Raw genomic sequence first — 71464 nt, forward strand, 5'->3', positions numbered from 1 at the left:
TCTCACTGTCCTCATCTGTCCATCTATGTCTGGAGGCCCCCTACACCCCCATCCCTCCCCTCTATCTCACTGTCCTCATCTGTCCATCTATGTCTGGAGGCCCCCTACACCCCCATCCCTCCCCTCTATCTCACTGTCCTCATCTGTCCATCTATGTCTGGAGGCCCCCTACACCCCCATCCCTCCCCTCTATCTCACTGTCCTCATCTGTCCATCTATGTCTGGAGGCCCCCTACACCCCCATCCCTCCCCTCTATCTCACTGTCCTCATCTGTCCATCTATGTCTGTGGGATCCCTACACCCCCATCCCTCCCCTCTATCTCACTGTCCTCATCTGTCCATCTATGTCTGGAGGCCCCCTACACCCCCATCCCTCCCCTCTATCTCACTGTCCTCATCTGTCCATCTATGTCTGGAGGCCCCCTACACCCCCATCCCTCCCCTCTATCTCACTGTCCTCATCTGTCCATCTATGTCTGTGGGATCCCTACACCCCCATCCCTCCCCTCTATCTCACTGTCCTCATCTGTCCATCTATGTCTGAAGGACCCCTACACCCCCATCCCTCCCCTCTATCTCACTGTCCTCATCTGTCCATCTATGTCTGGAGGCCCCCTACACCCCCATCCCTCCTCTCTATCTAACTGTCCTCATCTGTCCATCTATGTCTGGGGGCCCCCTACACCCCCATCCCTCCTCTCTATCTCACTGTCCTCATCTGTCCATCTATGTCTGGAGGATCCCTACACCCCCATCCCTCCCCTCTATCTCACTGTCCTCATCTGTCCATCTATTTCTGGGGGCCCCCTACACCCCCATCCCTCCCCTCTATCTCACTGTCCTCATCTATCCATCTATGTCTGGAGGATCCCTACACCCCCATCCCCCCCTCTATCTCACTGTCCTCATCTGTCCATCTATGTCTGGAGGATCCCTACACCCCCATCCCTCTCCTCTATCTCACTGTCCTCATCTGTCCATCTATGTCTGGAGGCCCCCTACACCCCCATCCCTCTCCTCTATCTCACTGTCCTCATCTGTCCATCTATGTCTGGAGGATCCCTACACCCCCATCCCTCCCCTCTATCTCACTGTCCTCATCTGTCCATCTATGTCTGGAGCATCCCTACACCCCCATCCCCCCCTCTATCTCACTGTCCTCATCTGTCCCTCTATGTCTGGAGGACCCCTACACCCCCATCCCTCCCCTCTATCTCACTGTCCTCATCTGTCCATCTATGTCTGGAGGATCCCTACACCCCCATCCCTCCCCTCTATCTCACTGTCCTCATCTGTCCCTCTATGTCTGGGGGCCCCCTACACCCCCATCCCTCCCCTCTATCTCACTGTCCTCATCTATCCATCTATGTCTGGAGGATCCCTACACCCCCATCCCCCCCTCTATCTCACTGTCCTCATCTGTCCATCTATGTCTGGAGGATCCCTACACCCCCATCCCTCTCCTCTATCTCACTGTCCTCATCTGTCCATCTATGTCTGGAGGATCCCTACACCCCCATCCCTCCCCTCTATCTCACTGTCCTCATCTGTCCATCTATGTCTGGAGCATCCCTACACCCCCATCCCCCCCTCTATCTCACTGTCCTCATCTGTCCATCTATGTCTGGGGGCCCCCTACACCCCCCTCCCTCCCCTCTATCTCACTGTCCTCATCTGTCAATCTATGTCTGGAGGACCCCTACACCCCCATCCCTCCCCTCTATCTCACTGTCCTCATCTGTCCATCTATGTCTGGAGGCCCCCTACACCCCCATCCCTCCCCTCTATCTCACTGTCCTTATCTGTCCATCTATGTCTGGAGGCCCCCTACACCCCCATCCCTCCCCTCTATCTCACTGTCCTCATCTGTCCATCTATGTCTGGAGGATCCCTACACCCCCATCCCTCCCCTCTATCTCACTGTCCTCATATGTCCATCTATGTCTGGAGGATCCCTACACCCCCATCCCTCCCCTCTATCTCACTGTCCTCATATGTCCATCTATGTCTGGAGGATCCCTACACCCCCATCCCTCCCCTCTATCTCACTGTCCTCATCTGTCCATCTATGTCTGGAGGATCCCTACACCCCCATCCCTCCCCTCTATCTCACTGTCCTCATCTGTCCATCTATGTCTGGAGGATCCCTACAACCCCATCCCCCCCTCTATCTCACTGTCCTCATCTGTCCCTCTATGTCTGGAGGTACCCTACACCCCCATCCCTCCCCTCTATCTCACTGTCCTCATCTGTCCATCTATGTCTGGAGGATCCCTACAACCCCATCCCCCCCTCTATCTCACTGTCCTCATCTGTCCATCTATGTCTGGAGGATCCCTACACCCCCATCCCTCCCCTCTATCTCACTGTCTTCATCTGTCCATCTATGTCTGGAGGATCCCTACACCCCCATCCTCCCCTCTATCTCACTGTCCTTATCTGTCCATCTATGTCTGGAGGCCCCCTACACCCCCATCCCTCCCCTCTATCTCACTGTCCTTATCTGTCCATCTATGTCTGGAGGCCCCCTACACCCCCATCCCTCCTCTCTATCTCACTGTCCTCATCTGTCCATCTATGTCTGGAGGCCCCCTACACCCCCATCCCTCCCCTCTATCTCACTGTCCTCATCTGTCCATCTATGTCTGGAGGCCCCCTACACCCCCATCCCTCCCCTCTATCTCACTGTCCTCATCTGTCCATCTATGTCTGGAGGATCCCTACACCCCCATCCCTCCCCTCTATCTCACTGTCCTCATCTGTCCATCTATGTCTGGAGGCCCCCTACACCCCCATCCCTCCCCTCTATCTCACTGTTCTCATCTGTCCATCTATGTCTGGGGGAACCCCTACACCCCCATCCCTCCCCTCTATCTCACTGTCCTCATCTGTCCATCTATGTCTGGAGGATCCCTACACCCCCATCCCTCCCCTCTATCTCACTGTCCTCATCTGTCCATCTATGTCTGGGGGCCCCCTACACCCCCCTCCCTCCCCTCTATCTCACTGTCCTCATCTGTCCATCTATGTCTGGGGGCCCCCTACACCCCCATCCCTCCCCTCTATCTCACTGTCCTCATCTGTCCATCTATGTCTGGGGGCCCCCTACACCCCCATCCCTCCCCTCTATCTCACTGTCCTCATCTGTCCATCTATGTCTGGAGGATCCCTACACCCCCATCCCTCCCCTCTATCTCACTGTCCTCATCTATCCATCTATGTCTGGGGGCCCCCTACACCCCATCCCTCCCCTCTATCTCACTGTCCTCATCTGTCCATCTATGTCTGGGGGCCCCCTACACCCCCATCCCTCCCCTCTATCTCACTGTCCTCATCTGTCCATCTATTCTGGGGGCCCCCTACACCCCCATCCCTCCCCTCTATATCACTGTCCTCATCTGTCCATCTATGTCTGGAGGATCCCTACACCCCCATCCCTCCCCTCTATATCACTGTCCTCATCTGTCCATCTATGTCTGGTGGCCCCCTACACCCCCACCCCTCCCCTCTATCTCACTGTCCTCATCTGTCCCTCTATGTCTGGGGGCACCCTACACCCCCATCCCTCCCCTCTATCTCACTGTCCTCATCTGTCCATCTATGTCTGGAGGACCCCTACACCCCCATCCCTCCCCTCTATATCACTGTCCTCATCTGTCCATCTATGTCTGGAGGATCCCTACACCCCCATCCCTCCCCTCTATCTCACTGTCCTCATCTGTCCATCTATGTCTGGAGGACCCCTACACCCCCATCCCTCCCCTCTATCTCACTGTCCTCATCTGTCCATCTATGTCTGGAGGATCCCTACACCCCCATCCCTCCCCTCTATCTCACTGTCCTCATCTGTCCATCTATGTCTGGGGGCCCCCTACACCCCCATCCCTCCCCTCTATCTCACTGTCCATCTATGTCTGGAGGCCCCCTACACCCCCATCCCTCCCCTCTATCTCACTGTCCTCATCTGTCCATCTATGTCTGGAGGCCCCCTACACCCCCATCCCTCCCCTCTATCTCACTGTCCTTATCTGTCCATCTATGTCTGGAGGCCCCCTACACCCCCATCCCTCCTCTCTATCTCACTGTTCTCATCTGTCCATCTATGTCTGGAGGATCCCTACACCCCCATCCCTCCCCTCTATCTCACTGTCCTCATCTGTCCATCTATGTCTGGAGGATCCCTACAACCCCATCCCCCCCTCTATCTCACTGTCCTCATCTGTCCATCTATGTCTGGAGGATCCCTACACCCCCATCCCTCCCCTCTATCTCACTGTCTTCATCTGTCCATCTATGTCTGGAGGATCCCTACACCCCCATCCTCCCCTCTATCTCACTGTCCTCATCTGTCCATCTATGTCTGGAGGCCCCCTACACCCCCATCCCTCCTCTCTATCTCACTGTCCTCATCTGTCCATCTATGTCTGGAGGCCCCCTACACCCCCATCCCTCCCCTCTATCTCACTGTCCTCATCTGTCCATCTATGTCTGGAGGCCCCCTACACCCCCATCCCTCCCCTCTATCTCACTGTCCTCATCTGTCCCTCTATGTCTGGAGGATCCCTACACCCCCATCCCTCCCCTCTATCCCACTGTCCTCATCTGTCCATCTATGTCTGGAGGATCCCTACACCCCCATCCCTCCCCTCTATCTCACTGTCCTCATCTGTCCATCTATGTCTGGAGGCCCCCTACACCCCCATCCCTCCCCTCTATCTCACTGTTCTCATCTGTCCATCTATGTCTGGAGGATCCCTACACCCCCATCCCTCCCCTCTATCTCACTGTCCTCATCTGTCCATCTATGTCTGGGGGCCCCCTACACCCCCCTCCCTCCCCTCTATCTCACTGTCCTCATCTGTCCATCTATGTCTGGGGGCCCCCTACACCCCCATCCCTCCCCTCTATCTCACTGTCCTCATCTGTCCATCTATGTCTGGGGGCCCCCTACACCCCCATCCCTCCCCTCTATCTCACTGTCCTCATCTGTCCATCTATGTCTGGAGGATCCCTACACCCCCATCCCTCCCCTCTATCTCACTGTCCTCATCTATCCATCTATGTCTGGGGGCCCCCTACACCCCATCCCTCCCCTCTATCTCACTGTCCTCATCTGTCCATCTATGTCTGGGGGCCCCCTACACCCCATCCCTCCCCTCTATCTCACTGTCCTCATCTGTCCATCTATGTCTGGGGGCCCCCTACACCCCCATCCCTCCCCTCTATATCACTGTCCTCATCTGTCCATCTATGTCTGGTGGCCCCCTACACCCCCATCCCTCCCCTCTATCTCACTGTCCTCATCTGTCCATCTATTCTGGGGGCCCCCTACACCCCCATCCCTCCCCTCTATATCACTGTCCTCATCTGTCCATCTATGTCTGGAGGATCCCTACACCCCCATCCCTCCCCTCTATATCACTGTCCTCATCTGTCCATCTATGTCTGGTGGCCCCCTACACCCCCACCCCTCCCCTCTATCTCACTGTCCTCATCTGTCCATCTATGTCTGGGGGCCCCCTACACCCCCATCCCTCCCCTCTATCTCACTGTCCTCATCTGTCCATCTATGTCTGGAGGTACCCTACACCCCCATCCCTCCCCTCTATCTCACTGTCCTCATCTGTCCATCTATGTCTGGAGGACCCCTACACCCCCATCCCTCCCCTCTATATCACTGTCCTCATCTGTCCATCTATGTCTGGAGGATCCCTACACCCCCATCCCTCCCCTCTATCTCACTGTCCTCATCTATCCATCTATGTCTGGAGGATCCCTACACCCCCATCCCTCCCCTCTATCTCACTGTCCTCATCTGTCCATCTATGTCTGGAGGACCCCTACACCCCCATCCCTCCCCTCTATATCACTGTCCTCATCTGTCCATCTATGTCTGGGGGCCCCCTACACCCCCATCCCTCCCCTCTATCTCACTGTCCTCATCTGTCCATCTATGTCTGAGGGCACCCTACACCCCCATCCCTCCCCTCTATCTCACTGTCCTCATCTGTCCATCTATGTCTGGGGGCACCCTACACCCCCATCCCTCCCCTCTCACTGTCCTCATCTGTCCATCTATGTCTGGGGGGAACCCTACACCCCCATCCCTCCCCTCTCACTGTCCTCATCTGTCCATCTATGTCTGAGGGCACCCCTACACCCCCATCCCTCCCCTCTATCTCACTGTCTGGGGGGGTCTGGAGATTTCACACTCTCTGGGGGGGGGGCAATAAATCTCCTATTTCTGTATTATTGCCATGCAGTGCTGGTGATAGTTTACATTCTGGACTATTCTACAGACACCGCCATTACTGATACCCTGACCCACCCATACACCCCCAAGTCTCCATCAGCCCCCCATTCAATCCCCCTATTCCATAAATCACCCATAAATCACAACCAGCACCCATACACCCCCCGGCCACCATCACCCAACCATTCCATCCCCCTATTTACTGCATCACCCCCACAGCTACCATCCCCCCCTCCCATTCCCTACATCACACCACTTCACCAATTCTTCCCTTGGCCACCATCACTCCTCCATTCCATTACCCCATCACCCATACACCCCCCCCCCATACTCTACATCATCCCGTTCACCCATACACCCCCCAACCATCTCACCCCCATTCCATCCATCTATTCTCCACCTACATCATCCCCATTCCATCCCCCTATTTCCCTATACACCCCCAAGTCTCCATCACCCCCCCATACACCCCCAAGTCTCCATCACCCCCCCCATACACCCCCAAGTCTCCATCAGCCCAACCATTTAATCCCCCTATTCCATAAATCACCCCCCGGCCACCATCACCCAACCATTCCATCCCCCTATTTACTGCATCACCCCCCCCCCCAAGCCACCATCATCCCCCCCATACCCTATATCACACCACTTCACCCAGACACCCCCCTCCAACATCACCCCCCTTAACCCGCACTCCCCCTACCCACCATTACCCCCATTGACTCCCCCATATACCCATCATCCCCCTCCCCCAGACCCCCATTCCATTACACCCCCCCCCTCATCCCTCTACACCCTCCAGAACCCCTTCACTCCTATTACACCCCCCCCCCCCATTGTTTCCTATGACCCCCATTGCATTCCTCTATTTCCTCTTTGACCCCCCTTCCCCCATCTCCTCCATTCCATTCTCCTATTCCCCCATTAAAACCCCCTCCCCCATCCTATATGTATACAGAGAAGTTTACCTGAGATGCCATCATCAGTCACTGCATTCCCGCCCAATCCTCTTCACTCCCACTTCCGGTCTGATCACAGAGCTGTCATTTTGGAAAGTAGAGAATAAAGCTTTGGTCTTCAACAAGATGGCGGCCGCAGACATCCTAGGAAACGTCTTTCCGTATAAAGAATTCTTCTATTGCTTCCACAATGAGAAGGTCCTGAAGAAAATTGTGCCTGCTGTGTCCGTGAAAATTGTTCCTCCCACTCCTTCCCGGCCCGGATTGTATTGGGAAATATAATATTCTATGCGGGGAGTCATACCATGTTCAGCCACCAGATGGCAGCATTTTACCGTCACAGAGTGTGCGTAGATTGTGCGAAGTGCTACCACATTCATCCACAAGGCGGCAGCAGAGTAGCAGTTATATTCCGTGTATAGAGCATCAGTGTGAGCGCTACCAGGATCCGTCAGCCGGTGGCAGTGTTTGGATGAGATACAGCGCATGCCCAGTCCGCCGCCATTTTAGAAGAGAACATTGTTTAGGTCTTCAAAAAAATGGCGGCGCTGCGGACATTTCTGTTTAGTATACTGCGCATGACCAGGACAGCGGCCATTTTGGAGAGCAGTAAATGCTCTGATCGTCAGTAATATGGCGGACGTCTCGGATATTTTTTTCTCATAGTTAATTTTGCCCTGTCAGAAGTTAGATAGAGAGCCAATCACTGCGGTGGGCGTGGTCATGTCCGAGCGGACGTGATAGGGAGCCGTGTTTTACAGGGGCGGGGTAGGTTTCCAGGCTCCGCCCCCATAATTCTTATTGGACAGTTTATAAGGTTTCTTGGACTTGGAAGCTGACTTAGATTTATAATAAAGAAAATAAACCGCCTGGATTCCAACTTTCCCACAATAACCCCGGGCTCTATAGGACGGCTAGGCCGCCATTTATGGAGGATTTCCTCCTTTATGTTTACAGAAATGGAAGCGGCAGAATATTGGAACCTGTCCGCTGCTACCGCCATCTTGCCGAAGACCGCTGGAATTACTATAAAATTGCGGCTTGGGCATGCGCAGTAGAATATACAATGGGAACACTCGCTGTGCTGCCGCCTTGTGGTCGGATCTGGTATGACTCCCCTGTATTACTATACACATAATATTACCGACACTCTGCTGCCTCCTTGTGGCTGATCCTGGTATGACTCCCCTGTATTACTATACACATAATATTACCGTCACTCTGCTGCCACCTTGTGGCTGATCCTGGTATGACTCCCCCTGTATTACTATACACATAATATTACCGACACTCTGCTGCCTCCTTGTGGCTGATCCTGGTATGACTCCCCTGTATTACTATACACATAATATTACCGACACTCTGCTGCCTCCTTGTGGCTGATCATGGTATGACTCCCCCTGTATTACTATACACATAATATTACCGACACTCTGCTGCCCCCTGGTGGCTGATCCTGGTATGACTCCCCCTGTATTACTATACACATAATATTACCGACACTCTGCTGCCCCCTGGTGGCTGATCCTGGTATGACTCCCCTGTATTACTATACACATAATATTACCGTCACTCTGCTGCCTCCTTGTGGCTGATCCTGGTATGACTCCCCCTGTATTACTATACACATAATATTACCGACACTCTGCTGCCCCCTGGTGGCTGATCCTGGTATGACTCCCCTGTATTACTATACACATAATATTACCGTCACTCTGCTGCCTCCTTGTGGCTGATCCTGGTATGACTCCCCCTGTATTACTATACACATAATATCACCGACACTCTGCTGCCGCCTTGTGGCTGATCCTGGTATGACTCTCCTGTATTACTATACACATAATATTACTGACACTCTGCTGCCTCCTTGTGGCTGATCCTGGTATGACTCCTCTGTATTACTATACACATAATATTACTGACACTCTGCTGCCTCCTCGTGGCTGATCCTGGTATGACTCTCCTGTATTACTATACACATAATAATACCGACACTCTGCTGCCTCCTTGTGGCTGATCCTGGTATGACTCCCCTGTATTACTATACACATAATATTAACAGCACTCTGCTGCCTCCTTGTGGCTGATCCTGGTATGACTCCCCTGTATTACTATAAACATAATATTACCGACACTCTGCTGCCGCCTTGTGGCTGATCCTGGTATGACTCCGCTGTATTACTATACACATAATATCACCGACACTCTGCTGCCTCCTTGTGGCTGATCCTGGTGACTCCCCTGTATTACTATACACATAATATCACCGACACTCTGCTGCCTCCTTGTGGCTGATCCTGGTATGACTCCCCTGTATTACTATACACATAATATTACCGTCACTCTGCTGCCTCCTTGTGGCTGATCCTGGTATGACTCCCCTGTATTACTATACACATAATATTAACAGCACTCTGCTGCCTCCTTGTGGCTGATCCTGGTATGACTCCCCTGTATTACTATAAACATAATATTACCGACACTCTGCTGCCGCCTTGTGGCTGATCCTGGTATGACTCCGCTGTATTACTATACACATAATATCACCGACACTCTGCTGCCTCCTTGTGGCTGATCCTGGTATGACTCCCCTGTATTACTATACACATAATATTACCGACACTCTGCTGCCTCCTTGTGGCTGATCCTGGTATGACTCCCCTGTATTGCTATATACATAATATTACCGACACTCTGCTGCCTCCTTGTGGCTGATCCTGGTATGACTCCCCCTGTATTACTATACACATAATATTACCGACACTCTGCTGCCTCCTTGTGGCTGATCCTGGTATGACTCCTCTGTATTACTATACACATAATATTACCGACACTCTGCTGCCTCCTTGTGGCTGATCCTGGTATGACTCTCCTGTATTACTATAAACATAATATTACCGACACTCTGCTGCCTCCTTGTGGCTGATCCTGGTATGACTCCCCTGTATTACTATACACATAATATTACTGACACTCTGCTGCCGCCTTGTGGCTGATCCTGGTATGACTCCGCTGTATTACTATAAACATAATATTACTGACACTCTGCTGCCGCCTTGTGGCTGATCCTGGTATGACTCCGCTGTATTACTATACACATAATATCACCGACACTCTGCTGCCTCCTTGTGGCTGATCCTGGTATGACTCCCCTGTATTACTATACACATAATATTACTGACACTCTGCTGCCGCCTTGTGGCTGATCCTGGTATGACTCTCCCTGTATTACTATACACATAATATTACCGACACTCTGCTGCCTCCTTGTGTCTGATCCTGGTATGGTTCCCCTGTATTACTATAAACATAATATTACAGACACTCTGCTGCCTCCTTGTGGCTGATCCTGGTATGACTCCCCTGTATTACTATACACATAATATTACCGTCACTCTGCTGCCCTCTTGTGGCTGATCCTGGTATGACTCCCCTGTATTACTATACACATAATATTACCGTCACTCTGCTGCCACCTTGTGGCTGATCCTGGTATGACTCTCCTGTATTCCTATACACATAATATTACAGACACTCTGCTACCTCCTTGTGGCTGATCCTGGTATGACTCCCCCTGTATTACTATACACATAATATTACGACACTCTGCTGCCTCCTTGTGGCTGATCCTGGTATGACTCCCCTGTATTACTATACACATAATATTACCGTCACTCTGCTGCCCTCTTGTGGCTGATCCTGGTATGACTCCCCTGTATTACTATACACATAATATTACCGTCACTCTGCTGCCTCCTTGCTGCTGATCCTGGTACGACTCCCCAGGTTTTACTACACACAGTTTTACTACACACATAATATTACTCTCACTCTGCTTCCACCTTGTGGCTGATCCTGGTATGACTCCCCTGTATTACTATACACATAATATTGACACTCTGCTGCCACCTGGTGGTGGATCTTGGTATGACTCCCACGGTTTTTCTATACACAGAATATTACCGTCACTTGGCTGCCACCTTGTGGTTAAATGTAATAATACTTCCTATGCCTAAATATGCAATAAGACATTACTCTGTCTGCCATCTGATTGCTGCATCAATTATGTCTACCGCTACTTTCTATAAGAATATAATTATTACTGTACTGACATTTTCTCCTTCAACTTGGCCTACTCCACCATATTGTAGAAATGAGCTGGTCACACTGGCCTCAGTTCCATGTTCTTCAATGTATTATCTGGACAGTCGGCTACTGGGATCTTCTGCTATTGTCTGAAGGTGTTATGTGTTTTCTGCCCAACACTGGAAAACTCATAGCAGACGGTAATCCCATCAACTCATGGCACCTGTCTTCCACACAATGTTAATTGTGCTAATTAACTCACCTATTTTCCGCTAGCAAATTATTGTGTGATGTGTTTATACTTGTAATAATGTGTATTGTACTTTGTGAGGTTGATGCTGGCGAGTCTGACCTGGAATGAGATCTCTATGTCAGGATTCAGCAGCTAGGGAGACCAGACACATGGAAACTGGAGCCAACAATGTAGATATCTTTTAAGTGAGATTTATTTACAGTGAAATCCACAAACAAGCATACACAGCAAACAATGAACATAGGTAACTCCAGCAAAGAAGAACCAACCCCAAAGACACAAATAATTAATGAACCTAACATCTGACTATATACAAATATGTACAATATAAGGACACCGGTTACAGGGATGCAAGGAAGAGAGGAAACAAGACAGGGTACTGGGGTAGAGAGCAGAATCAAGGCAGTCTTCACTTTGCAGAAGCAAGGCAAAAATCACTTTGGTTGGGGGGGGGGGGCATGGAACCCAGCTTACCTTAGAGAGGTTGGCAAATCTCTGTCTCAGCTCTCCAAGTCCCTCTTATGTGTAAGTCACCCTGTGTCTATTAGGGGCTCAGGGTGACTGAGGAAATTATGAACCACTACTTAATGAACACTGAGAATATGGTTGGATTACTGCAAATGGGACGGTAATATTTATCCTCAATATCCCTGAAGAAATCTATGATACAGTGGATTTAATGTATCAGAATGATGGAACATTGTATGAGCTTTGCCATATAGCCTGTTTAGACCGTCTGATATTCCTGATTAATCAAAACATTGCTTGGATGTGGATTGCATGGTTAATTGGAACACCTATTGTTTTCCTAGCAAACCCTTGTGGGATGTGTTTGCATTTATAATAATGTGTCCTTTGTATTCACTGTTGTAGGGGCCGAGTAGTCTAGTCATCCAGGCTGGTTTAAGTGCTAAGTTAATTAGCATGTTAATTATAACATTGTCTAGGTGTGAATTCCCATTCACCTATTGTTTCTGTCCAGATGGCTAGATAATTAGTTCAGGTTAATTATATTTCTGTATACAATATTATCTGCTTAGGATAATGTAATCCGGTTCACCTGACGTGGTGGGGTATATATTCTGTGTGAGTTTGTTCAATAAAGAGCTCCAGATCGTATACAAGCTATTCTCAGCTAGTCTTGTATATTCCAGCGACAATATCTGATATCTATGTTTAAGACTGGAGGAAGCACATAAGCACATTGTGAGTGTTTTCAGTCAAAGATGGGAATGGATGAATGGTGATGGATGGATGGGAATCGATGGATGGATGGATTGGAATGGGTGGATGGGAAAGGATGGAGGAGAATGGATGGGTGGGAATGAGTGAATGGTAATGGATGGATGGGTGGGAATGGATGGATGGGAAAGCATGGATGGGATGGGAATGGATTGATGTATGCATGGGGGTGTATTGGAATGGATGGATAGATAGATGGATGGATGAATGAGTGGATTGGAATGGATGTATGGAAATGGATGGATGGATGTATGATGGATGAATAGATGGGAAGGGATGGGTGGGGATTAATGAATGGTATTGGATGGATGGGATGGGATGGGAATGGATGGAAGGATTGATGGATGCATGGGGGTGTATGGGAATGTATGGGACTGGATTGATAAATGGGAATGGATGGAAGGATTGATGGATGCATGGGGGTGTATGGGAATGGATGGAGGAATAAATGGATGGGAATGGATGGATGAATGGGACTGGATGGATGTATGTATGATGGATGGATAGATGGATGGATGAATGGATGGATAGATGGATGGGAATGATATTCAGCTCAGGATGCTACAAAGAAATTTCTCTCTCTGAGTTACACAATAGGATACAAACAGTGGCAGAAAATAATAATTAACCGTCTGAAGGTAAACCTTTGCAGAGTTCATTGGAGGTACAAAGTCCCAGAGTGCGCACCGCGTTCCCGGGAGAAGGAGGTGAGCGAAAGACCTCAGATCTCTCCGATGATTGGAGATTTTATTTCTGGGAAAGGCAGGAAAACGTTAGGTCAATATTCTAATTTGTATCATTTCTCAGATCTTATGTTACAATCATGAAGACCTTTTTCATCCTTACACTTTGCTACACCTTAGATATTTGCCTTCATTGCGTTCAGGGGATAACTTGGGGGGGGGGGGGACGTTAGGTAAGCAATCTATAAGATAATATGTACTAAACTCTGGGCTGTAATTAGGTGTTAGGTTATACTAGGAGGTTAGGGTCGGAGAGCCCAGGTTAAGTATCCAAGGATCCTTGGACTGGAATGGGAATACATTTCATGGGTATGCTGAGTTCTCTGGGGTCATAAATCCTGTTTGGATGGATCCAAGATAGCTGGAATAACTTGCCACAAATTTGTGTGAGCGTTGAATTGTAAGTCTGGTAAATTTCTGCACATCATTTCTCTGGTAAGTTGGACACTTAAAGCAGAAGTTTCAGGTGACAATTTTCCCATTAGAAGCAAATTTGCATGGCAAGTCTCTAGAAAGAGCAAAGTTGCAGTGGTGAGTCTACAGCAAGAGCTCTGCAAGTCTACAGCATGAAAATTCAGTCACAATGCCCCCTGTGGTGGGAGGACTATATTGCACAATATAACTGAACCAGAACTTGCAGAATGCTTGCAAAGAAAGTGAATCTGGAGTCATGTAATGCAAATTTACTAACCCTTGCAGCATAATTGCTTTCTCTCTGGGATTGTAAACTCCTTGAGGTCAGGGACTGAAGTGACTGTACAATATGGAAAGTGCTGTGTGAATTGTCTGTGAAAATAAATGAGTATTTTGTACGAGTCTTCAATTCTGTCCGTAGTCTCCGCACTCTCAGGGACTGGAGAGGGACTTGTCTGTCCTGTCATAGTTCTGCAGAGCTGCATTGTGAAATTATTGAGTCTCACCTGCTTGTGATCATGTGACCAATCAGGATTATTGATCATCTAATCCACTTGTTCCTGTTTCTTTATGTGATCACAAATGATCCTGTATACTCCTCCATGTTACCTCTATTGGGGCCTTTTACCGATCCCAGCTTGTGAATCCAACGCTGATTCTCTGCTGCCTGAACTGACCCCAACGTTGATTCTCTGCTGCGTTAACTGACTCAGAGTTGTGGCCCCAACGTTGATTCTCTGCTGCCCGAACAGACCCCAATGCTGATTCTCTGCTGCCCGAACGGACCCCGGCTACTCCCCTGTCACTGATTCTCTGCTGCCTGAACTGACCCTGGCTTATGACCCTGATGTTGATTCCCTGCTGCCTGAACTGACCCTAGTTTGTGACCTCAACGCTGATTCTCTGCTGCCTGAACTGACCCTGGCATATGACCCCAATGTTAATTCCCTGCTGCCTGAACTGACCCTGACTTATGACCCTAACGGGGATTCTCTGCTGCCTGAACTGACTCTGGTTTGTGACCCCACAAGTCTTCCACACACCAGGTTGGTGAGCACTGAGGAGTTAGTGAGTCAGTAAACAGGCCACAGAAAGGTTAGTAGGAAACCTTTTTAACACGTTATTGTGTACTCTAAGCTGAAAAGGTCACTATAAGATACGAAAACAGACATTGGAAAATACTAATTACTGAAAGACAAAGCCAAAATGTCAGATTTACATCAGGTGCCATCCACCCAACAAACACCATTTCTTTATTTCCAGCTATCAAACCCTGAGAACCCAAATCTATGGAGGCCAAGAGGAGGATTGGGATCGTTGGCTTTGGCCATGTTGGTAAGTTTGATTTCCAGTAACGTTTTTAATATAGGATTGTATGTATATATATATACACACACACACACACACATACATATATATATATACACACAGTGCCTTGATAAAAAGTATTTCCCACATTTTTTGTCATGTTACAGCCAAAAATGTATTTTATTGGGATTTTATGTGATAGACCGACACAAAGTGGCCATAATTGTGAAGTGGAAGGAAAATGATAAATGATACAAATAAATCTGTGAAAAGTGTGGCTGCATTTGTATTCACCCCCCGGAGTCAATACTTTGTAGCTCCGCCTTTCCCTGCAATTACAGCTGCAAGTGTCTTTTTGGGGATGTCTCTACCAGCTTTGCACATCTAGAGAGGACATTTCTGCCCATTCTTCTTTGCAGAATATCTCAAGCTCTGTCAGATTGGATGGAGAGCGTCTGTGAACAGCAATTTTCAAGTCTTGCCACAGATTCTCAATGTGATTTAGGTCTGGGCTGTGACTGGGCCATTCTAACACATGAATATGTTTTGATGTAAACCATTCCATTGTAGTAAGTGACAGGTCCTCTTCTCACTGACAGGCCATTACCTGGCCCAGAAGATTCTGGAAGAAGGAGAGAAGTCTGGTCTGGAGTTGGCCTTCGTCTGGAACAGAACGATGAAGAAGATGGATGGGTTAATTGATCCTCAGCTACAACTCCACCGACTTTCTGAATTTCAGACCCGGTAACATGCTGAGGAGGTTTTTATATCAATAGATAACACAATTGTAGGAAGTATAATATATAGAGATCAATAAATAGGACAGATGATTACAGTGATGTCATCACACAGGGGGTGTCCACTTGAATATTGATCCTTTGTGTAAATTCTGGAAAATTCCAAGAGATGAAAAGAATGACGCCAAAAACAGGGAACATAATCATTCAATTTCCTGGTATTTCCCATATAAAGCTCTGTGGAATCTATAATAGATCAATAAATTCTGATTACAGCCAGGCGGATCTGATTGTGGAAGTGGCTCATCCAGATATCACCCGAGATTACGGAGAACGCTTTCTATCTGCAGCCAATGTTATGGTAAAGCACTTTTCTTGTATTGTCCGCCTTATGTCCCCTCATAAAAAGTCTCTGTAGGTGGACAGTTTGGGTCACTCCCCACCTTCCAAATAGTAGTGTCCCCTCCTAATGAGTCCAATGGAGAGCTTTCCACACGTTAGTGTCTCTACCCCTCCCACAATGGGGACATCTATTTGCTGTAGTTTCCTCCCTTCCTCACCAACCCCTCCCTTCCTCACCATCCCCCTCTCTTCCTCACCACCCCCTCCCTTCCTCACCACCCCCACCCTTCCTCACCACCCCCCTCCCTTTCTCACCACCCCCTCCCTTTCTCACCACCCCCCTCCCTTCCTCACCATCCCCCTCCCTTCCTCACCAACCCCCCCCTTCCTCACCAACCTCCCTTCCTCACCATCCCCACCCTTCCTCACCATCCCCTCCCTTCCTCACCAACCCCTCCCTTCCTCACCATCCCCCTCTCTTCCTCACCACCCCCTCCCTTCCTCACCACCCCCACCCTTCCTCACCACCCCCCTCCCTTTCTCACCACCCCCTCCCTTTCTCACCACCCCCCTCCCTTCCTCACCATCCCCCTCCCTTCCTCACCAACCCCCCCCTTCCTCACCAACCTCCCTTCCTCACCATCCCCACCCTTCCTCACCATCCCCTCCCTTCCTCACCAACCCCTCCCTTCCTCACCATCCCCCTCTCTTCCTCACCACCCCCTCCCTTCCTCACCACCCCCACCCTTCCTCACCACCCCCCTCCCTTTCTCACCACCCCCTCCCTTTCTCACCACCCCCCTCCCTTCCTCACCATCCCCCTCCCTTCCTCACCAACCCCCCCCTTCCTCACCAACCTCCCTTCCTCACCATCCCCACCCTTCCTCACCATCCCCTCCCTTCCTCACCAACCCCCTCCCTTCCTCACCAACCCCCCCCCCTTCCTCACCAACCCCTTCCCTTCCTCACCAACCCCTCCCTTCCTCACCAACCCCTCCCTTCCTCACCATCCCCCTCCCTTCCTCACCAACCCCTCCCTTCCTCACCAACCCCCTCCCTTCCTCACCAACCCCCCCCCCCCCCTTCCTCACCAACCCCCTCCCTTCCTCACCAACCCCTCCCTTCCTCACCAACCCCTCCCTTCCTCACCATCCCCCTCCCTTCCTCACCAACCTCTCCCTTCCTCACCAACCCCTCCCTTCCTCACCAACCTCTCCCTTCCTCACCATCCCCCTCCCTTCCTCACCAACCTCTCCCTTCCTCACCATCCCCTCCCTTCCTCACCATCCCCTCCCTTCCTCACCAACCCCTCCCTTCCTCACCATCCCCCTCCCTTCCTCACCAACCCCTCCCTTCCTCACCAACCCCTCCCTTCCTCACCAACCCCCCCCCCTTCCTCACCAACCCCCTCCCTTCCTCACCAACCCCTCCCTTCCTCACCATCCCCCTCCCTTCCTCACCAACCTCTCCCTTCCTCACCAACCCCTCCCTTCCTCACCAACCCCTCCCTTCCTCACCATCCCCCTCCCTTCCTCACCATCCTCTCCCTTCCTCACCAACCCCTCCCTTCCTCACCATCCCCCTCCCTTCCTCACCATCCTCACCATCCCCTCCCTTCCTCACCAACCCCTCCCTTCCTCACCAACCTCTCCCTTCCTCACCATCCCCTCCCTTCCTCACCAACCCCTCCCTTCCTCACCACTCCCTCCCTTTCTCACCACCCCCCTCTCTTCCTCACCACCCCCCTCCCTTCCTCACCATCCCCACCCTTCCTCACCACCCCCCTCCCTTTCTCACCACCCCCCTCCCTTTCTCACCACCCCCTCTCTTCCTCACCACCCCCCTCCCTTCCTCACCATCCCCACCCTTCCTCACCACTCCCCTCCCTTTCTCAACACCCCCCTCCCTTTCTCACCACCCCCCTCTCTTCCTCACCACCCCCCTCCCTTCCTCACCACCCCCACCCTTCCTCACCACCCCCCTCCCTTCCTCACCACCCCCACCCTTCCTCACCACCCCCCTCCCTTTCTCACCACCCCCCTCTCTTCCTCACCACCCCCCTCCCTTCCTCACCACCCCCACCCTTCCTCACCACCCCCCTCTCTTCCTCACCACCCCCCTCCCTTCCTCACCACCCCCACCCTTCCTCACCACCCCCCTCCCTTCCTCACCACCCCCACCCTTCCTCACCAACCCCCTCCCTTCCTCACCATCCCCCTCCCTTCCTCACCATCCCCCTCCCTTTCTCACCACCCCCCTCCCTTCCTCACCACCCACCTCCCTTTCTCACCACCCCCTCCCTTTCTCACCATCCCCCTCCCTTCCTCACCACCCCCCTCCCTTCCTCACCACCCCCACCCTTCCTCACCACCCCCCTCCCTTTCTCACCACCCCCTCCCTTTCTCACCACCCCCCTCCCTTTCTCACCATCCCCTCCCTTCCTCACCACCCCCCTCTCTTCCTCACCACCCCCTCCCTTTCTCACCATCCCCCTCCCTTCCTCACCACCCCCCTCCCTTTCTCACCACCCCCCTCCCTTTCTCACCACCCCTCCCTTTCTCACCACCCCCCTCCCTTCCTCACCATCCCCCTCCCTTTCTCACTATCCCCCTCCCTTCCTCACCATCCCCCTCCCTTCCTCACCATCCCCCTCCCTTCCTCACCATCCCCCTCCCTTCCTCACCACCCCCTCCCTTTCTCACCATCCCCTCCCTTCCTCACCATCCCCCTCCCTTCCTCACCATCCCCCTCCCTTCCTCACCATCCCCCTCCCTTCCTCACCACCCCCCTCCCTTTCTCACCATCCCCTCCCTTCCTCACCATCCCCCACCCTTCCTCACCATCCCCCTCCCTTCCTCACCATCCCCCTCCCTTCCTCACCACCCCCCTCCCTTTCTCACCATCCCCTCCCTTCCTCACCATCCCCCACCCTTCCTCACCATCCCCTTCCCTTCCTCACCACCCCCCTCCCTTTCTCACCATCCCCTCCCTTCCTCACCATCCCCCACCCTTCCTCACCACCCCCCTCCCTTTCTCACCATCCCCCTCCCTTCCTCACCACCCCCCTCCCTTCCTCACCATCCCCCTCCCTTCCTCACCACCCCCCTCCCTTTCTCACCATCCCCCTCCCTTCCTCACCACCCCCCTCCCTTCCTCACCATCCCCCTCCCTTTCTCACCATCCCCTCCCTTCCTCACCATCCCCCTCCCTTCCTCACCACCCCCCTCCCTTCCTCATGTTTGAGGACATGTGGAGGTCTATGAGTGCACATAGTATATACAGTATATATATATATATATAGAGTATACAGAAGACAATGCTGTTCACCATAGTTTAATGAGCTTCCTGTATCTGTCTAGATTGGATCCCCCACCGTATTGTCAGATCCCAACATTGAGCGCAGACTCAGGGAGACAGCGACGACCTCTGGCCACACATTGTACGTTCCCAGTGGTGCATTATGGGGAGGAGTAGATATCCAGAGAATGGCGGATCGCGGGACTCTTAAAGTGAGAAATGTGTGAACTCCGAATGTTCGATGTATTCCATGATATGAAGGTCCTGAACCCTCCCGGGGGTCCATTAATAGGCATGGTCTCATTTCCACCAAATTTGTTCGTTTATCTGCAATATGTTGCCTGTCAATGTGGAGGGAGGAATGAGGGCATTTTGGGTGGTTTTAGGGACTCATTTATAAAGCAGGAAGGATATTTGGTAAATGTCGGCTTTGTGTTCTTTGTGTTTTTTCAGTTTTTATTTCTGTATTCCTTTTTTTTTGGACCCCTTCACACTCGTTAGTATGGCGTGGCGTCATTTTCTTTGATTCGTGTTTTCAGCACCCGCCTGTGGCAGCACATTGCTTCTAAAGCACAAGCGCTGCCACAGTCCTGCATACGTACCCATTGGTGGATTGTGGTACGTTGGGTCGCCAAAGGACTGAGCTATCTAATGCAACCGTCACCAGAGCGGGCGGGCGGCGTCAGCACTAATCCTACAATAATGGCACCAAGGACATTAGAAGAAGACTATTGTCATCCATGTAATAAACACACAATGGGAGAGGGTTAGAACCCCTGTCAGGGTTTACTGCTCTCCAGGCCCGTTAGAGAGATTTCCTCTCACTTCCTGTCACAGGACAAACAGACAAAAAGTGAAATCTACTCCAGGAAAGCCAATATTAATAATAGGCTGACAGAGGTTCTAGCACACCCGGGCTTCATTCTAAAACCATTTTCCCTTCTGCCTGTTGGAAAAAATTGACACCTTAGCATTTCATGACTGCCATTTTACACATCAAAAAACCCCATGTCAGGCTTGCAGGGCCATTCATTGTTAATGGCATCCCAAACGTGGGAACTCAGAAATGCGTTTTTACATGAAAAACCGAAAAACAAACACGAAAAAATGGTTTCAAAAGTGCGAGAATGCTTAAAGGCCAATGAGCTACTTTGCCGCATGTAAGGCAGCCCATTAAAATAAATGGACCTCCCTATGGTGGAATGTGTTACAGACACTGCGATTTCACACCTTCATGAAACTCTACAGTATGAATGCAGCTTAAGAAAGATTTCCTCCACTTCCTGTCCTTAGGACAACCAGACAGGAAGAGAAGGAGTCTGACAGGGATTCCAGTCCTTCCCCCCTTCTGTCCAAAGTCTCACCCTAGGGTCAAAAACAACGGAAAAGTCCCCAAATCTTTTTATTACACATTTTTAATCATGTAATTGGTCACAGAGCTCACTGATTGATCACAGAGCTCACTGATTGGTCACAGAGCTCACTGATTGATCACAGAGCTCACTGATTGGTCACAGAGCTCACTGATTGGTCACAGAGCTCACTGATTGGTCACAGAGCTCACTGATTGGTCACAGAGCTCCTTGATTGGTCACAGAGCTCACTGATTGGTCACAGAGCTCACTGATTGATCACAGAGCTCACTGATTGGTCACAGAGATCACTGACTGGTCACAGAGCTCATTGATTGATCACAGAGCTCATTGATTGATCACAGAGCTCTCTGACTGGTCACAGAGCTCACTGATTGGTCACAGAGCTCACTGATTGGTCACAGAGATCATTGATTGATCACAGAGCTCCCTGATTGGTCACAGAGCTCACTGATTGATCACAGAGCTCATTGATTGGTCACAGAGCTCATTGATTGATCACAGAGCGCACTGATTGGTCACAGAGCTCACTGATTGATCACAGAGCTCTCTGACTGGTCACAGAGCTCACTGATTGATCACAGAGCTCACTGATTGGTCACAGAGATCACTGACTGGTCACAGAGCTCACTGATTGGTCAAGAGCTCATTGATTGATCACAGAGCTCATTGATTGATCACAGAGCTCTCTGACTGGTCACAGAGATCACTGACTGGTCACAGAGCTCACTGATTGGTCACAGAGCTCATTGATTGATCACAGAGCTCATTGATTGATCACAGAGCTCTCTGACTGGTCACAGAGATCACTGACTGGTCACAGAGCTCACTGATTGGTCACAGAGCTCACTGATTGGTCACAGAGATCATTGACTGATCACAGAGCTCCCTGATTGGTCACAGAGCTCACTGATTGATCACAGAGCTCATTGATTGGTCACAGAGCTCATTGATTGATCACAGAGCGCACTGATTGGTCACAGAGCTCACTGATTGATCACAGAGCTCTCTGACTGGTCACAGAGCTCACTGATTGATCACAGAGCTCACTGATTGGTCACAGAGATCACTGACTGGTCACAGAGCTCACTGATTGGTCACAGAGCTCATTGATTGATCACAGAGCTCCCTGATTGGTCACAGAGATCACTGACTGGTCACAGAGCTCACTGATTGGTCACAGAGCTCATTGATTGATCACAGAGCTCATTGATTGATCACAGAGCTCTCTGACTGGTCACAGAGATCACTGACTGGTCACAGAGCTCACTGATTGGTCACAGAGCTCACTGATTGGTCACAGAGATCATTGATTGATCACAGAGCTCCCTGATTGGTCACAGAGCTCACTGATTGATCACAGAGCTCATTGATTGGTCACAGAGCTCATTGATTGATCACAGAGCGCACTGATTGGTCACAAAGCTCACTGATTGATCACAGAGCTCTCTGACTGGTCACAGAGCTCACTGATTGATCACAGAGCTCACTGATTGGTCACAGAGATCACTGACTGGTCACAGAGCTCACTGATTGGTCACAGAGCTCATTGATTGATCACAGAGCTCCCTGATTGGTCACAGAGATCACTGACTGGTCACAGAGCTCACTGATTGGTCACAGAGCTCATTGATTGATCACAGAGCTCATTGATTGATCACAGAGCTCTCTGACTGGTCACAGAGATCACTGACTGGTCACAGAGCTCACTGATTGGTCACAGAGCTCACTGATTGGTCACAGAGATCATTGATTGATCACAGAGCTCCCTGATTGGTCACAGAGCTCACTGATTGATCACAGAGCTCATTGATTGGTCACAGAGCTCATTGATTGATCACAGAGCGCACTGATTGGTCACAGAGCTCACTGATTGATCACAGAGCTCACTGATTGGTCACAGAGCTCACTGATTGATCACAGAGCTCAATGATTGGTCACAGAGCTCACTGATTGATCACAGAGCTCACTGATTGGTCACAGAGCTCACTGATTGGTCACAGAGCTCACTGATTGATCACAGAGCTCCCTGATTGGTCACAGAGCTCACTGATTGATCACAGAGCTCATTGATTGGTCACAGAGCTCATTGATTGATCACAGAGCGCACTGATTGGTCACAGAGCTCACTGACTGGTCACAGAGCTCACTGATTGGTCACAGAGCTCACTGATTGGTCACAGAGATCATTGATTGATCACAGAGCTCCCTGATTGGTCACAGAGCTCACTGATTGATCACAGAGCTCATTGATTGGTCACAGAGCTCATTGATTGATCACAGAGCGCACTGATTGGTCACAGAGCTCACTGATTGATCACAGAGCTCTCTGACTGGTCACAGAGCTCACTGATTGATCACAGAGCTCACTGATTGGTCACAGAGATCACTGACTGGTCACAGAGCTCACTGATTGGTCAAGAGCTCATTGATTGATCACAGAGCTCATTGATTGATCACAGAGCTCTCTGACTGGTCACAGAGATCACTGACTGGTCACAGAGCTCACTGATTGGTCACAGAGCTCATTGATTGATCACAGAGCTCATTGATTGATCACAGAGCTCTCTGACTGGTCACAGAGATCACTGACTGGTCACAGAGCTCACTGATTGGTCACAGAGCTCACTGATTGGTCACAGAGATCATTGACTGATCACAGAGCTCCCTGATTGGTCACAGAGCTCACTGATTGATCACAGAGCTCATTGATTGGTCACAGAGCTCATTGATTGATCACAGAGCGCACTGATTGGTCACAGAGCTCACTGATTGATCACAGAGCTCTCTGACTGGTCACAGAGCTCACTGATTGATCACAGAGCTCACTGATTGGTCACAGAGATCACTGACTGGTCACAGAGCTCACTGATTGGTCACAGAGCTCATTGATTGATCACAGAGCTCCCTGATTGGTCACAGAGATCACTGACTGGTCACAGAGCTCACTGATTGGTCACAGAGCTCATTGATTGATCACAGAGCTCATTGATTGATCACAGAGCTCTCTGACTGGTCACAGAGATCACTGACTGGTCACAGAGCTCACTGATTGGTCACAGAGCTCACTGATTGGTCACAGAGATCATTGATTGATCACAGAGCTCCCTGATTGGTCACAGAGCTCACTGATTGATCACAGAGCTCATTGATTGGTCACAGAGCTCATTGATTGATCACAGAGCGCACTGATTGGTCACAAAGCTCACTGATTGATCACAGAGCTCTCTGACTGGTCACAGAGCTCACTGATTGATCACAGAGCTCACTGATTGGTCACAGAGATCACTGACTGGTCACAGAGCTCACTGATTGGTCACAGAGCTCATTGATTGATCACAGAGCGCACTGATTGGTCACAGAGCTCACTGATTGATCACAGAGCTCTCTGACTGGTCACAGAGCTCACTGATTGATCACAGAGCTCACTGATTGGTCACAGAGATCACTGACTGGTCACAGAGCTCACTGATTGGTCAAGAGCTCATTGATTGATCACAGAGCTCATTGATTGATCACAGAGCTCTCTGACTGGTCACAGAGATCACTGACTGGTCACAGAGCTCACTGATTGGTCACAGAGCTCATTGATTGATCACAGAGCTCATTGATTGATCACAGAGCTCTCTGACTGGTCACAGAGATCACTGACTGGTCACAGAGCTCACTGATTGGTCACAGAGCTCACTGATTGGTCACAGAGATCATTGACTGATCACAGAGCTCCCTGATTGGTCACAGAGCTCACTGATTGATCACAGAGCTCATTGATTGGTCACAGAGCTCATTGATTGATCACAGAGCGCACTGATTGGTCACAGAGCTCACTGATTGATCACAGAGCTCTCTGACTGGTCACAGAGCTCACTGATTGATCACAGAGCTCACTGATTGGTCACAGAGATCACTAACTGGTCACAGAGCTCACTGATTGGTCACAGAGCTCATTGATTGATCACAGAGCTCCCTGATTGGTCACAGAGATCACTGACTGGTCACAGAGCTCACTGATTGGTCACAGAGCTCATTGATTGATCACAGAGCTCATTGATTGATCACAGAGCTCTCTGACTGGTCACAGAGATCACTGACTGGTCACAGAGCTCACTGATTGGTCACAGAGCTCACTGATTGGTCACAGAGATCATTGATTGATCACAGAGCTCCCTGATTGGTCACAGAGCTCACTGATTGATCACAGAGCTCATTGATTGGTCACAGAGCTCATTGATTGATCACAGAGCGCACTGATTGGTCACAAAGCTCACTGATTGATCACAGAGCTCTCTGACTGGTCACAGAGCTCACTGATTGATCACAGAGCTCACTGATTGGTCACAGAGATCACTGACTGGTCACAGAGCTCACTGATTGGTCACAGAGCTCATTGATTGATCACAGAGCTCCCTGATTGGTCACAGAGATCACTGACTGGTCACAGAGCTCACTGATTGGTCACAGAGCTCATTGATTGATCACAGAGCTCATTGATTGATCACAGAGCTCTCTGACTGGTCACAGAGATCACTGACTGGTCACAGAGCTCACTGATTGGTCACAGAGCTCACTGATTGGTCACAGAGATCATTGATTGATCACAGAGCTCCCTGATTGGTCACAGAGCTCACTGATTGATCACAGAGCTCATTGATTGGTCACAGAGCTCATTGATTGATCACAGAGCGCACTGATTGGTCACAGAGCTCACTGATTGATCACAGAGCTCACTGATTGGTCACAGAGCTCACTGATTGATCACAGAGCTCAATGATTGGTCACAGAGCTCACTGGTTGATCACAGAGCTCACTGATTGGTCACCACAACAAAGAACATAAGTGTGAATGGAATAGAGGGGTGTAGGACAGAGATGGACAGTCTAGGACATCTTAGTTCATACAATGTAGACAATTCTCTGGTGTTTATCTTTCTTGTAGGGTCTAAGGATCACCATGACCAAACACCCAAGTAGTTTTCATCTGAATGGGGAGCTAGCACAGAAGAATCGAGCGGTTGATGGTCGAACGATTCTATATGAAGGTCCAGTGCGTGGTTTGTGCCCCATGGCCCCAAATAACGTCAACACAATGGCCGCTGCATGCATGGCTGCCCACACGCTAGGATTTGACCGTGTGATTGGCGTACTAGTGGCTGATCCCAGGTAAGGAGCTCCATTGACACCATCCAGCAGGAAAAGAAGACGGGAATTTAGATCAATGTAATTCTCCATTGTGGTTGGAGATGAGAAGTGTTGGAATCTCTGCCAGGTCCCTGGCGGGTTCCTTTCCTGGGAGGGAAATCTTTTCATTGGGGAGACAGGAATGAAAATCTGAGCTTCTATCTCTTCCTAGGGTTCTATTGGTAAAAGAAGGTCTTGGGTGGGGTTGAGTGGCATGGCTGGATGGATCCAGTATAGAAAGCAGCGACAACTAGGATGTGGTACCCATTGGGGCTACACTTTAAACTGAGACAATGGGGGGGGGGGGGTTACTTAAACTGGAGAGTGCAGCATCTGGTGCAGCTGTGCATGGTAGCCAATCAGCTTCCAGCATTTATTGTCAAAGCTTTATTGAGTAAGTTGAATTTAGAATCTGATTGGCTCCTATGCACAGCTGCACCAGATTCTGCACTCTGTAGTTTAGTAAATCTCCCCCATGAGTTCTTTTTCCATTACAATCCGCCATTTTCCATCATTGTACATTTCATTGTATCTGATTGGTTGCAGTATCCCTGACTGGCACATGGTGGACATAGAAGTAACTGGGACAAGAAACACGGAAACTGGTCAAGTTTTTAGCGTTACCACGAAGAGATGTAACCCAGCAGAAGTGGGCCATGTGACCGGCAGCGCCACCTTCCTGTCATTCTGGAGCAGCCTCCTGGGTGAGCAATGATGACTATAGATAAGAATGAATGAGATGAATAGTGAGGATTGTTGGTGGAACTTGTACAGTGCCGCTATATACATGGCTTCGTGTTTTCTGTGCCATTCATTAGAAATTGAACACCATTGTAACCCTAAGGCAACACTCCACATTGTAATAAGAAAAGGTCCAGGTAGAAGACCACTGGGCTGGACTGGCACACAAGGACTTGCTGAGGTATCATGGCGGTTCTTTATTGGCGTAGGTGAACACCAATTGGGGGAAACCAATACAGCTGTGGAGCCCCGGTGATTGCTCTTCATCATGTATTGCGCTAAATTCACACAACATCAGCGACTCGTGTACCAAATTCTGGCATTTTCTCCTTTTCTATATTACGGCACAACAAGAAACCAAATTCAATATAAATCCCACCAATTTACATCAAACAAATGTGGAGCTAATAAGGACCATCTGTCATAAGGACCTAACCCTAATAAGGACCATCTGTCATAAGGACCTAACCCTAATAAGGACCATCTGTCATAAGGACCTAACCATAATAAGGACCATCTGTCATAAGGACCTAACCCTAATAAAGACCATCTGTCATAAGGACCTAACCCTAATAAGGACCATCTGTCATAAGGACCTAACCCTAATAAAGACCATCTGTCATAAGGACCTAACCCTAACCCTAATAAAGACCATCTGTAATAAGGACCTAACCCTAATAAGGACCATCTGTCATAAGGACCTAACCCTAACCCTAATAAGGACCATCTGTCTTAAGGACCTAACCCTAATAAGGACCATCTGTCATAAGGACCTAACCCTAACCCTAATAAGGACCATCTGTAATAAGGACCTAACCCTAATAAGGACCATCTGTCATAAGGACCTAACCCTAATAAAGACCATCTGTCATAAGGACCTAACCCTAACCCTAATAAAGACCATCTGTAATAAGGACCTAACCCTAATAAGGACCATCTGTCATAAGGACCTAACCCTAACCCTAATAAGGACCATCTGTCATAAGGACCTAACCCTAACCCTAATAAAGACCATCTGTAATAAGGACCTAACCCTAACCCTAATAAGGACCATCTGTCATAAGGACCTAACCCTAATAAGGACCATCTGTCATAAGGACCTAAACCTAATAAAGACCATCTGTCATAAGGACCTAACCCTAATAAGGACCATCTGTCATAAGGACCTAACCCTAATAAGGACCATCTGTCATAAGGACCTAACCCTAATAAAGACCATCTGTCATAAGGACCTAACCCTAATAAAGACCATCTGTCATAAGGACCTAACCCTAATAAGGACCATCTGTCATAAGGACCTAACCCTAACCCTAATAAGGACCATCTGTCATAAGGACCTAACCCTAATAAGGACCATCTGTAATAAGGACCTAACCCTAATAAGGACCATCTGTCATAAGGACCTAACCCTAATAAAGACCATCTGTCATAAGGACCTAACCCTAATAAGGACCATCTGTCATAAGGACCTAACCCTAATAAAGACCATCTGTCATAAGGACCTAACCCTAATAAGGACCATCTGTCATAAGGACCTAACCCTAATAAAGACCATCTGTCATAAGGACCTAACCCTAATAAGGACCATCTGTCATAAGGACCTAACCCTAATAAGGACCATCTGTCATAAGGACCTAACCCTAATAAAGACCATCTGTCATAAGGACCTAACCCTAACCCTAATAAAGACCATCTGTCATAAGGACCTAACCCTAATAAGGACCATCTGTCATAAGGACCTAACCCTAACCCTAATAAGGACCATCTGTCATAAGGACCTAACCCTAACCCTAATAAAGACCATCTGTAATAAGGACCTAACCCTAATAAGGACCATCTGTCATAAGGACCTAACCCTAACCCTAATAAGGACCATCTGTCATAAGGACCTAACCCTAATAAGGACCATCTGTCATAAGGACCTAACCCTAACCCTAATAAGGACCATCGGTCTTCTGGGGTTCAGGGAAAGGATTTGTGAAAGTGTCTCACGTGTTCTGAAAGTGGAGCAATGCGCACCAAATTCAAATACAAGTCCTGGACCGCTATGCGAGTTTTCTGCACTATGCGCCACTTTTACAACACGCATGAGATACGTTCACAATGCATGAGACACGTTCACAATGCATGAGACACGTTCACAATGTATGAGACACGTTCACAATGTATGAGACACGTTCACAATGCATGAGACACGTTCACAACGCATGAGACACGTTCACAATGTATGAGACACGTTCACAATGTATGAGACACGTTCACAATGCATGAGACACGTTCACAATGTATGAGACACGTTCACAATGTATGAGACACGTTCACAATGCATGAGACACGTTCACAATGTATGAGACACGTTCACAATGTATGAGACACGTTCACAATGCATGAGACACGTTCACAACGCATGAGACACGTTCACAATGTATGAGACACGTTCACAATGCATGAGACACGTTCACAATGTATGAGACACGTTCACAATGCATGAGACACGTTCACAATGCATGAGACACGTTCACAATGTATGAGACACGTTCACAATGCATGAGACACGTTCACAACGCATGAGACACGTTCACAATGTATGAGACACGTTCACAATGCATGAGACACGTTCACAATGCATGAGACACGTTCACAATGCATGAGACACGTTCACAATGCATGAGACACGTTCACAATGCATTAAACACGTTCACAATGTATGAGACACGTTCACAATGCATGAGACACGTTCACAATGTATGAGACACGTTCACAATGCATGAGACACGTTCACAATGTATGAGACACGTTCACAATGCATGAGACACGTTCACAACGCATGAGACACGTTCACAATGCATGAGACACGTTCACAATGTATGAGACACGTTCACAATGTATGAGACACGTTCACAATGTATGAGACACGTTCACAATGCATGAGACACGTTCACAATGTATGAGACACGTTCACAATGCATGAGACACGTTCACAACGCATGAGACACGTTCACAATGCATGAGACACGTTCACAATGTATGAGACACGTTCACAATGTATGAGACACGTTCACAATGCATGAGACACGTTCACAATGTATGAGACACGTTCACAATGCATGAGACACGTTCACAACGCATGAGACACGTTCACAATGCATGAGACACGTTCACAACGCATGAGACACGTTCACAATGCATGAGACACGTTCACAACGCATGAGACACGTTCACAATGTATGAGACACGTTCACAATGCATGAGACACGTTCACAACGCATGAGACACGTTCACAACGCATGAGACACGTTCACAATGCATGAGACACGTTCACAACGCATGAGACACGTTCACAATGTATGAGACACGTTCACAATGCATGAGACACGTTCACAACGCATGAGACACGTTCACAACGCATGAGACACGTTCACAATGTATGAGACACGTTCACAACGCATGAGACACGTTCACAATGTATGAGACACGTTCACAATGCATGAGACACGTTCACAATGCATGAGACACGTTCACAATGTATGAGACACGTTCACAATGCATGAGACACGTTCACAACGCATGAGACACGTTCACAACGCATGAGACACGTTCACAATGTATGAGACACGTTCACAACGCATGAGACACGTTCACAACGCATGAGACACGTTCACAATGTATGAGACACGTTCACAACGCATGAGACACGTTCACAACGCATGAGACACGTTCACAATGTATGAGACACGTTCACAACGCATGAGACACGTTCACAATGTATGAGACACGTTCACAATGCATGAGACACGTTCACAATGCATGAGACACGTTCACAATGTATGAGACACGTTCAAAATGTATGAGACACGTTCACAATGTATGAGACACGTTCACAACGCATGAGACACGTTCACAATGTATGAGACACGTTCACAATGCATGAGACATGTTCACAATGCATGAGACACGTTCACAATGTATGAGACACGTTCACAATGCATGAGACACGTTCACAATGCATGAGACACGTTCACAATGTATGAGACACGTTCACAATGCATGAGACACGTTCACAATGTATGAGACACGTTCACAATGCATGAGACACGTTCACAATGCATGAGACACGTTCACAACGCATGAGACACGTTCACAATGTATGAGACACGTTCACAATGCATGAGACACGTTCACAACGCATGAGACACGTTCACAATGCATGAGACACGTTCACAATGCATGAGACACGTTCACAATGTATGAGACACGTTCACAACGCATGAGACACGTTCACAATGCATGAGACACGTTCACAATGCATGAGACACGTTCACAATGCATGAGACACGTTCACAACGCATGAGACACGTTCACAATGTATGAGACACGTTCACAATGCATGAGACACGTTCACAATGTATGAGACACGTTCACAATGCATGAGACACGTTCACAATGCATGAGACACGTTCACAATGTATGAGACACGTTCACAATGCATGAGACACGTTCACAACGCATGAGACACGTTCACAATGCATGAGACACGTTCACAATGCATGAGACACGTTCACAATGTATGAGACACGTTCACAACGCATGAGACACGTTCACAATGCATGAGACACGTTCACAATGTATGAGACACGTTCACAATGCATGAGACACGTTCACAATGCATGAGACACGTTCACAATGTATGAGACACGTTCACAATGCATGAGACACGTTCACAACGCATGAGACACGTTCACAATGCATGAGACACGTTCACAATGCATGAGACACGTTCACAATGTATGAGACACGTTCACAATGCATGAGACACGTTCACAACGCATGAGACACGTTCACAATGCATGAGACACGTTCACAATGTATGAGACACGTTCACAATGCATGAGACACGTTCACAACGCATGAGACACGTTCACAATGTATGAGACACGTTCACAATGCATGAGACACGTTCACAACGCATGAGACACGTTCACAATGCATGAGACACGTTCACAATGTATGAGACACGTTCACAACGCATGAGACACGTTCACAATGTATGAGACACGTTCACAATGCATGAGACACGTTCACAATGCATGAGACACGTTCACAATGTATGAGACACGTTCACAATGCATGAGACACGTTCACAACGCATGAGACACGTTCACAACGCATGAGACACGTTCACAATGTATGAGACACGTTCACAACGCATGAGACACGTTCACAACGCATGAGACACGTTCACAATGTATGAGACACGTTCACAACGCATGAGACACGTTCACAACGCATGAGACACGTTCACAATGTATGAGACACGTTCACAACGCATGAGACACGTTCACAATGTATGAGACACGTTCACAATGCATGAGACACGTTCACAATGCATGAGACACGTTCACAATGTATGAGACACGTTCACAATGCATGAGACACGTTCACAATGTATGAGACACGTTCACAATGCATGAGACATGTTCACAATGTATGAGACACGTTCACAATGTATGAGACACGTTCACAATGCATGAGACACGTTCACAACGCATGAGACACGTTCACAATGTATGAGACACGTTCACAATGCATGAGACACGTTCACAATGTATGAGACACGTTCACAATGCATGAGACACGTTCACAACGCATGAGACACGTTCACAATGTATGAGACACGTTCACAACGCATGAGACACGTTCACAATGCATGAGACACGTTCACAATGTATGAGACACGTTCACAATGTATGAGACACGTTCACAATGCATGAGACACGTTCACAACGCATGAGACACGTTCACAATGTATGAGACACGTTCACAACGCATGAGACACGTTCACAATGCATGAGACACGTTCACAATGTATGAGACACGTTCACAACGCATGAGACACGTTCACAATGTATGAGACACGTTCACAATGCATGAGACACGTTCACAATGCATGAGACACGTTCACAATGTATGAGACACGTTCACAATGTATGAGACACGTTCACAATGTATGAGACACGTTCACAATGTATGAGACACGTTCACAATGCATGAGACACGTTCACAATGTATGAGACACGTTCACAATGTATGAGACACGTTCACAATGCATGAGACACGTTCACAATGTATGAGACACGTTCACAATGTATGAGACACGTTCACAACGCATGAGACACGTTCACAATGCATGAGACACGTTCACAATGTATGAGACACGTTCACAATGTATGAGACACATTCACAACGCATGAGACACGTTCACAATGTATGAGACACGTTCACAATGCATGAGACACGTTCACAATGTATGAGACACGTTCACAATGTATGAGACACGTTCACAATGCATGAGACACGTTCACAATGCATGAGACACGTTCACAATGTATGAGACACGTTCACAATGCATGAGACACGTTCACAATGTATGAGACACGTTCACAATGCATGAGACACGTTCACAACGCATGAGACACGTTCACAATGTCGGTCTCCATGAATTTCATGGAATCCATTCACCAATTCTTCGTCGGGTCAATCACAACATTGGCATCAAAAGAAGAGCAATCACACTTTTCAGGTAGGATCTCAAATGTCTCTGCATTGGGTTAAAATCAATATAGAGTATGGACCTTGCTTTGTGCACGGGTCCAAATGATTTGGTGGAGGGGGGGGGGGGGGTTATGGTTTTGGGTTGTTTTTCAGGGGTTGGGCTTGGCCCCTTAGTTACAGTGAAGGGAACTCTTAAGGTATCAATACATTTTGGCCAATTTTATGTTCCCAACTTTGTGGGAGGAGTTTGGGGGTGGCCCCCTTCCTGTTCCAACATGACTTTGCATCAGTGCACAAAGCAAGATCCATAAATTCATGGATGATTCATTTTATGGTGGAGGAACTTGACTGGCCTGCACAGAGTCCTGACCTCAACCCCTAAGAACACCTTTGGGATGAATTGGAACGCAGATGGTGAGCCAGGTCTTCTCATCCAACATCAGTACCTGACCTCACAAATGAGCACAATTTGTGGGAAACCTTTCCAGAAGAGTGGAGCCAGATCCATAAAGACATGGTTTGACCAGTTTGGTGTGGAAGAGCTCCTAAGCCCTGACCTCAACCCTACTGCAAACCTTTAGGGTGAATTAGAAAGCCAACTGTAATCCAGGCCTGTTTTCTTTTGGTTAATTGTAGGGTCAGCCTGGGGCAGGGGCAGGAGGGGGTAATTGTAGGGTCAGCCTGGGGCAGGGTCAGGAGGGGGTAACTGTAGAAGCAGCCTGGGGCAGGGTCAGGAGGGGGCAATTTTAGAAGCAGCCTGGGGCAGGGTCAGGAGGGGGTAACTGTAGAAGCAGCCTGGGGCAGGGTCAGGAGGGGGCAATTTTAGAAGCAGCCTGGGGCAGGGGCAGGAGGGGGTAACTGTAGAAGCAGCCTGGGGCAGGGTCAGGAGGGGGTAACTGTAGAATCAGCCTGGGACAGGGTCAGGAGGGGGTAACTGTAGAATCAGCCTGGGGCAGGGTCAGGAGGGGGTAATTGTAGGGTCAGCCTGGGGTAGGGTCAGGAGGGGGTAATTGTAGGGTCAGCCTGGGGCAGGGTCAGGAGGGGGCAATTTTAGAATCAGCCTGGGGCAGGGTCAGGAGAGTGTAACTGTAGGGTCAGCCTGGGGCAGGATCAGGAGGGGGCAATTTTAGAATCAGCCTGGGGCAGGGTCAGGAGGGGGGTAACTGTAGAATCAGCCTGGGGCAGGGTCAGGAGGGGGTAACTGTAGAATCAGCCTGGGGCAGGGTCAGGAGGGGGTAACTGTAGAATCAGCCTGGGGCAGGGTCAGGAGGGGGTAACTGTAGGGTCAGCCTGGGGCAGGGTCAGGAGGGGGTAACTGTAGAATCAGCCTGGGGCAGGGTCAGGAGGGGGTAACTGTAGGGTCAGCCTGGGGCAGGGTCAGGAGGGGGTAACTGTAGAATCAGCCTGGGGCAGGGGCAGGAGGGGGTAACTGTAGGGTCAGCCTGGGGCAGGGTCAGGAGGGGGTAACTGTAGGGTCAGCCTGGGGCAGGGTCAGGAGGGGGTAACTGTAGGGTCAGCCTGGGGCAGGGTCAGGAGGGGGTAATTGTAGGGTCAGCCTGGGGTAGGGTCAGGAGGGGGCAATTGTAAAATCAGCCTGGGGCAGGGTCAGGAGGGGGGTAACTGTAGAATCAGCCTGGGGCAGGGTTAGGAAGGGGTAATTGTAGGGTCAGCCTGGGGCAGAGTCAGGAGGGGGGTAACTGTAGAATCAGCCTGGGGCAGGGTCAGGAGGGGGTAACTGTAGGGTCAGCCTGGGGCAGGGTCAGGAGGGGGTAACTGTAGAATCAGCCTGGGGCAGGGTCAGGAGGGGGTAACTGTAGGGTCAGCCTGGGGCAGGGTCAGGAGGGGGTAACTGTAGAATCAGCCTGGGGCAGGGTCAGGAGGGGGTAACTGTAGGGTCAGCCTGGGGCAGGGTCAGGAGGGGGTAACTGTAGGGTCAGCCTGGGGCAGGGTCAGGAGGGGGTAACTGTAGGGTCAGCCTGGGGCAGGGTCAGGAGGGGGTAATTGTAGGGTCAGCCTGGGGTAGGGTCAGGAGGGGGCAATTGTAAAATCAGCCTGGGGCAGGGTCAGGAGGGGGGTAACTGTAGAATCAGCCTGGGGCAGGGTTAGGAAGGGGTAATTGTAGGGTCAGCCTGGGGCAGAGTCAGGAGGGGGGTAACTGTAGAATCGGCCTGGGGAAGGGTCAGGAGGGGGGTAACTGTAGAATCAGCCTGGGGAAGGGTCAGGAGGGGGTAACTGTAGAATCAGCCTGGGTAAGGGTCAGGAGGGGGTATGAAGAGGAGGCCTGCATACAGCCTGGAGATTCGATGGTCTGATACTTACCTGCTGGGGGCACTGGCCTCGTAGTGGGACTATGAATGCTGAGAGTTCTGGAGATGACCACGCTGGACTTATGTATCAGGACTAAGTATGGTACTGATGGGAAGCTGCATCTGTCGTGTCTGTGTGGAATCTGAAGGCAAATCCTGGCTTCCTATTGGCTGACAGAAGCCCATGGATGAAAATGTACAGAAAAGACTTTCCCATAGCTGTATATGTGGGAATGTATAATAAGAAATGATTTATTGGATTTATATCTCTCTATATTCCACAGGATGTACAGGTCACGGAGGACGGGTCTATCTGTGCTGAGAATGGACACAACCTCATTTTCCAACACTGCTGCAAAAAGGAACCCGTTACCAAAAAAACACAAATCTGCCCCATGGTGACACCGAGGAGGAGAGGATGATGGGAAAGTGTCACAATACATTACACTGAACCTGCACATGGCCAACCCTGGCCTCTCTACCATGTATGTCATAAGGTCATGTATTATGAGAAGGTCACATATGGCAAGGTTATACATGTCATAAGGTCATGTATGGGAAGGTCATGTATGGGAAGGTCATGTATGGGAAGGTCATGTATGGGAAGGTCATGTATTATGGGAAGGTCATGTATGGGAAGGTCATGTATGGGAAGGTCATGTATGGGAAGGTCATGTATGGGAAGGTTATATAGGAGTTTGATTGTTATTTATTTAGTCTCTTTTCTCTCCCCCCCCCCCCCCTCCATTTTATGCTTCAGCATCACTCGTTGAATTCTTTGTACCTTTATTATTCTACATCCCAATATCTTCTTGTTATACCACTTTAAGAGTTAATTGCCTCTTTGTTTTGTTGTTTTACTGTAATGCTCTGACGAGTTGTATTTTTGAAAATTTTCAATAAAAATTGAATGCAAAAAAATATATATATATATGTGAGAAGGTCATGTATGAGAAGGTCATGTATGGGAAGGTCATGTATGGGAAGGTCATGTATGGGAAGGTCATGTATGGGAAGGTCATGTATGGGAAGGTCATGTATGGGAAGGTCATGTATTATGGGAAGGTCATGTATGGGAAGGTCATGTATGGGAAGGTCATGTATGGGAAGGTCATGTATGGGAAGGTCATGTATGGGAAGGTCATACATAATTAGGATGAAAAAAAGACACAAGTCCATCTGGCTCAACCAAAAAAAAAAAACAAAAAAAAAAAGTTACATAGTTAGGTCATGTATGAGGCCATGCATAGGAAGGTCATGTATGAGGCCATGCATAGGAAGGTCATGTATGAGGCCATGCATAGGAAGGTCATGTATGGGAAGGTCATGTATTATGGGAAGGTCATGTATTATGGGAAGGTCATGTATGGGAAGGTCATGTATGGGAAGGTCATGTATGGGAAGGTCATGTATGGGAAGGTCATGTATTATGGGAAGGTCATGTATGGGAAGGTCATGTATGGGAAGGTCATGTATGGGAAGGTCATTATAGTTAAAGGTAACTCAAAAACTTCCTAGAGGTGTAAAATTACAGAATAAAATACAGAAATAGAGATCATCATACAATCCTGGGAAAGTATCATGTGATTATCATTTATTACATTTCATAAGAATGTTTAAACATCATTGCTAATTCTGACTGTATTTGGTTTAATAGATTATGAAACGTAATTCTCACAAATAGCCACCAGATGTCAGTGATTGGACCTATTATTGATAGAGATGTCATTTTCAACAATGACCTCCAGATGGCGCTAATTACCAGTACTATTTGCAGAACACAATGCAACTGTAGGAGGACATTAGAAAGCCAGTTTTTGCTTATTAAAAATCTCACAAACTTTCAGCTTCCCAATAAAAACATTCTCATAGATACAAAATAAAGAAATATTCTGACAACTTGGGGGTTGTAGGAGTCAAATGTAGCGCTGAGCAGGGAGTTCCGGCCACGCCAGATCTGCCTTCTCAGGGCTTGTAGGCTCCCCGGAGGGAAATTTACTGGCAGAACGTCCAAAATTTACGGACGGCACCAATTTTTTACTGGCAAAAAATCATGAAATTTACTGACCAAGCCGCATTTTTTACGGACACTGAAAAAAGTACCTAAAGTAACAATTTTCAGTGCTAAACAGTGCAAATTTTAACTATAAACATACAGCTGGTGCTATTAGCAATGTGTTAAAGTTAAACAAAAGTCAAAAAACATATTTCTCAAATTTACATGAAGGTTGGGTTACCGTAACCCAGCCAGCACAGAGTTCCCCCTTACATCAGAGTCTGCAGACATGATACAGGAGGTGGTCAGAGACTGCGAACATGGTACAGGAGGTGGTCAGAGACTGCGGACATGATACAGGAGGTGGTCAGAGACTGCGGACATGGTACAGGAGGTGGTCAGAGACTGCAGACATGGTACAGGAGGTGGTCAGAGACTGCGGACATGGTACAGGAGGTGGTCAGAGACTGCGGACATGGTACAGGAGGTGGTCAGAGACTGCGGACATGGTACAGGAGGTGGTCAGAGACTGCGGACATGGTACAGGAGGTGGTCAGAGACTGCGGACATGGTACAGGAGGTGGTCAGAGACTGCGGACATGGTAAAGGGGGTGGTCAGACACTGCAGACATGGTAAAGGGGGTGGTCAGAACTGTGGACATGGTAAAGGGGGTGGTCAGACACTGCGGACATGGTAAAGGGGGTGGTCAGACACTGCAGACATGGTAAATGGGTAGGTAAGTAGCTCCCCTGATATCACACAGGTAGGTAGGTAGGTAGATGGATGGGTAGGTAGCTCCTCTGATATCACCCAGGTAGGTAGGTAGATAGATGGATGGGTAGGTAGGTAGCTCCCCTGATATTACATGGGTAGGTAGATGGATGGGTAGTAGCTCCCCTCATATCACACAGGTAGGTAGGTAGACGGATGGGTAGGTAGGTAGCTGCCCCTGATATCACACAGGTAGGTAGATGGATGGGTAGGTAAGTAGCTCCCCTGATATCACACAGGTAGGTAGATGGATGGGTAGGTAGGTAGCTTCTCTGATATCACACAGGTAGGTAGGTAGGTAGATGGATGGGTAGGTAGCTCCCCTGATATCACACAGGTAGGTAGATAGATGGATGGGTAGGTAGGTAGCTCCCCTGATATTACATGGGTAGGTAGGTAGGTAGGTAGATGGATGGGTAGGTAGGTAGCTTCTCTGATATCACACAGGTAGGTAGATGGATGGGTAGGTAGCTCCCCTGATATCACACAGGTAGGTAGGTAGACAGATGGATGGGTAGGTAGGTAGCTTCTCTGATATCACCCAGGTAGGTAGGTAGATGGATGGGTAGGTAGCTCCCCTGATATCACACAGGTAGGTAGATAGATGGATGGGTAGGTAGCTCCCCTGATATCACACAGGTAGGTAGGTAGATGGATGGGTAGGTAGGTAGCTCCCCTGATATTACATGGGTAGGTAGATGGATGGGTAGGTAGGTAGCTCCCCTGATATCACACAGGTAGGTAGATGGATGGGTAGGTAGCTCCCCTGATATCACACAGGTAGGTAGATGGATGGGTAGGTAGCTCCCCTGATATCACCCAGGTAGGTAGATAGATGGATGGGTAGGTAGGTAGCTCCCCTGATATTACATGGGTAGGTAGATGGATGGGTAGTAGCTCCCCTGATATCACACAGGTAGGTAGGTAGATAGATGGATGGATGGGTAGGTAGCTCCCCTGATATCACACAGGTAGGTAGATAGATGGATGGGTAGGTAGGTAGCTCCCCTGATATTACATGGGTAGGTAGATGGATGGGTAGTAGCTCCCCTCATATCACACAGGTAGGTAGGTAGACGGATGGGTAGGTAGGTAGCTGCCCCTGATATCACACAGGTAGGTAGATGGATGGGTAGGTAAGTAGCTCCCCTGATATCACACAGGTAGGTAGATGGATGGGTAGGTAGGTAGCTTCTCTGATATCACACAGGTAGGTAGGTAGGTAGATGGATGGGTAGGTAGCTCCCCTGATATCACACAGGTAGGTAGATAGATGGATGGGTAGGTAGGTAGCTCCCCTGATATTACATGGGTAGGTAGGTAGGTAGGTAGATGGATGGGTAGGTAGGTAGCTTCTCTGATATCACACAGGTAGGTAGATGGATGGGTAGGTAGCTCCCCTGATATCACACAGGTAGGTAGGTAGATAGATGGATGGGTAGGTAGGTAGCTTCTCTGATATCACCCAGGTAGGTAGGTAGATGGATGGGTAGGTAGCTCCCCTGATATCACACAGGTAGGTAGGTAGATAGATGGATGGGTAGGTAGCTCCCCTGATATCACACAGGTAGGTAGGTAGGTAGATGGATGGGTAAGTAGCTCCCCTGATATCACACAGGTAGGTAGATGGATGGGTAGGTAGCTCCCCTGATATCACACAGGTAGGTAGGTAGATAGATGGATGGGTAGGTAGGTAGCTCCCCTGATATCACACAGGTAGGTAGATGGATGGGTAGGTAGCTCCCCTGATATCACACAGGTAGGTAGGTAGACAGATGGATGGGTAGGTAGGTAGCTTCTCTGATATCACCCAGGTAGGTAGGTAGATGGATGGGTAGGTAGCTCCCCTGATATCACACAGGTAGGTAGATAGATGGATGGGTAGGTAGCTCCCCTGATATCACACAGGTAGGTAGGTAGATGGATGGGTAGGTAGGTAGCTCCCCTGATATTACATGGGTAGGTAGATGGATGGGTAGGTAGGTAGCTCCCCTGATATCACACAGGTAGGTAGATGGATGGGTAGGTAGCTCCCCTGATATCACACAGGTAGGTAGATGGATGGGTAGGTAGCTCCCCTGATATCACCCAGGTAGGTAGATAGATGGATGGGTAGGTAGGTAGCTCCCCTGATATTACATGGGTAGGTAGATGGATGGGTAGTAGCTCCCCTGATATCACACAGGTAGGTAGGTAGATAGATGGATGGATGGGTAGGTAGCTCCCCTGATATCACACAGGTAGGTAGATAGATGGATGGGTAGGTAGGTAGCTCCCCTGATATTACATGGGTAGGTAGATGGATGGGTAGTAGCTCCCCTCATATCACACAGGTACTGGTAGATAAATGATGGTACAGGAGGTGGTCAGAGACTGCGGACATGGTACAGGAGGTGGTCAGAGACTGCGGACATGGTACAGGAGGTGGTCAGAGACTGCGGACATGGTACAGGAGGTGGTCAGAGACTGCGGACATGGTACAGGAGGTGGTCAGAGACTGCGGACATGGTACAGGAGGTGGTCAGAGACTGCGGACATGGTAAAGGGGGTGGTCAGACACTGCAGACATGGTAAAGGGGGTGGTCAGAACTGTGGACATGGTAAAGGGGGTGGTCAGACACTGCGGACATGGTAAAGGGGGTGGTCAGACACTGCAGACATGGTAAAGGGGGTGGTCAGACACTGCGGACATGGTAAAGGGGGTGGTCAGACACTGCAGACATGGTAAAGGGGGTGGTCAGACACTGCGGACATGGTAAAGGGGGTGGTCAGACACTGCGGACATGGTAAAGGGGGTGGTCAGACACTGCAGACATGGTAAAGGGGGTGGTCAGAACTGTGGACATGGTAAAGGGGGTGGTCAGACACTGCGGACATGGTAAAGGGGGTGGTCAGACACTGCAGACATGGTAAAGGGGGTGGTCAGACACTGCGGACATGGTAAAGGGGGTGGTCAGACACTGCGGACATGGTAAAGGGGGTGGTCAGACACTGCGGACATGGTAAAGGGGGTGGTCAGACACTGCGGACATGGTAAAGGGGGTGGTCAGAGACTGTGTACATAATACAGGAGATGGTCAGAGCCTGCGTGGACATGGAAGTGCCCTCCTCCCCCCCTCACAGTAGTTTCTTCCTCTGTCCCCCTTCATATTAGCTCTCCACATCACACAGGTAGGTAGGTAGACGGATGGGTAGGTAGGTAGCTGCCCCTGATATCACACAGGTAGGTAGATAGATGGATGGGTAGGTAAGTAGCTCCCCTGATATCACACAGGTAGGTAGGTAGATAGATGGATGGGTAGGTAGCTCCCCTGATATCACCCAGGTAGGTAGGTAGATAGATGGATGGGTAGGTAGGTAGCTCCCCTGATATTACATGGGTAGGTAGATGGATGGGTAGTAGCTCCCCTCATATCACACAGGTAGGTAGGTAGACGGATGGGTAGGTAGGTAGCTGCCCCTGATATCACACAGGTAGGTAGATGGATGGGTAGGTAGGTAGCTTCTCTGTTATCACCCAGGTAGGTAGATGGATGGGTAGGTAGGTAGCTTCTCTGATATCACACAGGTAGGTAGGTAGGTAGATGGATGGGTAGGTAAGTAGCTCCCCTGATATCACACAGGTAGGTAGGTAGGTAGATGGATGGGTAGGTAGCTCCTCTGATATCACCCAGGTAGGTAGGTAGATAGATGGATGGGTAGGTAGGTAGCTCCCCTGATATTACATGGGTAGGTAGATGGATGGGTAGTAGCTCCCCTCATATCACACAGGTAGGTAGGTAGACGGATGGGTAGGTAGGTAGCTGCCCCTGATATCACACAGGTAGGTAGATGGATGGGTAGGTAAGTAGCTCCCCTGATATCACACAGGTAGGTAGATGGATGGGTAGGTAGGTAGCTTCTCTGATATCACACAGGTAGGTAGGTAGGTAGATGGATGGGTAGGTAGCTCCCCTGATATCACACAGGTAGGTAGATAGATGGATGGGTAGGTAGGTAGCTCCCCTGATATTACATGGGTAGGTAGGTAGGTAGGTAGATGGATGGGTAGGTAGGTAGCTTCTCTGATATCACACAGGTAGGTAGATGGATGGGTAGGTAGCTCCCCTGATATCACACAGGTAGGTAGGTAGATAGATGGATGGGTAGGTAGGTAGCTTCTCTGATATCACCCAGGTAGGTAGGTAGATGGATGGGTAGGTAGCTCCCCTGATATCACACAGGTAGGTAGGTAGATAGATGGATGGGTAGGTAGCTCCCCTGATATCACACAGGTAGGTAGGTAGGTAGATGGATGGGTAAGTAGCTCCCCTGATATCACACAGGTAGGTAGATGGATGGGTAGGTAGCTCCCCTGATATCACACAGGTAGGTAGGTAGATAGATGGATGGGTAGGTAGGTAGCTCCCCTGATATCACACAGGTAGGTAGATGGATGGGTAGGTAGCTCCCCTGATATCACACAGGTAGGTAGGTAGACAGATGGATGGGTAGGTAGGTAGCTTCTCTGATATCACCCAGGTAGGTAGGTAGATGGATGGGTAGGTAGCTCCCCTGATATCACACAGGTAGGTAGATAGATGGATGGGTAGGTAGCTCCCCTGATATCACACAGGTAGGTAGGTAGATGGATGGGTAGGTAGGTAGCTCCCCTGATATTACATGGGTAGGTAGATGGATGGGTAGGTAGGTAGCTCCCCTGATATCACACAGGTAGGTAGATGGATGGGTAGGTAGCTCCCCTGATATCACACAGGTAGGTAGATGGATGGGTAGGTAGCTCCCCTGATATCACCCAGGTAGGTAGGTAGATAGATGGATGGGTAGGTAGGTAGCTCCCCTGATATTACATGGGTAGGTAGATGGATGGGTAGTAGCTCCCCTCATATCACACAGGTACTGGTAGATAAATGAGTGGATAGATAGGTAGCTCCCCTGGGGTCCCGGAGTGGCAGTGAGGTGACAGGCAGTGAGGCAGGACATGGAGTGACAGTGTCCGGCGGGGTCAGAGACTCAGAGGTAGGGAAGTGGATAAGGGAAGGCAAGCCAAGGCAGTACAAGTTACACTTACATGAAACATCTCCTCGTGATGCCAGGACCAGTGTGTGCCCTCATCCTTCCATCCAGATGAGAGGAGCCGGCTCTGACTTACCTACGGCGGATGGATTGGACGGTCAGTGGCCAGCATGGTGCCCAGCACGGCTCCAGTCCCGGCTTCATCACACAGCCGATCGGGGAGGAGAGGGGGAGGGGAGGGCTGCTCATGTGGGTGACAGGACGTGACAGGTCCATTCCTCCAGAGTCCAGACATCCATCCAGGAGGACACCTTAGTACATGCCGATCTCGGCTGGCGGGAAAACTTAAATGACGGCGGAGGGGCAGGGGCGGAGATGGGGGCGGAGGCAGAGGCGGGCCGTGGCACTCGTCCGACGATAAATCTACGGGCGGTTGGCAACACTGCTTGTAGGCCACTTTTATTAAAAACAGAAAATGTTCCCAGCAATTCCCACCCTCAGTAATGTTCAGACTTCTGGCTCACTGTTGCTTGGCCTCAGTCGTGTCCCAGACATGCACACCTCTCTGGCTGCTCCATTGCAACAACATGGACTCCTCAGGAGGGTGGATCCCCTAAGGTACTCGATTATAAGGACCATGACTGCCTGCACACTCAGCACCACAAAACCAACCCTAACCCAATCCCTATCCCCTATCCCAACCTCTAACCCTAAGGTCCTCGATTATAAGGACTACCACCATCTGCACACTCAGCACCACAAAACCGACCCTAACCTCTAACCCTAACCTCTAACCCTAACCGTCAGGGAGCTGTCAGGGTGCCAGAAAACCAAACCACACGGGGATGCAGGTAAAATAAAGCAGTTTATTAGAGCAAACATCAATAAACACACAGCAAGAGTGAGGAGCAAAATCAGCAACAGCTGGGGTCAAGTCCAGAAGCGGGTAGTAATCCAAGCCGGGATTGAGTCTAGAAGCAGGTAGTCATCCAAGCCAGGGTGGAGTCCAGAGGTGCGTAGTCTGCCTATGTGGGATCGAGAGCAAGGAAGGTCGTCAGCAAGAATGAACATGGAGAAACTGCTAGCAGTGATGCACCTTGGAGCACAAACACAAGGGCAAGGACTGCAAGCCAACAGGTGATAGATAAAGTCAGGTGTGCAACATCATCATGTGCTTCAATATAGGAGACAACAGACTGTCATTGGCAGTCTTGTCCTGTTGTCTATTGAGATGGAATGTGGATTGTGTTAAGTCTGCCTGTCCCATTGTTAAATGTTAATGACCTCACATTGTTCTGTCCAGATGGCTAGATAATTAGTTCAGGTTAATTCTATTTCTGTACACAATTTCATCTGCATATGACAATGTAATCAGGCAACCCCTGACCTGTGTGTAGTAATTTGATCAGGAGGGGGGATGTGCTCATGGGTGTATAAATTGAGTATGAAACTGTTCAATAAAGGAAAAGGTTCCAAAACTTGTACGAGCTAAGGTTTTGGCTAGCTTTTTATGAGGGCGGCTGGGAAAATCTGGGATATATGTTCATGACCGCAAGGAAGCCGTATACTGATGGAAGACCACAAGTACAGTGTGGGTCGGCAGTTCCGTTACATGCATGCCAGGAGGAAGATCAAGGACAGAGGCCACCGGGTTCACTTTATGAAGGATGCGAAAAGGCCCAACAAAACGGGGTGCCATTTTAGGAGTGGGCACCCTGAGGTTAAGATTACGGGTTGACAACCACACCCTCTTCCCCGACCTGGTACGAAGGAGCAGATAAATGTCCCTGGTCTGCCTGGAGCTTCTGACGCTGTGCAAAGACCCATAAAGACTCTTAAATCTGCACCCAAGAGGAACGGAGGGCACAAAGATGATCCTCCACAGCCGGGATGTCCTGTGGCGAGAACGACTCAGACAACACAACGGGTTGGAACCCATAATTGCCCATGAATGGAGACATTCTGGAAGATGAGTTGATGGCAGAGTTCCTGGAAAACTCTGCCCAGGGCAGCAGATCAACCCAATTGTCCTGATGGTCAGAGATATAGCAGCAGAGAAATTGCTCCAGAGCTTGGTTGGAATGCTTTGTGGCACCATTGGACTGCGGATGGTAGGCCAAGAAGGAGAGTCAAATACCCAACTGGGAACAAAAGGCGTGACAGAACCTAGAGACAAATTGGCTCCAACGGTCCGAAACAATCTCTTTAGGCAATCCGTGTAAGCGGAAAACCTCCCTGGCAAACCCCAAGGCAAGCTCCTGAGTGGTAGGCAGCCGCTTAAACGGAACACAGTGGCACATTTTGGAGAACTGGTCGACAACCATGAGGATAACCGTGTAACATCGAGATGTGGGAAGTTACATAATAAAATCCATGACCTGGTGAGACCAGGGACGCTCCCCATTGGAAATTCAGTAGGCCCAAGGGAAGGTGCCGCAGAGATTTGTTCTAGGCACCAACCGAACAAGCAGCCACATATGCAGCAACATCATTGTGGAAAGATGGCCACCAGAACTGACGGGAAATAGCCAGGACATCTGGTTCTTACCAAGATGACCGGCAGTCTTGGAATTGTGATACGTGCGCAAAAGTCTGATGCGCAACCCCTCAGGTACAAAACATTTGCCAGCAGGTCTCTCTGTGGAAGCATCATATTGGGTAGCCAAGATCTGTTCCACAAGAGGAGAGGTTAAGTTGGTGCGGATGGCAGCCAGGATATGATCCGAAGGTATGACCAGTGTCGGCACGGAGTCCTCCCTGGACAACTCAGAATACTGGCGAGACAAGGCATCAGCTTTAGCGCTCTTGGAGTCAGGCAAATAGGAGGCAGTGGCGTACCAATGGGGGGGGCGGGGGGGCGGGCCGCCCCGGGTGCCACGCTCTGGGGGGTGTCAGCCGGTGTCCTGAGTGTTCAGACAGATCCCGCAGTGTGAAGGCAGCTGCAGTGGCAGCTCCTTCAGTCCGTGCTGCTAGCGGGGGGGGCTGCGGAGCCGCGCGGGAATATGGGGGCGGAGCCTCGGCGGGAATATGGGGGCGGAGCCGCGGCGGGAAAAAGGAGGCGGGGCCTTGGCGGGAAGAAGGGGGCGGAGCCTCGGCGGGAAGAAGGTGAGTGCCCATTGCCCAGGTGTGTGTGCTGCATAGGAGGGGGATGGGGCTGCTGCATATAGAGGAGTTCATCTTTCTCTATTCTTCCTGCAGCTGCTGAATAACTGATTCTCCTCCTCTCCCTCCTGCAGGAAGAATAGGGAAAGATCAATTCATCTATAGCAGCTGCCCCATCCCCCTCCTATACAACTTCTTTTGCTGGCCCCCCTCCAGTGCTCCTAATCTCCCCCCCTCGGTGCTCTTAGCCCCCAGCCCAGTGCACTAGACCCCCCCCCTGTTCTTTAGCCCCCCCCCATGCTCTTCAGCTCCCCACAGTGCTTTCTCCCGCCCCCCAAGTGCTCTCCACCCCCCTGGTTTTCCCTGCCCACCCCCCCAAGTGCTACCTGTCCCCCCCCCCCGTGCTCTCCACCCCCTGCACCTTCCAACCCCCCTACAATGCTTTCCAAACCCCCTCTTAATTCTCTCCAGCCCCCCCACCGTGCCCTTCAGCTCCTCCAGTGCTCCCTGCTTCGTCTGTGCTCTCCGGCCCCCCTAGTGCTCTTCTATCATGTCCTATGCAGTCTCTGACCATCTCCTGTATCATGTCCTCAGTCTCTGACTATCTCCTGTATCATGTCTGCAGTCTCTGACCATCTCCTGTATCATGTCCTCAGTCTCTGACTATCTCCTGTATCATGTCTGCAGTCTCTGACCATCTCCTGTATCATGTCTTCAGTCTCTGACCATCTCTTGTATCATGTCTTCAGTCTCTGACCATCTCTTGTATCATGTCTTCAGTCTCTGACCATCTCCTGTATCATGTCTGCAGTCTCTGACCATCTCCTGTATCATGTCTGCAGTCTCTGACCATCTCCTGTATCATGTCTGCAGTCTCTGACCATCTCTTGTATCATGTCTTCAGTCTCTGACCATCTCCTGTATCATGTCTGCAGTCTCTGACCATCTCCTGTATCATGTCTGCAGTCTCTGACCATCTCCTGTATCATGTCTGCAGTCTCTGACCATCTCCTGTATCATGTCTGCAGTCTCTGACCATCTCCTGTATCATGTCTGCAGTCTCTGACCATCTCTTGTATCATGTCTTCAGTCTCTGACCATCTCCTGTATCATGTCTGCAGTCTCTGACCATCTCCTGTATCATGTCTGCAGTCTCTGACCATCTCCTGTATCATGTCTGCAGTCTCTGACCATCTCCTGTATCATGTCTGCAGTCTCTGACCATCTCCTGTATCATGTCTTCAGTCTCTGACCATCTCCTGTATCATGTCTGCAGTCTCTGACCATCTCCTGTACCATGTCTGCAGTCTCTGACCATCTCCTGTATCATGTCTTCAGTCTCTGACCATCTCCTGTATCATGTCTGCAGTCTCTGACCATCTCCTGTATCATGTCTGCAGTGTCTGACCATCTACTGTATCCTGTCTGCAGTCTCTGACCATCTACTGTATCCTGTCTGCAGTCTCTGACCATCTCCTGTATCATGTCCGCAGTCTCTGACCATCTCTTGTATCACGTCCTCAGTCTCTGACCATCTACTGTATCATGTCTGCAGTCTCTGACCATCTCCTGTATCATGTCTGCAGTCTCTGACCATCTCCTGTATCATGTCCTCAGTCTCTGACCATCTTCTGTATCATGTCTGCAGTCTCTGCCCAACTTCTGTATCATGTCTGCAGTCTCTGACCATCTCCTGTATTACGGCTGCAGTCTCTGACCATCTACTGTATCATATCCTCAGTCTCTGACCATCTACTGTATCATGTCCTCAGTCTCTGACCATCTACTGTATCATGTCTGCAGTCTCTGAGCATCTCCTGTATCATGTCTGCAGTCTCTGACCATCTGTTGTATTATGTCTGCAGTCTCTGAGCATCTCCTGTATCATGTCTGCAGTCTCTGACCATCTACTGTATCATGTCTGCAGTCTCTGACCATCTCTTGTATCATGTCTGCAGTCTCTGACCATCACTTGTATCACGTCTGCAGTCTCTGACCATCTCCTGTATCATGTCCTGAGTCTCTGACCATCTACTGTATCATGTCTGCAGTCTCTGACCATCTCTTGTATCACGTCTGTAGTCTCTGACCATCTACTATATCATGTCCTTAGTCTCTGACCATCTACTGTATCATGTCCTCAGTCTCTGACCATCTCCTGTACCATGTCTGCAGTCTCTGACCATCTCCTGTATCATGTCTTCAGTCTCTGACCATCTCCTGTATCATGTCTGCAGTCTCTGACCATCTCCTGTATCATGTCTGCAGTGTCTGACCATCTACTGTATCATGTCCTCAGTCTCTGACCATCTACTGTATCCTGTCTGCAGTCTCTGACCATCTACTGTATCCTGTCTGCAGTCTCTGACCATCTCCTGTATCATGTCCGCAGTCTCTGACCATCTCTTGTATCACGTCCTCAGTCTCTGACCATCTACTGTATCATGTCCTCAGTCTCTGACCATCTACTATATCATGTCCTCAGTCTCTGACCATCTCCTGTATCATGTCTGCAGTCTCTGACCATCTCCTGTATCATGTCCTCAGTCTCTGACCATCTTCTGTATCATGTCTGCAGTCTCTGCCCAACTTCTGTATCATGTCTGCAGTCTCTGACCATCTCCTGTATTACGGCTGCAGTCTCTGACCATCTACTGTATCATGTCCTCAGTCTCTGACCATCTACTGTATCATGTCCTCAGTCTCTGACCATCTACTGTATCATGTCTGCAGTCTCTGAGCATCTCCTGTATCATGTCTGCAGTCTCTGACCATCTGTTGTATTATGTCTGCAGTCTCTGAGCATCTCCTGTATCATGTCTGCAGTCTCTGACCATCTACTGTATCATGTCTGCAGTCTCTGACCATCTCTTGTATCATGTCTGCAGTCTCTGACCATCACTTGTATCACGTCTGCAGTCTCTGACCATCTCCTGTATCATGTCCTGAGTCTCTGACCATCTACTGTATCATGTCTGCAGTCTCTGACCATCTCTTGTATCACGTCTGTAGTCTCTGACCATCTACTATATCATGTCCTCAGTCTCTGACCATCTACTGTATCATGTCCTCAGTCTCTGACCATCTCCTGTACCATGTCTGCAGTCTCTGACCATCTCCTGTATCATGTCTTCAGTCTCTGACCATCTCCTGTATCATGTCTGCAGTCTCTGACCATCTCCTGTATCATGTCTGCAGTGTCTGACCATCTACTGTATCATGTCCTCAGTCTCTGACCATCTACTGTATCCTGTCTGCAGTCTCTGACCATCTACTGTATCCTGTCTGCAGTCTCTGACCATCTCCTGTATCATGTCCGCAGTCTCTGACCATCTCTTGTATCACGTCCTCAGTCTCTGACCATCTACTGTATCATGTCCTCAGTCTCTGACCATCTACTATATCATGTCCTCAGTCTCTGACCATCTCCTGTATCATGTCTGCAGTCTCTGACCATCTCCTGTATCATGTCCTCAGTCTCTGACCATCTTCTGTATCATGTCTGCAGTCTCTGCCCAACTTCTGTATCATGTCTGCAGTCTCTGACCATCTCCTGTATTACGGCTGCAGTCTCTGACCATCTACTGTATCATGTCCTCAGTCTCTGACCATCTACTGTATCATGTCCTCAGTCTCTGACCATCTACTGTATCATGTCTGCAGTCTCTGAGCATCTCCTGTATCATGTCTGCAGTCTCTGACCATCTGTTGTATTATGTCTGCAGTCTGAGCATCTCCTGTATCATGTCTGCAGTCTCTGACCATCTACTGTATCATGTCTGCAGTCTCTGACCATCTCTTGTATCATGTCTGCAGTCTCTGACCATCACTTGTATCACGTCTGCAGTCTCTGACCATCTCCTGTATCATGTCCTGAGTCTCTGACCATCTACTGTATCATGTCTGCAGTCTCTGACCATCTCTTGTATCACGTCTGTAGTCTCTGACCATCTACTGTATCATGTCCTCAGTCTCTGACCATCTACTGTATCATGTCCTCAGTCTCTGACCATCTCCTGTATCATGTCCTCAGTCTCTGACCATCTCTTGTATCATGTCCTCAGTCTCTGACCATCTGCTGTATCATGTCCTCAGTCTCTGACCATCTCTTGTATCATGTCCTCAGTCTCTGACCATCTCTTGTATCATGTTTGCAGTCTCTGACCATCTCCTGTATCATGTCCTCAGTCTCTGACCATCTCTTGTATCATGTCCTCAGTCTCTGACCATCTCTTGTATCATGTCTGCAGGCTCTGACCATCTCCTGTATCATGTCCTCAGTCTCTGACCATCTCTTGTATCATGTCTGCAGGCTCTGACCATCTCCTGTATCATGTCCTCAGTCACTGACCATCTCCTGTATCATGTCTGCAGTCTCTGAATATCTCCTTTAGCAAGTCTCCAATCTCTTACTCAAACTTAAACACATTGCTAATAATATTAGCTATCTATTTATGCTGAAGGTAGGACTGTGCAGGGGAGGCAGAGAGGGCAAAAGGGGGAACTGTGATTAGAGAGACGGAGGGCAGACCGCAAGGGGCACTGTGATGGGGGGGCTGTGAAATTTGTGCAAAACATATTCTTGAACACATTACAATTTTTTGTGGGTGTTTTTACATTTTAAAGTTGGGGGGGGGGGGGGGTGCCAGATATAGGATCCGCCCCGGGTGCCAAATGCTCTAGGTACGCCACTGATAGGAGGCCACTGTTAAAACGCGAGGCGGGCTTTGTCAGTCACTGGACCTTCAAGGACAGGGTCCCCCTTTTTAATGGGGTCTCTTGGACCTGTAGAGCACCCTGCTGGCAAACTGCTTGGGATAATAAATAACCAGGGTTCAATTTTTCAGGGTTCAGCACCCAGATGGGTCACATTACAGGTAAAACTTCAGGTCTTCTTAGCTGGGGCTCGGGTACCATCCTTTTAGCGCTTAGCCATTCAATGGATCCCACCAGAACGCCGCTAAACTGGGACATCATTCTTGATTGAAGAGCTTTAACAGCCATGACCACCACCTCCAAAAAAAACGGAGGTTCTTCCTGTATTGGAGGGGTTATAGGGGAGGAACTTCCTGTCTATTGGTTGCCAGTGTCCAATCACCTAAATGTAGCGTATAACCCAGATAGTCATTATTACCAGCTCTGTGTTCCGTGATTTAAGATAAAGAAATATATTTTTATCAGGAATATACTAGTAATATATGTAAAGCACCACAAAACCAACCTTAACCCTAACCCCTAACCCTTACCCTCAACCTAACCCTAACCCTTACCTATACCCTCACCCTAACCCCGATCCTCATCTTAACAACCTAACCCTCTACATAAAGGAAATAGATTTTTATTATGAATATACTACTAATATACTACTAAGCACAACAAAACCAACCCTAACCCTAACCTTAACCCTAATACCCCAACATCTTAAACCCTATAAGAAAGAAAATATATTAATATGAATATACTACTAATATATGTAAAGCACCACAAAACCAACCTTACCCCAAACACCCCAACACTAAACCCTAACCCAAACCTTAACCCTAACACCCTAACCCTTAGCCTGACCTTCCCCCTAACCCTCGCCTAACCTTAACCCTCTAACCCTATACAGAATATACTTCTAATATACGTAAGCACCACAAAACCAACCTTACCCTAACCCTTACCCTCACACTCACCTTAACCCTAACTCTTAACCCTATACAGAAAGGAAATATATTATTCTGAATATACAGTACTACTTATATATGTAAAGCACCACAAAACCAAACTTACCCCAAACATTCTAACCCTAAACCCTAACCCTGACCCCTAATCCCTAACCTTAAACCTAACACCCTAGCCCAAACCCAAACCCCAACCCTAACCCTCACCCTCCCATAACCCTTACCCTGAACCCTTACACTAACCCTAACCCTCACCCTAACCCCCTAACCCTATACAGAATATACTTCTAATATACGTAAGCACCACAAAAGCAACCTTACCCTAACCCTCACCCTAACCTTAACCCTAACACCCTAACTCTTATCCCTATACAGAAAGAAAATATATTTTTATTATAAATATACTACTAATATAAGTAAAGCACCACAAAACCAACCTTACCCCAAACACTGTAACCCTGAACCCTAACCCCTAACATAACCCTAATACCCTAACTTCAAACCCAAAATCTGACCCTAACCCAGACTCAAACCCTAACCCCAACCCTAAGGGGGAAAGTAAGGAAGGAAGGGGGAAGTAATATTGGGGTATGTTATAGGCCACCCAACCAAAGCGAGGAGGTAGAGCTGGAATTTCTTTCACAGTTGAGCATAGCGGCTAAGCAGGGACAAATCATTGTAATGGGGGACTTCAATTATCTCAACATTGACTGGGAAGAGGGGACAGCTTACTCAGTAAAGGCCCGTCATTTCGTGAATGTCTTAAAGGACATCTACATGTCACAGATGGTAGATTCTACTACTAGAAAAGAAACATTGCTAGATCTATTAATTACAAACGATTCCGGCCTAATCTCAGAAGTACGGGACAACTTGGGCTCCAGTGATCACAGGATGATTACATTTAAAGTAAATCATAGGACAACAAGGCATGAGGGTAACATAAGGACTCTAAACTTCAGAAAAGCAAACTTTCCTAAAATGTGCTCAAGAGAGAAAATAGACTGGGATTGCTGATAAATATTACTGTCCCATCTGAAGCCTCCCAAACCATTCTCTCAGCGTCCTCCAAGTATCTGTTCCTCACTCCCAGGGACACCGTCACATATCTTCCCCCCAAAGGTAGACTATCCAGGTACCAGACCTCCGACTGCTCTGTGCCTGAGTAACAAGTCCCAAAGAGTCCATCCATCATGGCAGCTTCCTTGACAAAGTTCCACATAGTTTGTAAGTTTGTCCCGGCAGGGCGCATGGAGCTCTCATAGCCGATCAGTCTGTGGAAGTCTGGTTTGGGCAGGCCAGACTGGGCTTCTTGGTCACCCTGTGTCCCTAATAGACACAGGGTAACTTAGACATTAGAGGAGCCTAGGGGGCTGAGAGAGGAACTTTCCAACCTATCTAAGGTAGGTTGTGTTCCACAGGCCCTCCCAATGTCTGCACCCACCCAGTACCCCAAACAAATTGTCCATAAAACAGTGTTACTCACCCAACCAACCTCTGCCTCTCTCGTAGAACATACCCGCCGCTGGGGATAAGCGTGGACTGGCCCTTCTCCTGGGAGTCCTTTCAGCCGCTGGAGAGAAGACAGGGTGGTGGGGCTCACTTCATCAGGCTGTTGGGGATCTGGGCCGACTGTCCAGCATCCCTGGGGTATACAATTGAAGACTGTAGTCCCATCCAATACCACAGGAACTCCATCTGTTGTACGTTGAGGACAGAGGCCAGCCGCACTCTGCTCTGTTGCCAGCTCTTCTGCTGGGTTGGTGTCATCATTCTGCTCCATCTTCCTTACCCCCATCTAGCGGTTGGGACAACCTTTCTCCGGTACTGTCTCCCAGATACACAGATCCTGGCTGGGGAGGGAAGACAGTTATCTCCACTTTGACTGACTGTTGGGGAGGGCAGCAACCTCCTCTCCCTTCTCACCCTGGGTCTCCGGAACTGCCACAGGTGTGGGGCAGAGGTCATTGACTCTGTCCGGCTGCCAGCGCTTGAGCTGGGTGTAGAAGCTTTACTTCATCAGCTTGTTGCTGGGGCAAGGGGCCGATTTACCCAGCTTCCTGGAACTCTGTAGCTTTTGCAGGTGCTGGGCAGAGGTTGGTAGCACTCTGCTCTGTTGCCAGCACTTCTGCTGGGTTGGGGGTCGGCGAATACTACCCCCAGGACCTGGTTGGGGGTCTGCTGTAGAGAGGAGGGATCGCCTACCTCCTCCTCCTGGTATTCCTGCAATCTAGGTTGGGGATCTGGACCGACCGTAGGTCTGCTGTAGAGACCGCGGTCCCATCTGAACCATTGGGGTCAGGGCTGCTATCTCCCTGTGGTTGGGGAGAAGGATTAGTCGTCTCCTCTCCCTGGAAGGTACACTGCTGCTGGGGAGGAAGGACGACACCTTCAGCTCCCTGTGACTCTGTCTGCCGCTGGGAGGTAGAACCAACTGTCTCTATTCCCAGTAACTCCTGCTGTAGTTGGGGATCTGGGCCGACTGCCCAGCCTCCCTGTAGAGCCGGTAGAGAGACCTCAGTCCCATCCTAACCTGCCATCGGTGGGTCTCTACAACGGAAGGGTTGTAGGTTTGGATCTGCCACCCAGGTCTTAGGCTCTGCTTGCAGGGTAGATTGGGGGGGCATGGTGCAGAGCAGGCGTTGGTAGTCCAGCTCCCACTCCATTCTGACCAGATAAATAAGGTCTGACCCCAGGTCGTCTGCTCTGGGGAGATCCAGTAGGGCCATCCAAAGCATTCTCTCAGCGTCCCCCAAGTATCTGTCCCTCACTCCCAGTGACAGTGAACCGTCACAGGAATCCAGGATGGAGAAGGATTTGAGGGTTCTAGTAGAAGAAAGACTAAGTAATAGCATGCAATGTCAGGCTGCAGCTGTCAAAGCCGGCAGATTATTAGCATGCATAAAGGGATATTATCCAGAGATAAAACTATAATCCTACCACTTTATAAAACTCTGGTCCGACCGCATCTGGAGTATTCTGTCCAGTTCTGGTCGCCAATCTTCAGAAAGGATGTGCTGGAACTGGAAGGAGTCGAAAGAAGGGCAACTAAACTAATTAGGGGATTGGAGGACCTTAATTATGAGGAGCGATTACAATTAATTAATTTATTGTCCTTGGAGAGGAGACGACTGAGAGGGGACATGATAGCGATTTAAAAATACCTTAATGGTGATCCTAGCATAGGTAAAAAACGATTTAGTCTCCAGGAATGTAAGAAGACACGAGGCCACACAATGAGATTAGAGGAGAGGCGGTTTAACCTTAAACTGTGTAAGGGTTTCTTCACTGTAAGGGCGGTGAGAATGTGGAACTCTCTTCCACAATTGGTGGTAGCTACATGGAGTATGGCTATTTTTAAGACTCTTGGGACGTGTATCTCACAAATCACAACATTCAGGTTTATGGGAAATGATCAGGCCACTGACACACACACTGTACAGGTTGAACTGGATGGACTGATGTCTTTATTCAACCTCAACTACTATGTAACTATGTGTAACCCTGACCTTAACCTAACCCCAACCCTAACCCTGACCTTAACCTAACCCCAACCCTAACCCTGACCTTAACCTAACCCTGACCTTAACCTAACCCCAACCCTAACCCTGACCTTAACCTAACCCCAAACCTAACCCCAACCCTAACCCTGACCTTAACCTAACCCCAACCCTAACCCTGACCTTAACCTAACCCTGACCTTAACCTAACCCCAACCCTAACCCTGACCTTAACCTAACCCCAACCCTAACCCCAACCCTAACCCTGACCTTAACCTAACCCCAACCCTAACCCCAACCCTAACCCTGACCTTAACCTAACCCCAATCCTAACCCTGACCTTAACCTAACCCCAACCCTAACCCTGACCTTAACCCTGACCTTAACCTAACCCCAACCCTAACCCTGACCTTAACCTAACCCCAACCCTAACCCCAACCCTAACCCTGACCTTAACCTAACCCCAACCCTAACCCTGACCTTAACCTAACCCTGACCTTAACCTAACCCCAACCCTAACCCTGACCTTAACCTAACCCCAACCCTAACCCCAACCCTAACCCTGACCTTAACCTAACCCCAATCCTAACCCTGACCTTAACCTAACCCCAACCCTAACCCTGACCTTAACCTAACCCCAACCCTAACCCCAACCCTAACCCTGACCTTAACCTAACCCCAACCCTAACCCTGACCTTAATCTAACCCCAACCCTAACCCTGACCTTAACCTAACCCCAACCCTAACCCTGACCTTAACCTAACCCCAACCCTAACCCCAACCCTAACCCTGACCTTAACCTAACCCCAATCCTAACCCTGACCCTAACCTAACCCTAACCCTAAAATATATGGGATGGGAAATCCACAGACAGACAGCCGCTACGGGGACCTGACATTCCTCCACGCCTCCCGTCGCCACCCTAAACTTATGTACCGGCACCATAGGAGTCAGGATTCCCTACTTCTACACAGCCAGGCACACCCCATTTTCTTCTCTCATGCAGACACAGTCATCAGTTCTTTACCTTGTTCTTTTTAGGGGATTACTTGGATAGGGTGAGGGATTATTGGATGTCCAGTGTGAAAATACAACTTTGGGAACAACTTCCTTCCTTGATTACAGAGTCCTCTTCTTCCTTCCACCTGCAAAACACTTGGTTCCTCTATGTACAGCTGGGGAACGGCTGACTCTCTGCCCAGTCCTCCTGGCTGACTCTCTGTCCAGTCCTCCTGGCTGACTCTCTGCCCAGTCCTCCTGGCTGACTCTCTGCCCAGTCCTCCTGGCTGACTCTCTGCCCAGTCCTCCTGGCTGACTCTCTGCCCAGTCCTCCTGGCTGACTCTCTGTCCAGTCCTCCTGGCTGACTCTCTGCCCAGTCCTCCTGGCTGACTCTCTGTCCAGTCCTCCTGGCTGACTCTCTGCCCAGTCCTCCTGGCTGACTCTCTGTCCAGTCCTCCTGGCTGACTCTCTGTCCAGTCCTCCTGGCTGACTCTCTGCCCAGTCCTCCTGGCTGACTCTCTGCCCAGTCCTCCTGGCTGACTCTCTGCCCAGTCCTCCTGGCTGACTCTCTGCCCAGTCCTCCTGGCTGACTCTCTGTCCAGTCCTCCTGGCTGACTCTCTGTCCAGTCCTCCTGGCTGACACGCGGCAGTCTCTGACCTTGTCTGACCCGGCACCATGCTAATCTACCCACTGTCTCTGCTTGCTCCTTCCTGCTTCCTCTATGGCTTGAATTCCCTCCAATTGCCTCCTGTGGTTGGATACTTCCGGCCCGTTTCCTAAGCTCCAGCCCGAGGTAACCCCACCCCGGTGGGGGTCCCTCAAGGGCCAGTGACAGCTTCTCCTCAGCATTGCTTCTCCCCATGCTGGCTTGGCCCATGTCTATTTATAGTCTCCCTAGTCCCCTGCCAGGCCCACTTCCTGAGGATGGGATAAGGGCCCATAAATATGCAGAGCAGCTCCTCCTCACCCCAGCCCACTAGTTCCAGAACATTCTCCAACACTCTGGAAACAGTAGGAGGCACCAGAGAACAGGTGAATGTGAATAACCCAACAGAACAATTTGAATGACCCAAAGAGGTGAATGTGAATATCCCAAAGAGGTGAATGTGAATGACCCAAACAGGTGAATGTGAATGACCCAAACAGGTAAATGTGAATAACTCGAAGAGGTGAATGTGAATAATTCGAAGAGGTGAATGTGAATAACTCGAAGAGGTGAATGTGAATAACCCAAACAGGTGAATGTGAATGACCCAAAGTGGTGAATGTGAATAACCCGAAGAGGTGAATGTGAATAACTCGAAGAGGTGAATGTGAATAACTTGAAGAGGTGAATGTGAATAACCCAAACAGGTGAATGTGAATAACTCGAAGAGGTGAATGTGAATAACTCAAACAGGTAAATGTGAATAACCCAAAGAGGTGAATGTGAATGACCCAATGAGGTGAATGTGAATGACCCAAAGTGGTGAATGTGAATGACCCAAAGAGGTGAATGTGAATAACTCGAAGAGGTGAATGTGAATAACTCGAAGAGGTGAATGTGCTGTTTAGAACAGCAGCCCTGGTTTCTCTATCACTATGTGGAGTAATTTCTGACACAGGTCATGGCGGAGTCCTGTGTGTTATCTGTGTATGTGCGCTCCACAGGAAGAATTCCAGCTCAGTGTTTATAGTACACAACGATCGTCCCCTCCATTCACCTTCATCACACACAGGTGAGCTGGATCCACTACTGCCCCTCCCCCCATATATATATATATATATATACACACACAGAGACACAGAGGACGAGAGAGACTTCCCAAAATACCGGCACCAAGGTGAGTCACCTTCATCACTGCCATCATTTACCATTGATACCATTCATCATTCTCAGTATCTGTATGTATAGACTCTGCACAGTACCACTTCTCCTGTCCTGTATGCTGGGTGTAATTCTCAGTATCTGATCTTATTCTGTATGTATGGACTCTGCACAGTACCACTTCTCCTGTCCTGTATGCTGGGTGTAATTCTCAGTATCTGTTCTTATTCTGTATGTATGGACTCTGCACAGTACTACTTCTCCTGTCCTGTATGCTGGGTGTAATTCTCGGTATCTGTTCTTATTCTGTATGTATGGACTCTGCACAGTACTACTTCTCCTGTCCTGTATGCCGGGTGTAATTCTCAGTATCTGTTCTTATTCTGTATGTATGGACTCTGCACAGTACTACTTCTCCTGTCCTGTATGCCGGGTGTAATTCTCAGTATCTGTTCTTATTCTGTATGTATGGACTCTGCACAGTACCACTTCTCCTGTCCTGTATGACGGGTGTAATTCTCGGTATCTGTTCTTATTCTGTATGTATGGACTCTGCACAGTACTACTTCTCCTGTCCTGTATGCCGGGTGTAATTCTCAGTATCTGTTCTTATTCTCTATGTATGGACTCTGCACAGTACCACTTCTCCTGTCCTGTATGCCGGGTGTAATTCACGGTATCTGTTCTTACAGATCCCCGATCCCCATGGAATGTGTGTATGGGGGGGGGGTACAGGATCCCCATGGGATATGTGTATGGGGGGTACAGGATCCCCATGGAATGTGTGTATGGGGGGTACAGGATCCCCGATCCCCATGGAATGTGTGTATCGGGGGGGGGGTACAGGATCCCCATGGAATGTGTGTATCGGGGGGGGGTACAGGATCCCCATGGAATGTGTGTATCGGGGGGGGGGTACAGGATCCCCATGGAATGTGTGTATCGGGGGGGGGGTACAGGATCCCCATGGAATGTGTGTATCGGGGGGGGGGGTACAGGATCCCCATGGAATGTGTGTATCGGGGGGGGGGGGGTACAGGATCCCCATGGAATGTGTGTATCGGGGGGGGGTACAGGATCCCCATGGAATGTGTGTATCGGGGGGGGGGTACAGGATCCCCATGGAATGTGTGTATCGGGGGGGTACAGGATCCCCATGGAATGTGTGTATGGGGGGGAGTACAGGATCCCCGATCCCCATGGAATGTGTGTATGCGGGGTACAGGATCCCCATGGAATGTGTGTATGGGGGGTACAGGATCCCCGATCCCCATGGAATGTGTGTATGCGGGGTACAGGATCCCCATGGAATGTGTGTATGGGGGGTACAGGATCCCCGATCCCCATGGAATGTGTGTATGGGGGGGAGTACAGGATCCCCATGGAATGTGTGTATCGGGGGGGGTACAGGATCCCCATGGAATGTGTGTATCGGGGGGGGTACAGGATCCCCATGGAATGTGTGTATCGGGGGGGGTACAGGATCCCCATGGAATGTGTGTATCGGGGGGGGTACAGGATCCCCATGGAATGTATGTATCGGGGGGGGGGGAGTACAGGATCCCCTATCCCCATGGAATGTGTGTATCGGGGGGGGGAGTACAGGATCCCCATGGAATGTGTGTATCGGGGGGGGGAGTACAGGATCCCCATGGAATGTGTGTATCGGGGGGGGGAGTACAGGATCCCCATGGAATGTGTGTATCGGGGGGGGAGTACAGGATCCCCGATCCCCATGGAATGTGTGTATGGGGGGGCACAGTATCCCCATGTAATGTGTGTGTCGGGGAGTCGCCTGATTTGATCTGCTGGTTGGAAAGGAATGGCTGAAATAAGAAATAATCCCAGAGATCGCTGAAAATTGAACAAATTCTGATAAATTATTTCTGAGTTTTCCATACCGTCTAATATTGTGGGAATTCACTTTTTTGGCACTTTTATATAGATTTCATTTTAGCACTTTTTGTATTTGTTCACATTATTTCTGATTTTTCAGTTTTGAGCGATCTCTGGGATTATTATTGTCTCTGGGATTATTATTTTCTCTGGGATCATTATTTACTCTGGGATTATTATTGTCTCTGGGATTATTATTTTCTCTGGGATTATTTTCCTTCTTTCCCTTATTGGGGGAAGTGCAGCTTCTGATTGATTTTTATCTATTCTTTATAATGGCGGCTCCCTGGTCAGAGGGGATCTCCCCAATATTTGGGGTGTTTGTAGACGGAGTACGCGGCTCGTATGTTACATTGGATATTCTCCAACATTCGCCCGGAATATTCCATTTCCTCTGGAGGATAAATCTCCCCTCCTCCATTCTACAATAGAAGAATAATTCCATTACTAGAGGAGAGAGGATTGCGGCCAGCCTGGGGTGTACAGGCAGTGCAGTCAGCGTTTGGTGGAACATTCTGGCAAAGCCGCCTCTAAACAGTCAGAACAGGTCTAATTCCTGTCCATCCAGCTTCTGTATTTACCCCACACACAGCGAGTAATGGGAGTATATATTATGTATACAGAGCCGAGAGCAACTACAAACACACACAGGACAGAGAGGTCATTGTCTACTTACCCACCCTAAACTATCCCCCCCCCATGTACCATAATGCCCCCAGTATACCCCCCCCCATCGCTGTATACCATAATACCCCCCCTATCACTGTATACCATAATACCCCCATCACTGTATACCATAATACCCCCATCACTGTATACCATAATACCCCCAGTATACCCCCCCCCCATCGCTGTATACCATAATACCCCCATCACTGTATACCATAATACCCCCATCACTGTATACCATAATACCCCCATCACTGTATACCATAATACTCCCATCACTGTATACCATAATACCCCCATCGCTGTATACCATAATACTCCCATCACTGTATACCATAATACCCCCATCGCTGTATACCATAATACCCCCCCTCCATCGCTGTATACCATAATACCCCAGGATACCCCCCCATCGCTGTATACCATAATACCCCCCCCCCCCCATCACTGTATACCATAATACCCCCATCACTGTATACCATAATACTCCCATCACTGTATACCATAATACCCCCATCGCTGTATACCATAATACCCCCATCGCTGTATACCATAATACCCCCCATCACTGTATACCATAATACCCCCCCCCTCCATCGCTGTATACCATAATACCCCAGGATACCCCCCCATCGCTGTATACCATAATACCCCCCCCATCACTGTATACCATAATACCCCCATCGCTGTATACCATAATACCCCCATCGCTGTATACCATAATACCCCCCCTCCATCGCTGTATACCATAATACCCCAGGATACCCCCCCCATCGCTGTATACCATAATACCCTCCCCATCGATGTATACCATAATACCCCTCCCATCGCTGTATACCATAATACCTCTCCCATCGCTGTATACCATATTACCCCCCATCACTGTACACCATAATACCCCCCAATCGCTGTATACCATAATACCCCCCAATCGCTGAATACCATAATACCCCAGGATACCCCCCCATCGCTGTATACCATAATACCCCCCATCACTCTATATCATAATACCCCCAGGATACTCCCCATTGCTGTATACCATAATACCCCCCATTTCTGTATACCATAATGCCCCCAGGATACCCCCTCCCCCCATCACTGTATACCATAATACCCCCACATCACTGTATACCATAATGCCCCCAGTATACCCCCCCATCGCTATATACCATAATACCCCCCATCACTGTACACCATAATACCCCCCAATCGCTGTATACCATAATACCCCCCAATCGCTGAATACCATAATACCCCAGGATACCCCCCCCCCCCATCGCTGTATACCATAATACCCCCATCACTCTATATCATAATACCCCCAGGATACCCCCCATTGCTGTATACCATAATACCCCCCATTTCTGTATACCATAATGCCCCCAGGATACCCCCTCCCCCCATCACTGTATACCATAATACCCCCACATCACTGTATACCATAATGCCCCCAGTATACCCCCCATCGCTGTATACCATAATACCCCCTCAATCACTGTATACCATAATACCCCCCCAAATCACTGTATACCATATTACCCCCCCCCATCACTGTATACCATAATACCCCCCCCCCATCACTGTATACCATAATATCCCCAGGATAGCCCCCATCTCTGTATACCATAAACCCTACCATCACTGTATATCATAATAAACCCAGGATACCCCCCCCCCATCTCTTTATATCATAATAAACCCAGGATACCCCCCCTTCGGAGACTGGGCCGCAGGGCAGTATTCCAACATGATAACGACCCCAAACACCTCCAAGACTACCACTGCCTTGCTAAAGAAGCTGAGGGTAAAGGTGATGGACTGGCCAATCATGTCTCCAGACCTAAACCCTATTGACCATCTGTGGGGATCCTCAAACAGAAGGGGGAGGAGCGCAAGGTCTCTAACATCCACCAGCTCTGTGATGTCATCATGGAGGAGGTCTCTAACATCCACCAGCTCTGTGATGTCATCATGGAGGCGGGGAAGAGGACTCCAGTGGCAACCTGTGAAGCTCTGGTGACCTCCATGCCCAAGAGGGTTAAGGCAGTGCTGGAAAATAATGGTGGCCACACAAAATATTCACACTTTGGGCCCAATTTGGACATTGTCACTTAGGGGTGTACTGACTTTTGTTGCCAGCGGTTTAGACATTAATGGCTGTGTTGAGTTATTTTGGGGGGGCAGTAAATTTACACTGTTATACAAGCTGTACACTCACTACTTTACATTGTAGCAAAGTGTAATTTCTTCAGTGTTGTCACATGAAAAGATAGAATGTCAGGGGTGTACTTACTTTTGTCAGATACTTTATATGACTGTGATGGTAATTACACTCTCCTATGTCTGTAGAATATATTATATATATGACTGTGATGGTAATTACACTCTCCTATGTCTGTAGAATATATTATATACAGTAAGGTCCATAAATATTGGGACATGGAGACAATTCTAATCTTTTTGGCTCTATACACCACCACAATGGATGTGAAATGAAACAAACAAGATGTGCTTTACCTGCAGACTTTCGGCTTTAATTTGAGGGTATTTACATCCAAATCAGGTGAAAGGTGTAGGAATTACAACAGTTTGTATTTGTGCCTCCCACTTTTTAAGGGACCAAAAGTAATGGGACAATTGGCTGCTTAGCTGTTCCATGGCCAGGTGTGTGTTATTCCCTCATTATCCCATTTACAAGGAGCAGATAAAAGGTCCAGAGTTCATTTCAAGTGTGATATTTGCATTTGGAATCTGTTGCTGTCAACTCTCAATATGAGATCCAAAGAGCTGTCACTATCAGTGAAACAAGCCATCATTAGGCTGAAAAAACAAAACAACCCATCAGAGAGATAACAAAAACATTAGGTGTGGCCAAATCAACTGTTTGGAACATCCTTAAAAAGAAAGAACGCACCGGTGAGCTCAGCAACACCAAAAGACCTGGAAGACCATGGAAAACAACTGTGGTGGATGACCGAAGAATTATTTTCCTGGTGAACAAAATACCCTTCACAACAGTTGGCCAGATCAAGATCACTCTCCAGGAGGTAGGTGTATGTGTGTCAGATCAGGAACACTCTCCAGGAGGTAGGTGTATGTGTGTCAGATCAAGAACGCTCTCCAGGAGGTAGGTGTATGTGTGTCAGATCAAGAACACTCTCCAGGAGGTAGGTGTATGTGTGTCAGATCAAGAACGCTCTCCAGGAGGTAGGTGTATGTGTGTCAGATCAAGAACGCTCTCCAGGAGGTAGGTGTATGTGTGTCAGATCAAGAACGCTCTCCAGGAGGTAGGTGTATGTGTGTCAGATCAAGAACACTCTCCAGGAGGTAGGTGTATGTGTGTCAGATCAAGAACACTCTCCAGGAGGTAGGTGTATGTGTGTCAGATCAGGAACACTCTCTGGGAGGTAGGTGTATGTGTGTCAGATCAGGAACACTCTCCAGGAGGTACGTGTATGTGTGTCAGATCAAGAACACTCTCCAGGAGGTAGGTGTATGTGTGTCAGATCAAGAACACTCTCCAGGAGGTAGGTGTATGTGTGTCAGATCAGGAACACTCTCTGGGAGGTAGGTGTATGTGTGTCAGATCAAGAACACTCTCCAGGAGGTAGGTGTGTGTGTGTCAGATCAGGAACACTCTCTGGGAGGTAGGTGTATGTGTGTCAGATCAAGAACACTCTCCGGGAGGTAGGTGTATGTGTGTCAGATCAAGAACGCTCTCCGGGAGGTAGGTGTATGTGTGTCAGATCAAGAACACTCTCCTGGAGGTAGGTGTATGTGTGTCAGATCAAGAACACTCTCCTGGAGGTAGGTGTATGTGTGTCAGATCAAGAACACTCTCCTGGAGGTAGGTGTATGTGTGTCAGATCAAGATCACTCTCCAGGAGGTAGGTGTATGTGTGCCAGATCAAGAACACTCTCCTGGAGGTACGTGTATGTGTGTCAGATCAAGATCACTCTCCAGGAGGTAGGTGTGTGTGTGCCAGATCAAGAAAACTCTCCAGGAGGTAGGTGTATGTGTGTCAGATCAGGAACACTCTCCGGGAGGTAGGTGTATGTGTGTCAGATCAGGAACACTCTCCAGGAGGTAGGTGTGTGTGTGCCAGATCAAGAACACTCTCCAGGAGGTAGGTGTATGTGTGCCAGATCAAGAACGCTCTCCAGGAGGTAGGTGTATGTGTGTCAGATCAAGATCACTTTTCAGGAGGTAGGTGTGTGTGTGCCAGATCAAGAACACTCTCCAGGAGGTAGGTGTATGTGTGCCAGATCAAGAACGCTCTCCAGGAGGTAGGTGTATGTGTGTCAGATCAAGAACGCTCTCCAGGAGGTAGGTGTATGTGTGCCAGATCAAGATCACTCTCCAGGAGGTAGGTGTATGTGTGTCAGATCAGGAACACTCTCCAGGAGGTAGGTGTATGTGTGTCAGATCAAGAACACTCTCCAGGAGGTAGGTGTATGTGTGTCAGATCAAGAACGCTCTCCAGGAGGTAGGTGTATGTGTGTCAGATCAAGAACACTCTCCAGGAGGTAGGTGTATGTGTGTCAGATCAAGAACACTCTCCTGGAGGTAGGTGTATGTGTGTCAGATCAAGATCACTCTCCAGGAGGTAGGTGTATGTGTGCCAGATCAAGAACACTCTCCTGGAGGTACGTGTATGTGTGTCAGATCAAGATCACTCTCCAGGAGGTAGGTGTATGTGTGTCAGATCAAGATCACTCTCCAGGAGGTAGGTGTGTGTGTGTCAGATCAAGAACACTCTCCAGGAGGTAGGTGTATGTGTGTCAGATCAGGAACACTCTCCGGGAGGTAGGTGTGTTTGTGCCAGATCAAGATCACTCTCCAGGAGGTAGGTGTATGTGTGCCAGATCAAGAACGCTCTCCAGGAGGTAGGTGTATGTGTGTCAGATCAAGATCACTCTCCAGGAGGTAGGTGTGTGTGTGCCAGATCAAGAACACTCTCCAGGAGGTAGGTGTATGTGTGTCAGATCAGGAACACTCTCCAGGAGGTAGGTGTGTTTGTGCCAGATCAAGATCACTCTCCAGGAGGTAGGTGTATGTGTGCCAGATCAAGAACGCTCTCCAGGAGGTAGGTGTATGTGTGTCAGATCAAGATCACTCTCCAGGAGGTAGGTGTGTGTGTGCCAGATCAAGAACACTCTCCAGGAGGTAGGTGTATGTGTGCCAGATCAAGAACGCTCTCCAGGAGGTAGGTGTATGTGTGTCAGATCAAGAACGCTCTCCAGGAGGTAGGTGTATGTGTGTCAGATCAGGAACACTCTCCAGGAGGTAGGTGTATGTGTGTCAGATCAGGAACACTCTCCAGGAGGTAGGTGTATGTGTGCCAGATCAAGAACGCTCTCCAGGAGGTAGGTGTATGTGTGTCAGATCAGGAACACTCTCCAGGAGGTAGGTGTGTGTGTGCCAGATCAAGATCACTCTCCAGGAGGTAGGTGTATGTGTGTCAGATCAGGAACACTCTCCAGGAGGTAGGTGTATGTGTGTCAGATCAAGATCACTCTCCAGGAGGTAGGTGTATGTGTGTCAGATCAGGAACGCTCTCCAGGAGGTAGGTGTATGTGTGTCAGATCAGGAACACTCTCCAGGAGGTAGGTGTATGTGTGTCAGATCAGGAACACTCTCCAGGAGGTAGGTGTATGTGTGTCAGATCAGGAACACTCTCCAGGAGGTAGGTGTATGTGTGTCAGATCAGGAACACTCTCCAGGAGGTAGGTGTATGTGTGCCAGATCAAGATCACTCTCCAGGAGGTAGGTGTATGTGTGTCAGATCAAGATCACTCTCCAGGAGGTAGGTGTGTGTGTGCCAGATCAAGAACACTCTCCAGGAGGTAGGTGTATGTGTGTCAGATCAGGAACACTCTCCAGGAGGTAGGTGTATGTGTGTCAGATCAAGAACGCTCTCCAGGAGGTAGGTGTATGTGTGTCAGATCAAGAACACTCTCCAGGAGGTAGGTGTATGTGTGTCAGATCAAGAACGCTCTCCAGGAGGTAGGTGTATGTGTGTCAGATCAAGAACGCTCTCCAGGAGGTAGGTGTATGTGTGTCAGATCAAGAACGCTCTCCAGGAGGTAGGTGTATGTGTGTCAGATCAAGAACACTCTCCAGGAGGTAGGTGTATGTGTGTCAGATCAAGAACACTCTCCAGGAGGTAGGTGTATGTGTGTCAGATCAGGAACACTCTCTGGGAGGTAGGTGTATGTGTGTCAGATCAGGAACACTCTCCAGGAGGTACGTGTATGTGTGTCAGATCAAGAACACTCTCCAGGAGGTAGGTGTATGTGTGTCAGATCAAGAACACTCTCCAGGAGGTAGGTGTATGTGTGTCAGATCAGGAACACTCTCTGGGAGGTAGGTGTATGTGTGTCAGATCAAGAACACTCTCCAGGAGGTAGGTGTGTGTGTGTCAGATCAGGAACACTCTCTGGGAGGTAGGTGTATGTGTGTCAGATCAAGAACACTCTCCGGGAGGTAGGTGTATGTGTGTCAGATCAAGAACGCTCTCCGGGAGGTAGGTGTATGTGTGTCAGATCAAGAACACTCTCCTGGAGGTAGGTGTATGTGTGTCAGATCAAGAACACTCTCCTGGAGGTAGGTGTATGTGTGTCAGATCAAGAACACTCTCCTGGAGGTAGGTGTATGTGTGTCAGATCAAGATCACTCTCCAGGAGGTAGGTGTATGTGTGCCAGATCAAGAACACTCTCCTGGAGGTACGTGTATGTGTGTCAGATCAAGATCACTCTCCAGGAGGTAGGTGTGTGTGTGCCAGATCAAGAAAACTCTCCAGGAGGTAGGTGTATGTGTGTCAGATCAGGAACACTCTCCGGGAGGTAGGTGTATGTGTGTCAGATCAGGAACACTCTCCAGGAGGTAGGTGTGTGTGTGCCAGATCAAGAACACTCTCCAGGAGGTAGGTGTATGTGTGCCAGATCAAGAACGCTCTCCAGGAGGTAGGTGTATGTGTGTCAGATCAAGATCACTTTTCAGGAGGTAGGTGTGTGTGTGCCAGATCAAGAACACTCTCCAGGAGGTAGGTGTATGTGTGCCAGATCAAGAACGCTCTCCAGGAGGTAGGTGTATGTGTGTCAGATCAAGAACGCTCTCCAGGAGGTAGGTGTATGTGTGCCAGATCAAGATCACTCTCCAGGAGGTAGGTGTATGTGTGTCAGATCAGGAACACTCTCCAGGAGGTAGGTGTATGTGTGTCAGATCAAGAACACTCTCCAGGAGGTAGGTGTATGTGTGTCAGATCAAGAACGCTCTCCAGGAGGTAGGTGTATGTGTGTCAGATCAAGAACACTCTCCAGGAGGTAGGTGTATGTGTGTCAGATCAAGAACACTCTCCTGGAGGTAGGTGTATGTGTGTCAGATCAAGATCACTCTCCAGGAGGTAGGTGTATGTGTGCCAGATCAAGAACACTCTCCTGGAGGTACGTGTATGTGTGTCAGATCAAGATCACTCTCCAGGAGGTAGGTGTATGTGTGTCAGATCAAGATCACTCTCCAGGAGGTAGGTGTGTGTGTGTCAGATCAAGAACACTCTCCAGGAGGTAGGTGTATGTGTGTCAGATCAGGAACACTCTCCGGGAGGTAGGTGTGTTTGTGCCAGATCAAGATCACTCTCCAGGAGGTAGGTGTATGTGTGCCAGATCAAGAACGCTCTCCAGGAGGTAGGTGTATGTGTGTCAGATCAAGATCACTCTCCAGGAGGTAGGTGTGTGTGTGCCAGATCAAGAACACTCTCCAGGAGGTAGGTGTATGTGTGTCAGATCAGGAACACTCTCCAGGAGGTAGGTGTGTTTGTGCCAGATCAAGATCACTCTCCAGGAGGTAGGTGTATGTGTGACAGATCAAGAACGCTCTCCAGGAGGTAGGTGTATGTGTGTCAGATCAAGATCACTCTCCAGGAGGTAGGTGTGTGTGTGCCAGATCAAGAACACTCTCCAGGAGGTAGGTGTATGTGTGCCAGATCAAGAACGCTCTCCAGGAGGTAGGTGTATGTGTGTCAGATCAAGAACGCTCTCCAGGAGGTAGGTGTATGTGTGTCAGATCAGGAACACTCTCCAGGAGGTAGGTGTATGTGTGTCAGATCAGGAACACTCTCCAGGAGGTAGGTGTATGTGTGCCAGATCAAGAACGCTCTCCAGGAGGTAGGTGTATGTGTGTCAGATCAGGAACACTCTCCAGGAGGTAGGTGTGTGTGTGCCAGATCAAGATCACTCTCCAGGAGGTAGGTGTATGTGTGTCAGATCAGGAACACTCTCCAGGAGGTAGGTGTATGTGTGTCAGATCAAGATCACTCTCCAGGAGGTAGGTGTATGTGTGTCAGATCAGGAACGCTCTCCAGGAGGTAGGTGTATGTGTGTCAGATCAGGAACACTCTCCAGGAGGTAGGTGTATGTGTGTCAGATCAGGAACACTCTCCAGGAGGTAGGTGTATGTGTGTCAGATCAGGAACACTCTCCAGGAGGTAGGTGTATGTGTGTCAGATCAGGAACACTCTCCAGGAGGTAGGTGTATGTGTGCCAGATCAAGATCACTCTCCAGGAGGTAGGTGTATGTGTGTCAGATCAAGATCACTCTCCAGGAGGTAGGTGTGTGTGTGCCAGATCAAGAACACTCTCCAGGAGGTAGGTGTATGTGTGTCAGATCAGGAACACTCTCCAGGAGGTAGGTGTGTTTGTGCCAGATCAAGATCACTCTCCAGGAGGTAGGTGTATGTGTGTCAGATCAAGATCACTCTCCAGGAGGTAGGTGTGTGTGTGTGCCAGATCAAGAACACTCTCCAGGAGGTAGGTGTATGTGTGTCAGATCAAGAACGCTCTCCAGGAGGTAGGTGTATGTGTGTCAGATCAGGAACACTCTCCAGGAGGTAGGTGTATGTGTGTCAGATCAGGAACACTCTCCAGGAGGTAGGTGTATGTGTGCCAGATCAAGAACGCTCTCCAGGAGGTAGGTGTATGTGTGTCAGATCAAGAACGCTCTCCAGGAGGTAGGTGTATGTGTGTCAGATCAGGAACACTCTCCAGGAGGTAGGTGTATGTGTGTCAGATCAGGAACACTCTCCAGGAGGTAGGTGTATGTGTGTCAGATCAGGAACACTCTCCAGGAGGTAGGTGTGTTTGTGCCAGATCAAGATCACTCTCCAGGAGGTAGGTGTATGTGTGTCAGATCAGGAACACTCTCCAGGAGGTAGGTGTATGTGTGTCAAATCAGGAACACTCTCCAGGAGGTAGGTGTATGTGTGTCAGATCAGGAACACTCTCCAGGAGGTAGGTGTATGTGTTTCAAAGTCAACAATCAAGAGAAGACTTTACCAGAGTGAATGCAGAGGGTTCACCACAAGATGTAAACCATTGGTGAGCCTCAGAAACAGGAAGGCCAGATTAGAGTTTGCCAAACAACATCTAAAAAAGCCTTCACAGTTCTGGAACATCCTATGGACAGAGGAGACCAAGATCAACTTGTAGCAGAGTGATGGGAAGAGAAGAGTATGGAGAAGGAAAGGAACTGCTCATGATCCAAAGCATACCACCTCATCAGTGAAGCATGGTGGTGGTAGTGTCATGGCGTGGGCATGTATGGCTGCCAATGGAACTGGTTCTCTTGTATTTATTGATGATGTGACTGCTGACAGAAGCAGCAGGATGAATTCTGAAGTGTTTCGGGGAATATTATCGGCTCATATTCAGCCAAATGCTTCAGAACTCATTGGACGGCGCTTCACAGTGCAGATGGACAATGACCCGAAGCATACTGCGAAAGCAACCAAAGAGGTTAAGAGAAAGAAGTGGAATGTTATGCAATGGCCAAGTCAATCACCTGACCTGAATCCGATTGAGCATGCATTTCACTTGCTGAAGACAAAACTGAAGGGAAAATGCCCCAAGAACAAGCAGGAACTGAAGACAGTTGCAGTAGAGGCCTGGCAGAGCATCACCAGGGATGAAACCCAGCGTCTGGTGATGTCTATGCCTTCCACACTTCAGGCTGTAATTGACTGCAAAGGATTTGCAATCAAGCATTAAAAAGTGAAAGTTTGATTTATGATTGGTAATCTGTCCCATTACTTTTGGTCCCTTAAAAAGTGGGAGGCACAAATACAAACTGTTGTAATTCCTCCACCGTTCACCTGATTTGGATGTAAATTCCCTCAAATTAAAGCTGAAAGTTTGCAGTTAAACATCTTGTTTGTTTCATTTCAGATCCATTGTGGTGGTGTATAGAGAGGGGGAGGG

General features: G+C 49.0%; 1 protein-coding gene across 1 annotated transcript; it reads left to right on the plus strand.

Annotated features, from left to right (window-relative positions):
- Positions 1 to 15211: 15211 nt before the first annotated feature.
- On the plus strand, positions 15212 to 36192 carry ASPDH (aspartate dehydrogenase domain containing). Its single transcript, XM_082242714.1, has 7 exons — positions 15212 to 15286; positions 15859 to 16003; positions 16273 to 16357; positions 19698 to 19847; positions 25944 to 26167; positions 26732 to 26889; positions 36069 to 36192. Exons 1-7 carry the CDS (start codon positions 15241 to 15243, stop codon positions 36104 to 36106), a joined length of 846 nt encoding a protein of 281 aa, XP_082098840.1. The 5' UTR covers positions 15212 to 15240; the 3' UTR covers positions 36107 to 36192.
- Positions 36193 to 71464: the final 35272 nt, after the last annotated feature.

Source organism: Pelophylax lessonae (assembly GCF_965119305.1).
Source record: "Pelophylax lessonae genome assembly, chromosome: 13".
Lineage (NCBI taxonomy): Eukaryota > Metazoa > Chordata > Amphibia > Anura > Ranidae > Pelophylax > Pelophylax lessonae.

Bases quoted from the DNA above. Each gene is read 5' to 3' on its own strand.
- ASPDH (XM_082242714.1), top strand. From the start codon at position 15,241: ATGGAGGCCAAGAGGAGGATTGGGATCGTTGGCTTTGGCCATGTTG. The intron at 16,004-16,272 runs GTAACATGCTGA...TTCTGATTACAG, and splicing joins CTTTCTGAATTTCAGACCCG to CCAGGCGGATCTGATTGTGG. The intron at 19,848-25,943 runs GTGAGAAATGTG...TCTTTCTTGTAG, and splicing joins CGGATCGCGGGACTCTTAAA to GGTCTAAGGATCACCATGAC.